At 37.7% G+C, this 53,602-nt stretch overlaps 1 protein-coding gene across 3 annotated transcripts; it reads left to right on the top strand.

Annotated features, from left to right (window-relative positions):
- The first annotated feature begins 13,702 nt into the window (after window positions 1-13,702).
- Window positions 13,703-47,659, top strand: LOC124172291 (transcription factor A, mitochondrial-like). Of its 3 annotated transcripts, none has more exons than XM_046551720.1 (6): window positions 13,703-13,858; window positions 14,090-14,259; window positions 14,341-14,546; window positions 31,481-31,576; window positions 40,789-41,049; window positions 47,417-47,659. In XM_046551720.1, exons 2-5 carry the CDS (start codon window positions 14,205-14,207, stop codon window positions 41,020-41,022), a joined length of 591 nt encoding a protein of 196 aa, XP_046407676.1. In that variant the 5' UTR covers window positions 13,703-13,858; window positions 14,090-14,204; the 3' UTR covers window positions 41,023-41,049; window positions 47,417-47,659. The 3 variants fall into 3 exon arrangements, with proteins under 3 accessions (XP_046407676.1, XP_046407674.1, XP_046407675.1); XM_046551718.1 differs by having other exon boundaries at window positions 13,703-14,008; XM_046551719.1 differs by lacking the exon at window positions 47,417-47,659 and having other exon boundaries at window positions 13,703-14,008; window positions 40,789-41,282.
- Window positions 47,660-53,602: the final 5,943 nt, after the last annotated feature.

The raw sequence follows: 53,602 nt of genomic DNA, 5'->3' as shown, positions 1-53,602 counted from the left end.
TTCAGGACTATTCCCATTAAGCTGTATCTTCCATGAGTAATGGGTAACTGAATAGTATGGTATAAAATGTAAAGCCAGAATAGAGCCATCAGAAAGTTTTCCAATTTCAGTCTACATGAAGTTAATTAATTTCGCATTCATATGGTGCTGTCTTAGTGATATCCTGGTTGAATTTCAGACTAAGTAACTCATGATAGTGTGACTGATAGCTAGGCTTACATTGTAGCATCTATTTTCACATTGAGGTCTGTCATGCCATGTCAGAGATAGCATTGTATGGTGTTGGCAAAGAACACAGTTCTGAATGTCACAAAAAGAAACCAAACTTTTTATTTCAAGGAACTACCAGAAGAGGACAGAGAATCAATTGCGCTGCTCTGCAATATTCCTATTTCATCACTGTTGACTTGTGTGATAATAATGAAGAAGCAGTTCATCATTATGTCACGTTTCCACTCCATCTCGCCTGAAACCTCAGATTATATTGACTTGTGTGCTCTCATCATCTTCATTGCTACTTAAAGAAATGCAAGTGTTACCAGCTTAAATGCTGTACCCCTTTGCCATAGATAAAGGTCCTGTGAGGACCACACCTCTAAAAAAAATTCTAAGCCTATGTGAGCAGCGGGCATCCTGGTGAAGCCTGGAGAAAAATTTTGCTGTAAGTGTGACAAGAGGATTTCCAAAATTTGTAAAATGAAGTTGTTTCCAATGGCAGTGAAGAAAGCAAGAGAGAACTTACATCTTGGAGGCTTTAGACTGCTCTCCTTTGAAATTACATTCCTTGTCTTCTCACAGTAGACACTCATACGGAAAAGGAAAGATAACACAGACTAAGCATTACCTTGTTTCTTAAATGTCTGGTGCATTGAAATTAGTGAATCCATCCCTGGAAAATATAAGTAGTAATGAAGATGAGAGTGAAAGTCAACTCATCAAGCGAAAGGAAGCCAACTTGGATGGCCTGCTGACTACAATAAAGACTGATTGCCAACAGTTAGTTGGCAGGGTAAAATTCAAATGCTGACCCTGGCCCCTTTATCTTGGTCCAGGAAAAGGATCATTAGTGAATTTCATGTTTTAGACTACACTGTGAGACAGTCAAAAAAGTCACTTGATGAGAAGGGAATTCCTGCTATGCCATCACCATGTGCTGGGAAACCACGTTTAAGCTCCACAGAAGAGCTGAAGAAAAATTTTTACCAGCTTGACAAGAATCCTAGACAGATTCCTGGAGTCAAAGATAAAGTCAGTGTGAGTAAGAATGAGTAGGTATATGTAGAAGAGGTTGAGCTTATATAACCTGAAGAAACTTTATGTGCTCTTCAAAGAGCAATATCCACAAGAAAAAATTGGGTTCTCCAAATTTTGTTCACTTCAGCCAAAATGGTGTGTGATGGCTGGTGCTTCTAGGACTCTTTCAGTTTGTGTTTGTGTCATGCATCAAAATGTGAAACTGCTAACTAGTGCCTTGCAATTGAAGGAATCATAAGAAGTTAATTGCTATCATCAACTGTGACAAAAACAATTCAGATTGTATGCTCAGAAAATGTTTTTACTGTCCAGATCCTTCCAGGCTAAAGGATATCATCATTTCTAAATTTTGTGAATATGATATTTCTGATACCGTGAAATATAGGCAGTGGGTTCCCACTGATAGAACAGAACTTCAGTTGTATATATCATCCATTGATGAACTCTTGGACATTCTATGCCTCAAAATGAATAAAATGATACCACATTATTACGTGACCTAAGAACAATCCTCGTTTTTTAAAATAAGATAAGAAACCCTCAGTCATGAAAAAGCAGTTATCGTAATGGAATTTAGTGAAAAATTTTCATTTTTAATTCAGGATGAAGTTCAAAATATCAATGGACCAATCTATCATGCATCATACACCCTTGATTGATTTACCAGAAGAAAGATGGTGCACTACCTCATCTCTTTGTTTCATATCTGATGACCTTAACTATAATGTGGCCTTGGTTATGGAAGTGCAATGTCACCTGATAAAATTTTTTAAGAGAATTTCGCCTATGATCCAAGAGGTTCAGTACTTCACAGATGGATGTGCAGGGCAATATAAAAACTGCAAGTCTTTTATAAATTTGTGTCATTATTATAGTGACTATGGAATGAATGCAACCTGGTCTATTTTTCCACAAGCCATGGAGAGTCCTCTTGTGATGGTATAGGTGGTACCATTAAAGGAATGGCACAGCAAATAACAAACTGCACCGGGATACATGAATTCTGTAGAGATAATATGAAAAACATCAAAATCCATTACATTTAGTTTAGTGATGTGGCTTGGTCACGTAGTAAACTTCTTGAAAGATCCACCAAGGCAAAAACAATTCCAGGAACAAGAGATTTACATCACTTTTGTGCCTTTATCGGATAGAAAAGTCGCTGCAAAGTTCACTGGCCTGGATGATGAGTACAGCATTATATTTGATTTTTGTTCTGAAACAGTGGATTTCCCAGGTAATTTGGCTGTTGGTTCACATACAGTGTGTATTTATAGCAAGCAGTGGTACATTGGAGCAATGAAAGCTTTCAAACATGAAGATGGTGATATTTCAGTTAAAATCATGGTACCTAAAGGGCCCTCACCTTCACTCTCTTGGCCAGAGAGATATGATGTTTGCTGGTGCCACAAGGGCACTTATTGTGTGTACTTTATTCTCATGCAACCACAAGCTCTAGGAGGTCATACTACTTCTTGAGGGAGGAAGTGGACAACAGAAAAAAAAATATTTAGACTTTGTGAAAAACAATGAAACATCTTAGAATATGGTCAGCCAGTTAAAAAGAGAAGGCTCACTTTCAAATCAATTCGTAAGGTCATTAATTTAATTTTACTGTTTTTGCCTTAATTTCCAATGATATAGAATGACTAAATGAAACATTGACAATAAGCATTAGGATGAAGTACCTCAGAAATTTCTCAATTCAAATGATTTGATGACGGTTCCCTTTGACATTTGATAATGTACATTCCTGTGATGTAAATACATCTGGAAATGAAATGTATTTGGTCTTTGGACACAGGTTAAAAGATATGTAGAATGTAATAGTGTACCATGGATCATGCAGTTTTTTTTTTTTAACTCCCTCTGCTCAAATAGTTCTGATAGCACGAAATTAGCAGTAAGTGGGGGAGTACATTGACATGATTGCCTTTGTGTTTCCTACTCTAAGAACCAGAAGCATACACTATATTGAGATAATGCATGATCCAATATTGTTTAATTATGAGTATTAGCTTATATCTCCTCTGAATTGTGTAATTTCTAGGTGCCTTGAAAAAGAGCCATTTTTTCCTGTGAACATGAACGAGTATTTTATTTTAATAAAAGGAACGCCAGACTCACAATTTTTTTTCATCAGGATCTTTGCTCATACATTAATAATTACTTTAAACTAAACCAGGAGTCTGTACTCGCATGGCCTTTCCCTGTGGATGCTGATAATGAAAAATAGTGCAACGGAGATTTTTTTGTAAACTTCATTTTTTTGCAGCTGAATTACTTCATGCAGTGAATATCTAATGATAATATTGGGATCATTATGGACCACTTAGCATTAGAAAAAAAATCATGCCTTTTGATCTCACAGGAATGGAGTTATGGATGAAAATAAAAATCATCAAGTGTTGCACGTTGCGGCACTTTAGGGGTCTCGCCCAAATTTCAATTGCTCATATTTCATTAACAATTGACATTTGGAAGCTAAAATTGCACACAATTTCTAAATATACAAGAATGTATGACCATGGCAAGTTTCATGAAAATCCGAGGCGGTGGGTATCATGGCCTGGTTGATTTGAAATGGAATGACCCTATTGCAACCTTTCGCCCATCAGTAATTTCGTGGAATAGAGCACAAGTGCACTCCATGGACACATTGATTCATTTGGTGAGTGAAAGGCTGTATCTTTTTGACCCAAGGAACCCCTTGTAGAGAAACAAGGGGAAGAGGATATCCAGGCTCTGAGAGATTGCGGAGGAGATGAGTCCATTAAGATAGATATTGTTAGGCATTTTCATTCTCCTTTGATTACTGTAGATAACATTGGTGTGATCACTGCTAATGTATTCTATGTTGAACTTATTGTGCTTGGATTAAAATATAGATGAGAGGCGATGTCATAACTGTAATTTTCAGAGGCAATACCATTGCCGATGACTGGAAAAATAAATACTATTCACAGAGGACAACGTACTTGGCGGAGAGGAGGAAGGTGGCATCCTTCAAAAAAATGGATTAAGGGCGGAATCAGTGAATACGTAGTATTATCCAATAAAATTGTTACTGCTTACCTTGATAAATTGATAACATTTTAGGATAAATGATACTTTGGTTATTGCAATAACCAAAGTATAATTTATCCTAAGGGTATTTCCATTTCAAATCAACCAGGCCATGACACCCATCGACTCGGATTTTCATGAAACTTACCACGGTCATACATTTTGGTATGATCAGAAGTTGTGTGCAAGTTTAGCCTCCAATTGTCATTTGTTAATGATATATGAGCAATTGAAATTTGGGTGTGACCCCTAAAGTGCCGCAACGTGCAACACATGGTGATTTTTATTTTCATCCATAACTCCATTCCTGTGAGATGAAAAGTCATGATTTTTTTTCTAATGCTAAGTGGTCCATAATGATCCCAATATTATCATTAGATATTCACTGCATGAAGTAATTCAGCAGCAAAAAAATAAAGTTTACAAAAAAATCTCCCTTGCACTATTTTTCATTATCAGCATCCACAGGGAAAGGCCATGCGAGTACAGACTCCTGGTTTAGTGTAAAGTAATTATTAATGTATTAGCAAAGATCCCGATGAAAAAAAATTTTGAGTCTGGCGTTCCTTTTATTAAAATAAAATACTTGTTCATGTAACTGAATAGTATGGTATAAAATGTAAAGCCAGAAGAGAGCTATCAGAAAGTTTTCCAATTTCAGTCTACGTGAAGTTAATTAATTTCTCATTCATATGGTGCTGTCTTAGTGATATCCTGGTTGAATTTCAGACTAAGTAACTCATGATAGTGTGACTGATAGCTAGGCTTACATTGTAGCATCTATTTTCACATTGAGGTCTGTCATGCCATGTCAGAGATAGCATTGTATGGTGTTGGCAAAGAACACAGTTCTGAATGTCACAAAAAGAAACCAAACTTTTTATTTCAAGGAACTACCAGAAGAGGACAGTGAATCAATTGCCCTGCTCTGCAATATTCCTTTTTCATCACTGTTGACTTGTGTGATAATAATGAAGAAGCAGTTCATCATTATGTCACGTTTCCACTCCATCTCGCCTGAAACCTCAGATTATATTGACTTATGTGCTCTCATCATCTTCATTGCTACTTAAAGAAATGCAAGTGTTACCAGCTTAAATGCAGTACCCCTTTGCCATAGATAAAGGTCCTGTGAGGACCACACCTCTAAAAAAAATTCTAAGCCTATGTGAGCAGCGGGCATCCTGGTGAAGCCTGGAGAAAAATTCTGCTGTAAGTGTGACAAGAGGATTTCCAAAATTTGTAAAATGAAGTTGTTTCCAATGGCAGTGAAGAAAGCAAGAGAGAACTTACATCTTGGAGGCTTTAGACTGCTCTCCTTTGAAATTACATTCTTTGTCTTCTCACAGTAGACACTCATACGGAAAAGGAAAGATAACACAGGCTAAGCATTACCTTGTTTCTAAAATGTCTGGTGCATTGAAATTAGCGAATCCATCCCTGGAAAATATAAGTAGTAATGAAGAAGAGAGTGAAAGTCAACTCATCAAGCGAAAGGAAGCCAACTTGGATGGCCTGCTGACTACAATAAAGACTGATTGCCAACAGTTAGTTGGCAGGGTAAAATTCAAATGCTGACCCTGGCCCCTTTATCTTGGTCCAGGAAAAGGATCATTAGTGAATTTCATGTTTTAGACTACACTGTGAGACAGTCAAAAAAGTCACTTGATGAGAAGGGAATTCCTGCTATGCCATAACCATGTGCTTGGAAACCACGTCTAAACTCCACGGAAGAGCTGAAGAAAAATTTTTACCAGCTTGACAAGAATCCTAGACAGATTCCTGGAGTCAAAGATAAAGTCAGTGTGAGTAAGAATGAGTAGGTATATGTAGAAGAGGTTGAGCTTATATAACCTGAAGAAACTTTATGTGCTCTTCAAAGAGCAATATCCACAAGAAAAAATTGGGTTCTCCAAATTTTGTTCACTTCAGCCAAAATGGTGTGTGATGGCTGGTGCTTCTAGGACTCTTTCAGTTTGTGTTTGTGTCATGCATCAAAATGTGAAACTGCTAACTAGTGCCTTGCAATTGAAGGAATCATAAGAAGTTAATTGCTATCATCAACTGTGACAAAAACAATTCAGATTGTATGCTCAGAAAATGTTTTTACTGTCCAGATCCTTCCAGGCTAAAGGATATCATCATTTCTAAATTTTGTGAATATGATATTTCTGATACCGTGAAATATAGGCAGTGGGTTCCCACTGATAGAACAGAACTTCAGTTGTATATATCATCCATTGATGAACTCTTGGACATTCTATGCCTCAAAATGAATAAAATGATACCACATTATTACGTGACCTAAGAACAATCCTCGTTTTTTAAAATAAGATAAGAAACCCTCAGTCATGAAAAAGCAGTTATCGTAATGGAATTTAGTGAAAAATTTTCATTTTTAATTCAGGATGAAGTTCAAAATATCAATGGACCAATCTATCATGCATCATACACCCTTGATTGATTTACCAGAAGAAAGATGGTGCACTACCTCATCTCTTTGTTTCATATCTGATGACCTTAACTATAATGTGGCCTTGGTTATGGAAGTGCAATGTCACCTGATAAAATTTTTTAAGAGAATTTCGCCTATGATCCAAGAGGTTCAGTACTTCACAGATGGATGTGCAGGGCAATATAAAAACTGCAAGTCTTTTATAAATTTGTGTCATTATTATAGTGACTATGGAATGAATGCAACCTGGTCTATTTTTCCACAAGCCATGGAGAGTCCTCTTGTGATGGTATAGGTGGTACCATTAAAGGAATGGCACAGCAAATAACAAACTGCACCGGGATACATGAATTCTGTAGAGATAATATGAAAAACATCAAAATCCATTACATTTAGTTTAGTGATGTGGCTTGGTCACGTAGTAAACTTCTTGAAAGATCCACCAAGGCAAAAACAATTCCAGGAACAAGAGATTTACATCACTTTTGTGCCTTTATCGGATAGAAAAGTCGCTGCAAAGTTCACTGGCCTGGATGATGAGTACAGCATTATATTTGATTTTTGTTCTGAAACAGTGGATTTCCCAGGTAATTTGGCTGTTGGTTCACATACAGTGTGTATTTATAGCAAGCAGTGGTACATTGGAGCAATGAAAGCTTTCAAACATGAAGATGGTGATATTTCAGTTAAAATCATGGTACCTAAAGGGCCCTCACCTTCACTCTCTTGGCCAGAGAGATATGATGTTTGCTGGTGCCACAAGGGCACTTATTGTGTGTACTTTATTCTCATGCAACCACAAGCTCTAGGAGGTCATACTACTTCTTGAGGGAGGAAGTGGACAACAGAAAAAAAAATATTTAGACTTTGTGAAAAACAATGAAACATCTTAGAATATGGTCAGCCAGTTAAAAAGAGAAGGCTCACTTTCAAATCAATTCGTAAGGTCATTAATTTAATTTTACTGTTTTTGCCTTAATTTCCAATGATATAGAATGACTAAATGAAACATTGACAATAAGCATTAGGATGAAGTACCTCAGAAATTTCTCAATTCAAATGATTTGATGACGGTTCCCTTTGACATTTGATAATGTACATTCCTGTGATGTAAATACATCTGGAAATGAAATGTATTTGGTCTTTGGACACAGGTTAAAAGATATGTAGAATGTAATAGTGTACCATGGATCATGCAGTTTTTTTTTTTTAACTCCCTCTGCTCAAATAGTTCTGATAGCACGAAATTAGCAGTAAGTGGGGGAGTACATTGACATGATTGCCTTTGTGTTTCCTACTCTAAGAACCAGAAGCATACACTATATTGAGATAATGCATGATCCAATATTGTTTAATTATGAGTATTAGCTTATATCTCCTCTGAATTGTGTAATTTCTAGGTGCCTTGAAAAAGAGCCATTTTTTCCTGTGAACATGAACGAGTATTTTATTTTAATAAAAGGAACGCCAGACTCACAATTTTTTTTCATCAGGATCTTTGCTCATACATTAATAATTACTTTAAACTAAACCAGGAGTCTGTACTCGCATGGCCTTTCCCTGTGGATGCTGATAATGAAAAATAGTGCAACGGAGATTTTTTTGTAAACTTCATTTTTTTGCAGCTGAATTACTTCATGCAGTGAATATCTAATGATAATATTGGGATCATTATGGACCACTTAGCATTAGAAAAAAAATCATGCCTTTTGATCTCACAGGAATGGAGTTATGGATGAAAATAAAAATCATCAAGTGTTGCACGTTGCGGCACTTTAGGGGTCTCGCCCAAATTTCAATTGCTCATATTTCATTAACAATTGACATTTGGAAGCTAAAATTGCACACAATTTCTAAATATACAAGAATGTATGACCATGGCAAGTTTCATGAAAATCCGAGGCGGTGGGTATCATGGCCTGGTTGATTTGAAATGGAATGACCCTATTGCAACCTTTCGCCCATCAGTAATTTCGTGGAATAGAGCACAAGTGCACTCCATGGACACATTGATTCATTTGGTGAGTGAAAGGCTGTATCTTTTTGACCCAAGGAACCCCTTGTAGAGAAACAAGGGGAAGAGGATATCCAGGCTCTGAGAGATTGCGGAGGAGATGAGTCCATTAAGATAGATATTGTTAGGCATTTTCATTCTCCTTTGATTACTGTAGATAACATTGGTGTGATCACTGCTAATGTATTCTACGTTGAACTTATTGTGCTTGGATTAAAATATAGATGAGAGGCGATGTCATAACTGTAATTTTCAGAGGCAATACCATTGCCGATGACTGGAAAAATAAATACTATTCACAGAGGACAACGTACTTGGCGGAGAGGAGGAAGGTGGCATCCTTCAAAAAAATGGATTAAGGGCGGAATCAGTGAATACGTAGTATTATCCAATAAAATTGTTACTGCTTACCTTGATAAATTGATAACATTTTAGGATAAATGATACTTTGGTTATTGCAATAACCAAAGTATAATTTATCCTAAGGGTATTTCCATTTCAAATCAACCAGGCCATGACACCCATCGACTCGGATTTTCATGAAACTTACCACGGTCATACATTTTGGTATGATCAGAAGTTGTGTGCAAGTTTAGCCTCCAATTGTCATTTGTTAATGATATATGAGCAATTGAAATTTGGGTGTGACCCCTAAAGTGCCGCAACGTGCAACACATGGTGATTTTTATTTTCATCCATAACTCCATTCCTGTGAGATGAAAAGTCATGATTTTTTTTCTAATGCTAAGTGGTCCATAATGATCCCAATATTATCATTAGATATTCACTGCATGAAGTAATTCAGCTGCAAAAAAATAAAGTTTACAAAAAAATCTCCCTTGCACTATTTTTCATTATCAGCATCCACAGGGAAAGGCCATGCGAGTACAGACTCCTGGTTTAGTGTAAAGTAATTATTAATGTATTAGCAAAGATCCCGATGAAAAAAAATTTTGAGTCTGGCGTTCCTTTTATTAAAATAAAATACTTGTTCATGTAACTGAATAGTATGGTATAAAATGTAAAGCCAGAAGAGAGCTATCAGAAAGTTTTCCAATTTCAGTCTACGTGAAGTTAATTAATTTCTCATTCATATGGTGCTGTCTTAGTGATATCCTGGTTGAATTTCAGACTAAGTAACTCATGATAGTGTGACTGATAGCTAGGCTTACATTGTAGCATCTATTTTCACATTGAGGTCTGTCATGCCATGTCAGAGATAGCATTGTATGGTGTTGGCAAAGAACACAGTTCTGAATGTCACAAAAAGAAACCAAACTTTTTATTTCAAGGAACTACCAGAAGAGGACAGTGAATCAATTGCCCTGCTCTGCAATATTCCTTTTTCATCACTGTTGACTTGTGTGATAATAATGAAGAAGCAGTTCATCATTATGTCACGTTTCCACTCCATCTCGCCTGAAACCTCAGATTATATTGACTTATGTGCTCTCATCATCTTCATTGCTACTTAAAGAAATGCAAGTGTTACCAGCTTAAATGCAGTACCCCTTTGCCATAGATAAAGGTCCTGTGAGGACCACACCTCTAAAAAAAATTCTAAGCCTATGTGAGCAGCGGGCATCCTGGTGAAGCCTGGAGAAAAATTCTGCTGTAAGTGTGACAAGAGGATTTCCAAAATTTGTAAAATGAAGTTGTTTCCAATGGCAGTGAAGAAAGCAAGAGAGAACTTACATCTTGGAGGCTTTAGACTGCTCTCCTTTGAAATTACATTCTTTGTCTTCTCACAGTAGACACTCATACGGAAAAGGAAAGATAACACAGGCTAAGCATTACCTTGTTTCTAAAATGTCTGGTGCATTGAAATTAGCGAATCCATCCCTGGAAAATATAAGTAGTAATGAAGAAGAGAGTGAAAGTCAACTCATCAAGCGAAAGGAAGCCAACTTGGATGGCCTGCTGACTACAATAAAGACTGATTGCCAACAGTTAGTTGGCAGGGTAAAATTCAAATGCTGACCCTGGCCCCTTTATCTTGGTCCAGGAAAAGGATCATTAGTGAATTTCATGTTTTAGACTACACTGTGAGACAGTCAAAAAAGTCACTTGATGAGAAGGGAATTCCTGCTATGCCATAACCATGTGCTTGGAAACCACGTCTAAACTCCACGGAAGAGCTGAAGAAAAATTTTTACCAGCTTGACAAGAATCCTAGACAGATTCCTGGAGTCAAAGATAAAGTCAGTGTGAGTAAAAATGAGTAGGTATATGTAGAAGAGGTTGAGTTTATATAACCTGAAGAAACTTTATGTGCTCTTCAAAGAGCAATACATATCCACAAGAAAAAATTGGGTTCTCCAAATTTTGTTCACTTCAGCCAAAATGGTGTGTGATGGCTGGTGCTTCTAGGACTCTTTCAGTTTGTGTTTGTGTCATACATCAAAATGTGAAACTGCTAATTAGTGCCTTGCAATTGAAGGAATCATAAGAAGTTAATTGCTATCATCAACTGTGACAAAAACAATTCAGATTGTATGCTCAGAAAATGTTTTTACTGTCCAGATCCTTCCAGGCTAAAGGATATCATCATTTCTAAATTTTGTGAATATGATCCTTCTGATACCGTGAAATATAGGCAGTGGGTTTCGACTGATAGAACAGAACTTAAGTTGTATATATCATCCATTGATGAATTCTTGGACATTCTATGCCTCAAAATGAATAAAATGATACCACATTATTACGTGACCTAAGAACAATCCTCGTTTTTTAAAATAAGATAAGAAACCCTCAGTCATGAAAAAGCAGTTATCGTAATGGAATTTAGTGAAAAATTTTCATTTTTAATTCAGGATGAAGTTCAAAATATCAATGGACCAATCTATCATGCATCATACACCCTTTATTGATTTACCAGAAGATAGATGGTGCACTCACTACCTCATCTCATTGTTTCATATCTGATGACCTTAACTATAATGTGGCCTTGGTTATGGAAGTGCAATGTCACCTGATAAAATTTTTTAAGAGAATTTCGCCTATGATCCAAGAGGTTCAGTACTTCACAGATGGATGTGCAGGGCAATATAAAAACTGCAAGTCTTTTATAAATTTGTGTCATTATTATAGTGACTATGGAATGAATGCAACCTGGTCTATTTTTCCACAAGCCATGGAGAGTCCTCTTGTGATGGTATAGGTGGTACCATTAAAGGAATGGCACAGCAAATAACAAACAGCACCGGGATACATGAATTCTGTAGAGATAATATGAAAAACATCAAAATCCATTACATTTACTTTAGTGATGTGGCTGGGTCACGTAGTAAACTTCTTGAAAGATCCACCAAGGCAAAAACAATTCCAGGAACAAGAGATTTACATCACTTTTGTGCCTTTATCGGATAGAAAAGTCGCTGCAAAGTTCACTGGCCTGGATGATGAGTACAGCATTATATTTGATTTTTGTTCTGAAACAGTGGATTTCCCAGGTAATTTGGCTGTTGGTTCACATACAGTGTGCATTTATAGCAAGCAGTGGTACATTGGAGCAATGAAAGCTTTCAACCATGAAGATGGTGATATTTCAGTTTAAATCATGGCACCTAAAGGGCCCTCACCTTCACTCTCTTGGCCAGAGAGATATGATGTTTGCTGGTGCCACAAGGGCACTTATTGTGTGTACTTTATTCTCATGCAACCACAAGCTCTAGGAGGTGATACTACTTCTTGAGGGAGGAAGTGGACAACAGGAAAAAAAATATTTAGACTTTGTGAAAAACAATGAAACATCTTAGAATGTGGTCAGCCAGTTAAGAAGAGAAGGCTCACTTTCAAATCAATTCGTAAGGTCATTAATTTAATTTTACTGTTTTTGCCTTAATTTCCAATGATATAGAATGACTAAATGAAACATTGAAAATAAGCATTAGGATGAAGTACCTCAGAAATTTCTCAATTCAAATGATTTGATGCCAGTTCCCTTTGACATTTGATAATGTACATTCCTGTGATGTAAATACATCTGGGAATGAAATGTATTTGGTCTTTGGACACAGGTTAAAAGATATGTAGAATGTAATAGTGTACAATGGATCATGCAGTTTTTTTTATTAAAACTCCCTCTGCTCAAATAGTTCTGATAGCACGAAATTAGCAGTAGGTTGGGGAGTACATTGACATGATTGCCTTTGTGTTTCCTACTCTAAGAGCTAGTAGCATACACTATAGTGAGATAATGCATGATCCAATATTGTTTAATCATGAGTATTAGCTTATATCTCCTCTAAATTGTGTAATTTCTAGGTGCCTTGAAAAAGAGCCATTTTTTCCTGTGAACATGAACGAGTATTTTATTTTAATAAAAGGAACGCCAGACTCACAATTTTTTTTCGTCAACGCAAAAATGATTTAATTTCTATAATAATGTCTATTTTTTTACAACGGAAGATTTTTCAGATGTAAATCTTCAAATGTGCGTAAGTGGCCTGCTCTCTAAGTGTGCCATTACGGTAAAAATTAAAACTAGACGAACTTGAATGTTAGCCAATCTTTGCTTGCATTATCTTATACTAACAATAAGCATGAAAACTGCTGGAAACGGTTGTCCTTTGTGCTGCGGTGTGATTATGCAGCCATTGGGGGCTTGATATTTTACTTTTTGAAATAGCATCAATTATTATTTTACACTTGGCGCAGCATTATATTTCGCTGATTTTTATTGCGTAATTCATCACCCAGGTTGGTATGAAAATTATCGTAGGACAAAATATAGTGGAGTTATTGAGGAAATTATTCATTAATATGTAACTATAAGAGAAGAAAGTAACAAAAAAATATTTTTAAAATTTTTTCATCTTTAAAATGCGGGTAGTTAAAGCTAATTTAAGATTTTGTGATAGTACCTGTTCATCAGAGTGAACAGGACTTTTGCGCTTCAACTGTTTATTCATCCCAAGTCCCAAGTAAACAACGAAACACAATGATACGGGACGTGCTGATGCCGTTTAAGAATATATGCGCTAGAATTTCATAAATTCTTTCACTTATATTATACATCTCGTGATTTTATGCTCTAAGTGCCAGTAATTCAGCGGCCACATCTGAAGGTACCCCAACCGTTTCCCCTGAAAAGTATATAGGGCATCGGCTAAAGTGATATAGTGGTTATCTCGTGCTTAAGTAATTATGTCGTTTTTTGAAAAACTGGGAAGTCTAGCGATCAGAGTTGCGGGTAACCAGGTATTTCTTCAGAGCAGGTAAACGTCGGAGAACTCGAAGAACTGCCTAAACCCGTGTACTGTTTTTAATCCTTCTATATTTTTTTCTTGTACTTGCAGATTACCTGTCTCATGCATAACCTCACATCGGTGTGCAAGAAGTGTAGTGAATGCTGATGACTTGCGAAGTTTACCAGAGAAACCGAAAAAGCCACTGTCACCTTACTTTAGGTTCATGGCTGAAATGAGACCGGATCTGAAGAAAAGCCATCCAGACTGCAAAGTGACAGGTGATTGTTAGCTTTCCTTTATGTTTTCAATGAGTGATATTGTATTTTAATTTAAACTGTCTATTGAATACGTATTTATAGAACTGGCGAAGTTGCTTGGTGATAAATGGGAAAAGTTTCCTCAAGAAACCAAGCTAAAGTACTTGGAGGATTACAGAAAAGATATGATTGTTTACGTGGATGCAAAAAATAAATACGAAATGCAGCTGACAGACGATCAGAAGCAGTTATTAAAAAGAGCCAAAAAGGAAATGGTGGCAGTAAAAGAAAACCGAAAACTTAAAAAGGTACGTTCGTTGTGGAAAGATTCCTCATTTTTCTTGTGTCTGTGCAGTGAGTTTATCCTTAATATAGGTCTGTTTGCACGGTAAATTAACACGTACGGGTTCATGTCCAAATGTATGAACGCGAGAATGAACGTCAAAATGCACCGTGTAACCACGCTACTTGTGCAAATGCATGCACAGAAAATATAACCTGTTCTAATTTGGTTCATGCATTCGTACATGTTCCGCTCCGGTCCACAAAAATCATTCACGCAAACGTACATTAACTCGTACGTGTATCGTGTAAACGTGTGTTGAAGTTTTAATTCAGGAAAATTTATTTCCGTCGCGGTGCAACTCTGAATTCTTAATTATGTAGAATTACTCTTCTAGTCTATCTCGGAAACAAGTGAGATTACTTGCTCGTCTGCAAGCCGTTTGGCTCGGTAAGCTCTCGGCGAGGGTATTTGAAGCCGGCAGTGAAGGGTTTTTCATATCATCAAAAATTATTTGAAGCCAAGTTCAACGGTACTCATGATTTCTCGATCCCTTAAATTGGATAATTGCTTAATAATAGATTTACTAAGTTTTATTCCCGTAATGTGCATATTTTTTATATATTTTATTTTATTTAGCGGTTATATTAGCCTTTGACACCGTGAAAGTCACAAGACAGACCTCTTGCTCTTTTCGTCAAGGGAAAAAAGAAGTGACTGACAGCAAAATCAGAGAAAGCCACTTCCATCTAAAACCTAATCAAATCTATAGCTTCATCCTTGTCTGCTTATTACACCAGACATTAATGGGTATTTTTTATTTATGCTAAATTCACCCATCTTTCTCCTGTGTGCCATTTATAGGCACACGTGACTGCAGAATTCTGACTTAAACATACTACATCTAAAATACGGCTCATACCTTCTTGAATGGAGAGCTATCTACAACATATTAAAAAGGAGGAAAATGACAGGGGTAATGCATCGTCGAAAAACAATTGGGAAATTTGAATTTATTTAAATATTTATTTCTGAATTTCTTAAAACAATGCCTTGACAATTTTTTCCAATGTCATAATTTGTAAACCTTTAAAATGAGAAATTGCATGGTTTTGTATTTTCCTTATTTCCGTTATTGCGATGTCTAATGTGGAGACACTGTCGTTGCATCCCAGTAAACTGTCACGTGCATTGCGGATATGGAAAAACAAAGGAATTACCTGAATTATGGAAAAAAGGGTTTTCGTTTTCTGATGAAATGAAGATGGTTTTCTAAATTTAGTAGAAATCACTGACCCAAGGGGTATATGGCTCGTCGAATTTGTTAGGAACAACAAAGATATTGATTCCTCCCCATTTCATTGGGAAACGAAAATTTGTGCAAGCAAAGACGGCCTTTTATAAAGCAACAATTACAATACCATCCCGAATGTCTGGGCTAATGATGGGTAGAGAGACAGCACGAATAATCAGAAAAAATAGGTAACACAAACTTTCACAGTAATGAGTAATGTGTAATTTTAATAATGTACCTAAAACAAACAATATATAATAGGGTAGTTTCCTTCATCGAAGAAAACGAAAGGCATTGATTGCGATTCGTTACCCATCATTAGTGTATTCATAATACACAAATTATTTAGTTTTAGAAATCCCGGTTTAGACGAATAGCAAGGGCCAAATGTTATCTTCATTTGAAAAAGGCCAGATTGGCGCCCATACGATGCCACTCCACGTGACGTCACAGGGACCTAGTTTATATACGAGTAGAAAGGAGTTTTACATCGTCTGAGATTACCAATGCATGGAAGAGGCACAGAGCTCAGGGGAACATGTCTTAATAATAACCTATTAAAACTGGCTAACGTCGGAAAGTTTTCTTCGTTTGATAATGTATTAATAAACCTTTTTTAAGCCAAGCGCTACCATTCAGCAAGGTACTCAGCTATCCGCTAGCATCCTGCGTCCTATCAGCGCTCAGAGCCTCTCCAAGGTCACCTCACAAGGCGGGAGGGGGAACCAGAAATGCGTCACAGGGACTTTTTTCCCATCATTCCTACTTACGCGCCGCGTTTTCGCGCGCTTGAAAATTTTCACTTTTCAGTTAATCGCGAAAAATAGATATCGTCATTTAAAAATCTAAAAGCATGAAATACGCGCTCCAGGAGTAATAATCTTTCGATTTAGGCAATAAAAAATAATAGGAAACCACCCTATTACGTATGCAGTAATTCTGTTATTTTAGAGTGCTTCCCCGACTCATTGAGATCTTTCTTAACCAGTTTGCGATCTTTTTAGCGGCGATAACATGGTTGCACTCGTATAGTAATCACGGATACGGGTCAATCCATATGAAGTGATCCAAAGAAAAATAAGTTGGTTGCATGACCATTTTTAATAATTTAAAATTTTTAATATCTATTTACTGCAAAAACAGGAAGTTAAAAACAGATTAAAAAAAAAATTAATGACTGTTTGGATTAAAGTGGAAAACAAAAAATTAACAGTTAAGAAAATTATCAGTTCTTGAACTTAAAACAGTAACAGGAAGATCCTACTCAATCTTACCTGAACTCTGTGAAGATATAAAAGTAATGCTTAACAATCACTTGGGTTAAGCAGTTAATAAAATGTAAGTGCGGTACTAATAATTGTAGTTACAGTAAATATCTAAAATAATACATGGTAATTCAGCTCATTTTGTGTGGTTTTAAACTCAATAAGTAACCTATTTCAACACTCTATATTAAAACTTTTCAAATTAAGACAGTTTTACATATAGTTGATACTAATAGCTGATATACATTATTTGCAAAAATGATGATTTCCCGCATTTTCAAAAATTCATAACTTGGTTCAGTCAAATAACAATGTTGAAATTTTTACTCCACTTTGCTATCATAAAGGACTACATAATGTGTAAAAATCGTGAATTTTTATCCAGTCCCGTCTGAGATATGCAGCCTCAAACTTTACAAAAATTTAAAAAATCCAAATTTTAAAAATTCATTAACAATTATCGAGAGAGTTTTGAATGCTGATACTCTATAAAATGTGTGTACCCAATGATATTTTACTATAAAAAATATTAACTCTGATAAATTTCCCCTTCATGGTTTTTTAATTTCTGAAAAGTGGAATTCTTCAATTTTCAACCCCCTGCTTTTGAGACCATTTAGACAGGGAAAATTTGCAAAGGGGATTATGGCAATGAAACACTATTGCATGAAAGAAAGTACTGAAAAAGACGATTCCAGTTTCAATCTTGTTGCACGATGCAGTCCAGAGATAATCAATTTAACGCAAACGTCTACAAAAGGAAAAAATGCTCCGTGATTCACAACAAAAATGGCCACCACATGTGAACGGTGTAGAAAATTTTTTTAAAATATCTGTTTTGAACTTCCCATTTGTGTAGTAAAAACATATAAAAAACATTAAAAATATTAAAATTGGTCAAGCAACCTACCTTGGATCACTTCAATTGGATTGACCCATACATAAAAGTGGTTTGCACGAATGCTTCAAAACCGCTCCTCAACGTCAAAAACTACACTGTCAGGCACCACGCCAAGTAGTTGCGTCTCGCACAGGTTTCTCGGGTTGCAACTGCTGCAGGATGTGTGATGTGTGATGTATCCGTGATCACGGAGTGTGGTAAACAGGAACACGGTGCTCTCATGAATGCAGCTAGCCTCCGTTTTACGAAGGGGATTCAAATAGAAATAATAAGTCTGGTATAACCTAGCATTAACCTTTTCCCTACTGTACACGTATATATACGTGTGGACATCAACTGACCCGGGAGACGACGGGCGTATATTTACGTGTGAGATTTTCCCGGCCAGGCGATCGAAAGCCATATGTATACGTTTTCTAGCTCTCCCCGTTTTAGGATGGTCGTGGGTTTACGACGTCTTTGTCTCGGGACCCAACGCTTCGGGGTTTAGGATTAACCCTCGGGATCCGGGAGCAGGTTCCCGGACCCTTCGTCTTTTAGAACCCCTCTCAGCGATATGGGATAGTGGTCATTCAATTGTTTATAGAGTCAATTTTCGAAATAAATATTTGTTCATTTCTCAAGAAATATAAAATAAGAATTGAATTGTTTGTCTTTTGAGCAGCGTTTAGAATTTTTAAACGAAATTCTACGACAAATATTAACTTATATCTCGAGTTATGTATAAACATCAACATGGAAATTGTTGCTGCGTTAAATGCGTTAATAATGGCCTTAGAACTTCGTTAAAAATTTACAATGCTCAGATAAAAATGAGGAACTCAATTCAAAGTCTGTAATTTACGTGCAGGCGTAAATTAACCATTCGCTAAATACATATAAGCAATACATAAGTTGACCGCGAACCAATGCCGCAGGTATGGTCGTAAACCCGGAAAGGAGGGAGCACAACTACGCTCGGAGTCCGAGATAATGCGAAGTCCCTGCGTGGAGGGGTCGAAAATGGTTCAGCGAGACCCTTCTTAATGAATGTCCTCCAAAAATGCTCCGTACCACGAGAAAGAAGAGTCTACTGGGGCTCAGTACAGCAGTCATGTTAAGACGAAAACTCCGCCGTCTCGAAAGGGTTAATGCAGGGGTCATTCCATGTCAAATCAGCCAATGTTTTGACCAAATGACACCCATGGACTTCGATTTTCATGAAACTTGCCATGGTCATACATCCTGGTATAACTATAGATTACAATTTTAGCCTCCAATTGTCAATTGTTAATGAAATATGAGCAATTGAAATTTGAGCGTGACCCCTAAAGTGCCGCAACGTGCAATGCATGGTGATTTTTATTTTCCTCAATAACTCCATTCCTGTTGGATGAAAAGGCATGATTTTTTTTCTCAAGCTAAGTGGTCCATAATGATCCCTCTATTATCATAGAATATTCACTGCATGAAGTAATTCAGCTGCAAAAAAAATAAAGTTTACAAAAAAATCTCACTTGTACCATTTTTCATTCTCAGCATCCATGGGGAAAGGCCGTGTGAATACAGACTCATGGTTAAGTTTAAAGTAATCATTAATGCATGGGCAAAGATCCTGATTAAAAAAATCTGGAGTCCGATGTTCCTTTTAGTAATTTAATTTCACTATTTTTACCTAAATTTTTAACGATATAGAATGGCAGAATGAAACATTAAAAAGGTGAAGTACCTGAGAAATTTCTCAATTAAAAAGATTTGATGACGGTTGCCTTTGACATTTGATAATGTATATTCCTGTGTTGTCAATACATCTGGATATGAAATGAATCTGGTCTTTGGACACAGATTAAAATGAATGTAGGATGTAATAGTGTACAATGGATCATGCAGTTTTTTAAGTAAAACTGCTCGAATAGTTCAGATAGCACAAAATTAGCAGTACGTGGGGGAGTACATTCCCATGATTGCTACCCTAAGAGCCAGTGGCATATGCTATAGTGAGATAATGCATGCTCCAATATTTTCTAATCATGTGTATAAGCTTATATCTCCTCAAAATTGTGTAATATGTATCTATGTGCCTCGAAAAAGAGATATTTTTTCCCTTGACCATGAATGAGTATTTTTTACTAAAAGGAACGTCGGACTCACAAATTTTTGTCATGAGGATCTTAGATCAAACATTATTGATTACTTTAAACTGAATCATGAGTCTGTATTCGCATGGCCTTTCCCTGAAGATGCTGACAATGAAAAATGTTAAAACGAGATTTTTTTGTGAACTTTATTGTTTTGCAGCTGAATTACTTCATGCAGTGAATATTTGATGATAACCGTGAGATCATTATGGACCACTTAGCTTTGAAAAAAAATCATGGCTTTTCATCTCACAAGAATGGAAATATGGATGAAAATAAAAATCACCATGCGTTTTACATTGCGGAACTTTAGGGGTCACGTCCAAATTTCAATTGCTCATGTTTCATTAACAACTGACAATTGGAGGCTAAAATTGTACACAATTTCTAATTATACCAGAATGTATGACCATCTAAAGTTTCATGAAAATCCGAGTCGATGGGTGTCATTTGGTCAAAATATTGGTTGATTTGACATGGAATGACCCATTTTCAATTCATGTAAAAACAACGTTTTTTAAACACTTGTCATTTTTTGAGAAGGAAGTTAGTTCCAAGGTGGATAAAAAAATTTTTTGACCAACTTGCAGTCATCGCAAGACAAATTCCTTGAAGCGCAAGATACTAGATTTTTTGATTGATTTTTTGGCTATCTTGGAATTTTCATGTGTCGAAACAATTCCGAGGAATAAACGATTTCGATTTTCCATGATAGAGGTGGTCGAATTTTCAATCTTGGATTTCGGCGTTGAGACATGTACCATGTGAAAATTTGGAATCTTCTAGAAAAACCGTGAAAAAAAGCCGTGAATTTCGTCATATAACCTTAAAAATCTCTTAAACTTGATTTTAGAAGTATGATTGAAAGAGCAAAAAAAAAATTGATGAGTCGATCATGTTTCAAGGTCAGTCATTCGCAAAAACTCTGTCCACGCATTTACGTATGACCATGGAATGTTTCATGAAAATCTGAGTCGGTGGGTGTCATGGCCTGGTTGATTTGAAATGGAGTGACCTGCAGTAATTCCAATGATTTTGCAACCAAATTTATTTTTTTAATGAAGATCGTGGAAAATATTGAGGGAAAGTAAAAATGATGCACAGATAATCCGCAACACCTGTATACCACAGCCGGATTATCAGGAGTCTGTTGTACTCAGTTGTGTTCTTGATTCTCACGCAATCCTTCAGATCGTATTTGTATGTGTATTCAAATTATTTTTATTATGTATTAAAATATGAATGGGCAAGGGTTGATAAATATGATTCCAGAGTGGCAAGATGCCCGGGTCGCAACTGCCGCGGGATGTGTATCCGTGATCACAGAGTGCAGTCGCTCACTGCGAGGCTTGAAAAACAGGAACAAAGTGCTCTCGTGAATGCAGCTAGCATACCAATCAAGTGTACTTGACTGTGCCGTCAGTGAAATAAAAAATGAGAAAAAAGCATACAAGCTGTGGTTGAGCGGGGAAGCACTAATACTGCCAAAGAGAAGCAAATAACTATCAAAAATGCGTGCACGAATGGCATAGATGAAAGGTCATCATAAATTAAGCGTTGTAGTGCCATCCTTCTTCCCGGGGTACAGTCAAAAAATGTGGAGGGCATTTTAATTAAATGTAGCAACTAGGAAAAATAAACATTATATAGTTATTTTTTTAGACATCTTTAAGCGGTTTTTTTTAAATAATGAGATTAAATTGGACAATAATCACTACATTTTTATACGTTTACTGATGCACAATTTTTTTAGAAATTTCAATGTCCTAAAATTTAACAACAATAACGTAAAAGCCAATATGTCGGCTCGCCACTCTTTTCAGCCGAGCGGTAAAGGCCGATATATCAGCGCGCCACCCTAAAAGGGTTAAGATATGAATGTGGCCGTATACTATTTATTTAACAGAATATTGACCCAAAAGCAAATTATAATGTTATATTAGCTGAAAAATTGGCCTTTAGCTGGCTGGACATCTTTGTCAAAATATAAAATTGAGCTGAAATATTGGCACGTGGCTGGATATTCACTCCCTATGATGCCAGAGTCATTTCTATGTATGCCTTCTGATGAGCATAAATCATGTTTTTCTCTTTTATTTTATGACTAATTTTGTACATAAGGTGCAGTGGTAACAAAATAATTGATCGCCAAAGGTAAACGACATTAGTTTACACTTTAGCATGTGCCCAACGCATTGGTTGCATGACTTTTGTATAGGTGAAACTTGTATGAATATGTGTACTCACTCATTTACGTGATTTTATTGGAAGTATTTTGTCAACTCATTCCTTATATCATAGAATTTATTGCATAATAATTGCAATACAGGGAAATAAATCCATTTGGCCTTAATTTCAGTATTTATTTTTAACCCATTCACTGCACACACTGCCATTGGGCTGGGTTGCCCAGGACAATAAAAAAATGGGACTCATTACTACTGTCGGCGTCAAAATGATGTGCCGCTGTACTTTGGAAATTTTTTTCTGGACTTCAGAGCGTGCCATAATAATGAATAACCTGTCACTTTAGAGGAAATTTTATTTTCAATTCTGATTAATATTTTTGTTTTATGAAAAATTCAAAAATCAAGACACGCGAATGCATTAAATGAATCCACCCACTATAAAATTAGCCATTTTGTCAATTTCATGAACTTCGTAACACATCAGAGAGAAAACTACTTCGTCTACAACGTTCATCTTCCACAATTAGATGCAAACACTCGCTGCGCTCCGCGCGCTCGTTAAGGGGCTCCGCCCCTTAAAAACCCCGGGTCCGGCTTCGCCGTCTACATTTGTGATTCTTCGAAGAATTTTAGTTCGAATAATCTCACCTCAGCTAGTGGCCGGCTTCGCCGGCCAGGGGGTAGGGAAGCGCCTCACTCATTCCTCGGAACGGCTACGCCGTTCCTCGTTGAGAGGCGGCTTCGCCGCCCAGGGATTGAGTGTTTCCCCCCGGGGCTACCCCGCTTTATACTCGGAACGGCTTCGCCGTTCCTCGTCAGGGGTCGGCAAAGCCGCCCAGAGGGCAAGGGCATTTTGGAACTGTTTCACCGTCATTCGTTTAAGGGGCGGCTTCGCCGCCCAGAGGCGGAGGGTGCCCACAGCGGCTGCGCCGCTTTAACGTCGGGGCGGCTTCGCCGCTTAAGGGTTACTGAGGCTCCCCCTCGCCTACGCCAGTTACTCCTCGGAACGGCTTCACCGTTCCTCGTTGTGGGGCGGCTTTGCCGCCTTGGGGATAATGAGCCCCCCGCGGCTGCTCCACGTAGTCCTCATAAATGGTCCTCTCCACCGAGAGGGTGCCCAGGGGGATTAGGGGGTTTTCATGTGTTATACATGCGGTCATCAATCGTCCACAGTGATCATGTGGCGATGATTTTAAAGGGTAGTGCAATGCGGCGTAATAGTGGCGACAAGTACCCATATAAGAAGACTTAATGGCAAGTTTTCATTTTTTGCGGGGGGTTCCAACGGAATACCGGGGGTTTTATGCGTGTGAAAACCAGTGGTCACAAATCGTTCTCATAAATTCCGTGCGGATAAGTCCTAGGGGTTTGGAACAGTGGCAGAATTCTGGCGATTGTTTTACCCGGATAGGCGATTTATTAGAAAAATTTTCTGGGAGGTTTCACGGGGTTTTTAATAAGTAGTAGAGGCACGAGACAGTAGTAGAGTAAATTGTGACGAAAACTACTAGAAAAAGCGCCTTTAACATTTTTTTATTTTTTTTTCGGCGAGGTTCCAGGAGGTGATCGGGGGTTTTCTGGTATTTTTTCCCGTTTTATTTATGGTGGCCCGCCCTCATCAAATATTCCGGATCTAGAGCTCAGAGGGGACGGGTAGTGCGGCGTAATGTTTGCGAGAAGTTCCCAAATAGGAGACTTAATGGCACATTTTACATTTGGGGGGATTTCAGGGGGATACCGGGGGTTTATATGTGTGTACTCCTGGCGGTCACCATCCGTTCACTTGAATTCCGTAGGGATGAGTCGTTGGGGTAAGAACCAGCGGTGGAAAGTCACGAAAAGTACCGAAAAAGTAGACTTATATGCTAAACTTTATTTTTTGGGGGGTGTATGTGGGTTTACCGGGGGTTTATAGGTTTTTACTACCAGGGGTCATCAATTGTCCACATCAATTCCGTAGCGATGAGTGGTAAGGCTAGAAAAGCGGTGGAATTGTGATGAAAAGTACCCAAAAAGGCTACTTATATTCAAATTTTAATTTTTTAGGGTTTTCAGGGGGTTTAAATATGACCTTGTTATATGGTCACATGCATTTACTATCATAACTAAGAGAAGTTGCCCCTATGACATCCATATTTCGATAGTAGTACAATAAAAAATAAACCTCTCCCCGGAAAAAATTAGTACTGTCCGCCATTTTTATTTTTCCGTAGTTATATCGACTGCAACATTTATTAAATTCTTATATTTTCGGAAACCATATGAATAGATGTATGTAATTGTAGAGTTTAAAAGACATCGGTCGGGAAAACATTGAAGAAATCTTGTGTCAATCTTTTGAAAATCGTAATTTTCGGTGATTTTGGGAACGTTTTTATTTTTTTTCTGGAAAACCATGGACGAAAAAAAGAAAATTGTTACCTACATATCGTAGACGATGTTATGAGCATATATAATAATCATTTTCAGTATCCTACACCTGCAATTACGACGAGGGGAGAGGGAGTTATGAAATTTGTTTCGAAAAAGCTTTTCGGACGCCATTTGTGCAGCAATTTACTTTAAAATTATCTAAATCCATTACATAATTACGTGACTACATTCGTCAGCTTTCAAAACGTACATAAACTATCCGCGTGGCACACACCGTTCACGCGCAGTAAAATTGCAAAGGCAACCACACCAAAAAATCAACCAAAAAATCTAGTATCTCATAAGTTAAGGACTTATTCCTACAACGATTATAAGTTGGTTTAAAAAAAATCCAAAGATAGGCCCATAAGAAAAGCATTGGAAATTTAAAAAAATTATAAAAAATACTTATAAACAAAGTATGGCAAAATGTTTCACATAAAAAAATCGGCCAAAAAATCTAGTTTCCGTCAGTGACATTTCATGTTCCCGTGACATTTTTAAGTAGGCAAAAAATGGAATATGTTTTAGTCCCATAAGGCTCCAATGTTAATTCGGATCGATATATCTCGAAAACCGATCGACTTTTTCGAGTTTTCGGACTTTTCCCCCCGATGAATATTTTTTCTCCACGACCCGTAAAAATTTCGTCTTCCCAGCACGTCCGGAAGTGGTCGGGAATTTGTATACGTGAATGAGTGAGTGTGCTATCTGTCACACATCGGGTTGTATATATTATAGACTCGCACGCTCCGCGCGCTCGTTAAGGGGCTCCGCCCCTTAAAAACCCCGGTTCCGGCTTCGCCGTCTACATTTGTGGTCGCTCGAAGACTTTTGAAGTTCGAATAATCTCACCTCAGCTAGGGGCCGGCTTCGCCGGCCAGGGGGTAGGGAGGCGCCCCACTCATTCCTCGAAACGGCTTCGCCGTTCCTCGCTGGAGGGCGGCTTCGCCGCCCAGGGGTTGAGTGTGAGTTGAGATGGGTGGAGTCTACAGCGGCTGCGCCGCTTGAACGTCAGGGCGGCTTCGCCGCCCAAGGTTACTGAAGCTCCCCCTCGCCTACGCCAGTCACTCCTCGGAACGGCTTCGCCGTTCATCGTTGTGGGGCGGCTTCGCCGCCTTGGGGTCGATGAGCCCCCCCGCGGCTGCTCCGCTTAGTTCTCATTAATGCTCTTCTCCACCGAGAGGGGTGCCCAGGGGGATTCGGGGGTTTTAACCCTCTCCTTCCTAAACCGCCCGAAACCGGCCGTAAACATTTCCCCGTCATGCACGAAGTTTAAATACCCATTTGCCCCACTGGTAGACCTATTTTTCTCCGCGATGAGGAACTAACGCAGGTTACTTCAATTAACTTACAATAACTTGAAAGATATTTAAGTGTTTTATTTTAAAATTTGTATACGTTTTAAGAATATATTGACTTATTGAAAGAAGTTTGCCTTACCTTATATTGAATTTAATTCCCTCCTTCAACTCCATTTCCTTGGTGATATTGATGATAACATCCTAATTTGCAAAGAGGTAAATCGCATCCTATGCATTTCCATGACGTTTCTATGCTCCGACCAGTAGGAGTTATTCTTTTCTTGGAGCTGCAATAGGCACACACTTTTTTCTCCCCACGAACTTTGCAAGAGAGTGTTGCTGTCTCTGTGAAAATGTGCCCATCGGAAGGATTCTTTTACGTCCTACTACTTTACGGGAGGAGAATTTCCCTATCATCTGCCTGTAAAGTGCTAAGTGGAAATTTCTACTCTCTCCTCTTTGGAGGCTAAGTTTTTTTTTATATTTTAATGCCTCAGGTCATTCTTTACAAGATGATCTTTTAGTAGCACATGCGTATGTGTTAATCGTAAGTAGTAATGTCATGAGCGTCACACATGAAAAAAAGCTATCAAAGTAAGCGTGATGATTTTTCTCTAAATAGTTTTTCATTATATTCATTACAACTTGCGTCCCAAGAAACATTTCACGATTTCTTTTATCTTTTTTCCCTAATTACACATTTCCCTGCAGGACGTAGCCATGGGAGCTTGCTAAAACCCAAACTTTAAATCCCCACTTCGTTGGCTTTCCTTGGATGTATTGTTTTATGCAATGACGTCCTTTAAAATCAACCATCGCTGCGTCAACACTTAATTCCCTACCTGGTTTATACTTTTGATGAAAAGTTTCCATTGCATCAAGAACCGGCCTAATTTTATGCAATACATCAAAACCCTCCTCTCCTTGTTTTTTCCTGAGTTATATCACTAATATGGAAATATTTTGAAATTTTTGAGTATCTTCGAAAGGTCATACAGCCACGAACAATTGAGATGTCAATATCTTGGCTATGCCAGTAATCCCTGCTTTCAGGCAAATCGAATATTCTCATGTATACAAGCACTCCAATGTATGCCACCAGTTCATCGCACGTAACATCTACCCAGTCTTTGTCAGCCTTTCCTGAGGAATGTTGAAGATGTTCTGCATATTTGTTTGTGTTATTGACAATGTTGTAAAATAATCTTTGCCCCCTAGCATATATTTCAGGAAGGAAAATTCATTATCACCAATCGCCAAATTATGAATAGGCCCTCTCTCTCTTCTTTGAACTCCGACGGTTCTTCAAAAATCAGGGTGTCCGTCCAAGAGTTATGCTCCTGAATATCACCTTTTAAATCACTCGCACTTGGGGTGACGTCATCCTTTAGTTCTACTTCACTTGATTTGTCACTATCACTGTATCCTTCTTCTCTATTCAAACAACTAGAACTATCTGAATCACTCGAAAATTCACTTCTGTTCACTTCTTCTGCAATAGCATCCTCACTTAAAGAAGCCATGGTCAGGACTGAGGAGCATTAGGTTTCTTTTCATTTGAGCTGAGCTTCGCTTCCTTGCCCTATGAGATAGGAAAAGTGTGAGAGTGCGTGTGACCACCCACAAACAGAACTGAGGGGAATTAATTTTCTTTTCATTTGAGCTGAGCTTCGCCTCCTTGTCATGTGAGATAGGAAAAGCGTGAGCTTGTGTGTGACCACACAGAAAGAAATATCGCCATTAGATGTGACAGTCACTCTAAATAACACAGTGCAGGCCTAGGGTTTTCGTATCACACCATTTTAAAACTGGCCCTCGTAAAAATCCCATCGTAATAGCTTAAAAATCTTCTCTCACTACTTCTCAGTTAATGTGCCACGCTGGAACAAAGCACCTTATTGTCTCGGGATTTTAGCTCATGGTGACGACGTTCTGCTTCTTCTTAATGATACGAGAGATAGGAAGGATGCTTGTGCTAGCAAAGATAAACACTCTCAAGATAAAACAGATGCCTATGAAGCTCAAAAGGCTGCCCCAAACAGAGCAGGCTAGGCCGGGCGGATTCGGCCGGTTTATGAAGGAGCGACTTAAATGGCGGCGGCCGGTTTCGGCCGGGTTAAGACGGAGCGGAGAATGAGGCATTTAAACTTCAATAGGGAGAGGGTTAATGTGTTATGCATGCGGTCACTAATCGTCCACAGTGATCACGTAGCGATGATTGTAAAGGGTAGTGCAACGCGGAGTAATAGTGGCGACAAGTACCCATAAAAGAAGACTTAATGGCAAGTTTTTCATTTTTTGCGGGGGTTCCAACGGAATACCGGGGGGCTTTATACTTGTGTTAAACCAGTGGTCACAAATCGTTCTCATAAATTCCGTGCCGATAAGTCCTAGGGGTCCGGAACAGTGGTCTGACGATTCTTTTACCTGGAGAGGCGATTTATTAGAAATGTTTTGTGAGGTTTCACGGGGTTTTCGGGGGTTTTAATAAGTGGTAGGGGCACCGGTTAAATTGTGACGAAAACTACTCGGAAAGGCGACTTTAAAATTCATTTATTTTTTTTCAGCGATGTTCCAGGAGGTGATCGGGGGTTTCTGGTATTTTTTCCCGTATGGTTTACGGTTGCTCGCCCTCACCAAATATTCCGGATCTAGACCTCAGAGGGGACGGGTAGTGTGGCGTAATGTTTGCGAGAAGTACCCAAATAGGAGACTAAATGACACATTTTACATTTGGGAGGGTTTTAAGGGGGATACCGGGGGTTTAAATGTGCGTACTCTTGGCGGTCACCATCCATTTACATAAATTCCGTGGGGATGAGTCGTTGGGGGCGGTGGAATAGTCACGAAAAATACCCAAAAAGTAGACTTATATGCAACATTTTATTTTTTGTGGGGGTGTATGAGGGTTTACCGGGGGTTTATAGGTTTTTACTGCCAGCGGTCATCTATCGTCCACATCAATCCCGTAGCGATGACTGTTAAAGCTTGGAAAAAGGGCGGAATTGTGACGAAAAGTACCCGAAAAGGCTACTTTTGTGCAAATTTTAATTTTTTAGGGGGTTTCGGGGGGTTTAAAGATGACAATACTATATGGTCACATTCATTTACTGTCATATCGAACAGAAGTGTGCCCTATGACATCTATATTTCGAGAGTAAAACAATAAAAAGCAAACCAGTCCCCGAAAAAAGTGAGTATAACCCGCCATTTTTATTTTTTCGCGGTCAAATACATTAAATCATTTATTAAACGTTCATGTTTTCTGAAAGACAATAAATAAGTGTATGCAACTACAAAGTTTGAAAGAAATCGGTCAGGTTAAAATTGACATAAACTTGTGTTAATCTTTCGGAAATCGTAATTTTCGGTGATTTTCGGAATATTTTAATTTATTTCTGAGTAACCAAGGACGACGAAAGAAAATTGTTACCTAAATTTCGTAGACGATGTTATAAGCATATATATTAATCATTTTCGTTATCCTATACCTTAAATTAAGTCGAAGGGAGCGGAAGTTATGAAATTTTAATAGAAAAACGAATTTTTGGACGCCATTTTGGCTGCAATTTTCTTAAAAAGAAATTAACAGCATTACGTAATTACGTGCTCACGTTTATCAGCTTTCAGGAAATGCATTAGCGATCCGTGTGGCACACACCATTCGCGCGCAGTAAAATAAAAACCGAAAGACTGTCCCCGAAAAAAGCCCGATTTCGGCCATTTTGTCGTCCTAGCGACGACACGTGGCGGAAACTTCCGGTTTTCGGATTTTTCCTCCGGATCATTTCGGGTTCCCCGCAAGCGTGCCAAATTTCAGCTCTCCAGCACTTCTAGAAGTGGTCGGGAATTTGTATCCATGAGTGAGTCAGTCACCACGCCGGCTGTATATAGATAGGATTAATGTAGACTAATTAAATGGCTTTTACGTATTTTTAGAATGTATATCTTGTTGTAAACTAACGAAAATGTGTAAACACTATCTAGTCCTACAGTTTACCCCGAAAGAAAAAATTTAATTTAGAGAAACATTTCTTTATTTATTTATAAATTTTCTATGATCCATAATCTATGAAAATATTGATATTTGTAAATTTTAATAACTTTTATTAATGCCATGTTGCTAAACGGGGCTGTGTAGGGCCAGTGCCGGTTAGCAGGAAGGAAAGTTACGTGCGCAAGACCTGGCAACGCAGTATTCGTTTGCTCCGACGTATTTTTTGAATGTTCCTAAATAATCTATACTACATAAAAATCATGTATTTTCGGATCATAGAAAAATTGCAAATAAAATAACGAGTGTTTCTTTCAATTTTTGTTAGTTTACAACAAAATATGCGTTCCAAAAATACGTAAAAGCCATTTTATTAATCTACACTAATGTTTGCATCTTTTTGTGGAAGATAAATGTTGTAGATGTAGTAGTTTCTCCTAGGTTGAGTTCCAAAGTTCATGAAATTGACAAGACGGTTAATTTAATGGTACGCATAGTCATTTATTACACTCACTTGTTTTGATTTTTGAATTTTGAAAAAGCAAAAAATAGATCAGAGTAGGGTAGTTTCCTTCATCAAAGAAACCGAAAGGCATTGATTGCGATTTGTTACCCATCATTACTGTATTCATAATATACAAATTATTTCGTTTTAGAAATACCGGTTTAGACGAATGGCAATGGTCCATTTTTATCCTCATTTGAAAAGGGCCAGATTGGCGCCCATGCGATGCCACTCCACGTGACGTCACAGGGACCTAGTTTCTATAGGAGAAGATAGGAGTTATAAATCGTCTGAGATTACCAATGCATGCATGAGGCGCAGAGCTCAGGGAAACATGTCTTAATAATCACCTATTAAAACTGGCTAAGGTCGGAAAGTTTTCTTCGCTTGATAACGTATTAATAAACCTTTTTTAAGCCAAGCGCTACCAGACAGCAAGGTACTCAGCTACCCTCTAGCATCCTGCGTCCTATCAGCGCTCAGAGCCTCGATCAAGGTCACCTCACAAGGCGGGAGGGGGATCCAGAAATATGTCACACGGAGAGATTTCCTTACCCGTCGCGTTTTCGCAAGCTTCTTTTCTTCAATTTTCACTTTTCATTTACTAGCAAAAATAGATATCGTCATTCGAAAATCTAAAAGCGTGAAATACGTACTCCAGGAGTAATAATCTTCCGATATAGGCAATAAAACAATAATAGGAAACCACCCTATTGAGAATAAAATTTTCTTAAAAATGACGTATTATTCATTATTATTTATGGCACATCAATTTGACGCCGACAGTAGGCAGGATATTTTAATGGATAAAAAGATGGAGGAAAAAATTCACTACTCAGATAAGTTCAAAACTTTCAAGCTGTAGAGAATGGGTTTGTAGAGGTATTTTGTGAGGTAGAATAATCACAGTTTTCCATGTCGAATTAGCATCTGTTAATACTAATTTCATGCATTTTCTCCTGTGCTCTTTCTCGATAGAAAATGAAAGATCTGGGAAAACCACGAAGACCACCATCAGCTTTTGTCATGTTTTTCAGTTCTAGACAGAGTGCTCGAGGGGATACACCATACAAGGTAATTTTCTTTGATCTTTCCGCCCCGCCCACGTAATTTCCCTTCTCATACAAAATTGAACATTTGAATTTAAAATGTATAATCAGTATATTCTGTATTCAATTATTTCTGGTTTTAAAGGCTATTAGTTGAGTGATAAGATGAAGTTTGTGGAATAAAAAAGGTACATTTTCTCCTCTATTTTTCTAAAATTTTTCAAGAGTAAGAACCATTATTTTTTTATTTCTAATGCTCATCATAAGATAAGTGGCAATGTGTAAATTGAAAATGAATTCACTGAATGATAGTGCAGTTTAAACCATTGATTTACATATTAGGCAGTATTTGTTATTATGCATAATAATAAATATATTACTGATTTGTGATTGAAAAACTTTGCTGTTTCTACAATTTGGTTTTGTATTGATTTTTGTTGTTGTTGTTTTTTTGTTGATCCCCAAATTGTAGAAACAGCAAAGTTTTTCATTCACAAATCAGTAAGATGGATTTCTACAATGTGAAGGCCTCTACTATTCAGTGCATAAATTTATTAAGTTGCATACTTTGAGCACCTAATCCTAAGGCACAATGGTATTTTTTCCTAATGTTTAGCCTATAAAATGAGGGCTTGGGGACTGCATTCAGTGAAATATACTGTATTAGAAAATTTAACTTCAGGGTACATGAAATTTTGTAATATGGTAGTTTCCTTCATCAAAAAAAGGAATGGCAATGATTGCGATTCAATACCCACCATTAGTGTATTCATAATATACAAATTATTTGGTTTTAGAAATCGCAGTGTAGATGAATGTTAATGGTCAATTTTAACCTCATTTGAAAAAGGAGTCATTCCATGTCAAATCAACCAATATTTTGACCAAATGACACCCACCGACTCGGATTTTCGTGAAACTTTAGATGGTCATACATGCTTGTATAATTAGAAATAGTGTAGAACTTAAGCCTCCAATTGTCAATTGTTAATGAAATATGAGCAATTAGTTTTTTTGGGCGTGACTCCTAAAGTGCCGCAACGTGCAACACATGGTGATTTTTATTTTCATCCATAACTCCATTCCTGTGAGATCAAAAGGCATGATTTTTTTTCTAAAGCTAAGTGGTCCATAATTATCCCACGCTTATCATTAAATATTCACTGCATAAAGTAATTCAGCTGCAAAAAAATCTCGCTCGTACCATTTTTCATTGTCAGCATCCACAGGGAAAGGCCATGCGAGTACAGACTCATGGTTCAGTTTAAAGTAATAATTAATGTATGAGCAAAGATCCTGATGAAAAAAAATCATGAGTCCGACGTTCCTTTTAGTAAAAAAATACTCATTCATGGTCATGGGAGAAAAATTAAGTCTTTTTCACAGGGCATAGAAATTACATAATTTACAGGAGATATAAGCTTATAAAAAATATCGAAGCATGCATTATCTCACTATAGCATATGGTACTGGCTCTAAGAGTAGGAAATACACAAGAAATAATGTGAATGTACTCCCCCACATACATAGTGCTAATTTTATGCCTCCAGGACTATTCCTACTAAACTATCTCTTCCATGGGTAATGGGTAACTGAACTGTATGGTATAAAATGTAAAGGCAGAAGAGAGCCATCAGAACGTTTTCTCCAAGTGAAGTTAATTCATTTCTCATTCATATGGTGCTGCCTTAGTGATATCCTGGTTGAATTTCAGACTAAGTAACTCATGTTAGTGTGACTGATAGTGTTATTATGTTTGGTGAACCCTTCCTTGGAAAATCTTACTAGCGATGAAGATGAAAGTGACAGTCAACTCATCAAGCAAAAGACAGCCAACTTGATTGACATGCTGACTAAAATTAAGAATAAATTGACAACAATTAGCAAACAGGTCAAAAATCAAATGTTGACCCTGGCCCCTTTATCTTGGTCTAGGAAAAGTGTTATGAGTAAATTTCATGTTTCAGTCTACATTGTAAGACTGGCAAAAAAGTTACTTGATGAGAAGAGAATGTTTGCTTTGCCACCACCAGGTTTTGGGAAACCTCTTCCAAACTCCACAGTAGAGCTGGTGAAAAATATTTGAACTAGAAATATTTACAAGAATTCTAGACAGATTCCTGGAGCCAAAGATAGAGTCAATGTGGGTAAAAATGAGTATATGCAAAAGAGGTTGATTTTATATAACCTCAAGGAACTTTACGTGCTCTTCAAAGAGCAGTATCCACAAGAAAATATTGGGTTCACTAAATTTTGTTCACTTCATGCAAAATGGTGTGTGATGGCTGGTGCTTCTGGGACTCATTCAGTTTGTGTTTGTGTCATACATCAAAATGTGAGACTTCTAATTAGTGCCTTGAAATTGAAGGAAACATATAAGGAGTTGATGGATATCATCATCTGTGACAAAAACAATGCAGATTGTATGCTCAGAAAATGTTATTACTGTCCAAATCCTTCCAGGCTAAAGGGTATCATCATTTCTAGATTTTGTGAATATGACCCTTCTGATACAGTGAAATATAGGTACAGTGGAACCTTGATTTATCGTTTTTCAGGGGGATGGATGAAAAAAACGACGAATGCGGGAAAACGATCAAAGCGGGAATGTTTGTCCGGGTTGCCTATGTCCCAGGAAACGCTGAATTTTTGCGAATTATGACATTCATTAATGGATTCAAAAAGATTTTAGCTGATTACAGGAATATTATTCCTTTATCGAAACACTTAGGTCATATTGTTGATTCGGATTTTATCTCTTTCAAATATCCTGAAGGAACACGCCGCCTTGCTAAAAAATGTTTCACTCCACTCGGAATTTTCACTGCTATTATGCATTTCTGTCCGATGTAAAAATTCTTATCCATCAAATGCCATTTCAAGTACACGTATTTACGAGAGAAATGTGCGCGTTATGCCTCAAACAACTGATTTCGCCGTCGCAGTGATTGGTTATAGGATGGATCAAGAAGGCCAAAAATAGTTTATTATTTGAAATGTTCCTTTCTTGCAATAAAATTTTTAATATGATTGCGGCAATGTGGCGTTAATCGTCAGCGGCACGCCCACCAGAACCTTGGCTTCATCTCACTTCTTGTTTTCACCAGGGATCTCGCTCTACCCCCACCCCTGCCGTCATGTACTAGCGGACATACCGAGGCGTGCGGTAATATTCACGCATTTCTAGCCCGGATTCTTTTCTTCGTCTTAAATTAATTTCAGTCTATCTTTTAAAGTTCTCACTCGTGTCTTCGGAAGGGCCATGGTCCGAAGACGAATGAAAATAAAACTAATAAAAATGAAACCGGACTCTATTGAACCCGCATGGAAAACACTCGCCGGTTTTAAGTCAACCCACCCTGGAAAGTACGGAACCACTCGTTCGAGGTGAAGTTCGGTACTAATGCTATCGCGTGCGGCGTAAGCAGAGCTTACTGCAGAGGGTGAAGCATGGCCATAAGACTGCACAAATTTTTTTATTCTATGGAGAAGGCAGCTTACCCACTCATTTGTAACAATAAGTAGCGTAGCTCTAGATGAGCCGAGTTTTTAAAAAAAAATCCGCATCAACTGCCGTGAAGCTCACTATCAGCTGCGAGGATATCGATATTCGCAAGAAATCACCATCTCTTATTATTCCAACTATTTCCTTGCTTAAAATGGTTAAATAACGTTATAAATTCTTCGTGTTTGGTATCATTCTTTTTTGAATTACGTGCACATCACTAATATCTCAATCTAATAAAAGTATAATACCAATTGCCGAAATTCATTTTTACACACCTTTTGGGCTAATCGGTGATTCATGCAGCAGTTGACCTTCAGAGGATCTTTGAAGCGAGTCAGCTAAAAAAAAGTCAGCGGTCGAGAAAGGGGGAAGCGTGAAAAAGTTTTCTTTTGTTCTCGAGTAACTAGATATTTTCTTTCGAAGCTAAGGTCTTCGTAATACCATCCCTGCTCGAGCTAGGACCTTTTTTTTATTTCGGAGAAGAGGAAAGCTTCTGACGGGGCGAGGCGAGTGCTGAATGGAGGGGGATACCGGATCTTGGGAAATGCGATAATGTGACTATCCCACGGCACTCAGCTTCTCCCTATTGTATTTCAATCTCCTGGGGAAGATTCAAACTTTGTATCTGTCGTTATTAGCCATAAACAACACGTTGTAAACACTTCGTCTTATTTTTGTCAAACGATGAATGCGGGAACGATAAATCGGGGTTCCACTGTAGTGGGTTTCCACTGAGAGAATAGTACTTCCATTGTTAACGTCACCCATTGATGGACTCTTGGATATTCTATGCCTCAAAATGAATAAACTGATACCACATTACGACGTCAATAAAGAACAATCCTCATATATCAAAATAAACAAAGAAACCCTCAGTCATGAAGAGGCAGTTATCGTAATGGATTTTAGTGAAAACTTTTCATTTTAAATTCAGAATGAAGTTCAAAGTTATCACTGGACCAATCTATCATGCACCATACACCCTTGCTTGATTTACCTGAAGAAAGATGGTACTCTCACAACTTCATCTCATTGTTTCATATCTGATGACCTTAACCATGATGTGGCCTTTGTTACGGAAGTGCAATCTCACCTAACAGAATTTTTAAAGAGAAATTTGCCTGTGATCCAAGAGGTTAAGTACTTCACAGATGGATGTGCGGGGCAGTATAAAAACTACAAATTTTATAAATTTGTTCCATTATTATAATAACAATGGAATGAATGCAACCTGGTCTTTTTATTCCACATGCCATGGAAAGTCATCTTGTGATGGTATATTTGCTACCATCAAACAAATGGCATAGCAAATAACAAACAGTAGTTGGATGTATGAATTATGTAGAGATAATGTGAAAAACATCAACATCCATTACATTAAGTCTAGTGATGTGGCTTGGTCACATAGTAAACTTCTTGAAATATCCACCAAGCCCAAAACAATTCCAGGCACAAGAAACTTCCATCATTTTGTGCCTTTATTGGATAGAAAAGCCGCTGCAAAGTTCACTGGCTTGGATGACGAGTACAGCATTATATTTGATTTTCGTTCTGAAACAGTGGATTTCCCAGATAATTTGGCTGTTGGTTCATATGCAGCTTGTATTTACAGCAAGCACTGTGGTACAAGGTATGAAGAAGGTGATATTTCAGTTAAATTCATGACACCTAAAGGGCCCTCACCTTCATTATCTTGGCCAGAGAGATATAATGTTTGCTGTGTAACACTAGGACACATATTGTGTGTGCTTAATTCTCCTGCAACCACAAGTTCTGGGAGGTCATACTACTTCTTGAAAAAGTGACCAACATTTAAAAAAATATTTAGACTTTGTGAAAAACACTAAGACATCTTAGAATGTGGTCAGCCAGTTAAAAAGAGGAGGCTCACTTTCAAATCAAGGTTGTAACTAAGTTGTACTGTTTATACCTAAATTTCCAATGCATCACTAAATGAAACATTGAAAGGGTGAAGTACCTGAGAAATTTCTTAATTCAATCGATGACAGTTCCTTTTGACATTTGATAATGTACATTCCTGTGATGTCACTACATCTGGATAAGAAATGTATCTGGTCTTTGGACTGAGATTAAAGGAATGTAAAATATAATAGTTTACCATCGGTCATGCAGTTTTTTTAAATTAAATCTACCTCTTCTCGAATAGTTCGAAAAGCATGAAATTAGCAGTACGTGGGGGAGTACATTCACATGATTGCTTATTTGTTTCCTAATCTAAGAGCCAGTAGCGTGCACTATCGTGAGATAATACATGCTCCAATATTGTTTAATCATGAGTATAAGTTTACATCTCCTCTAAATTGTGTAATATCAATGTGCCTTGAAAAAGAGCCATTTTTTCCCGTGGCCATGAATGAGTATTTTTTTTTTACTAATAGGAACCTGTCTCACGATTATTTTTCATCAGAATCTTTGATCAAACATTAATGATTACTTTAAACTTAACCATGAGTCTGTATTCGCATGGCCTTTCCCTGTGGATGCTGACGATGAAAATTGGTACAAGCGAGATTTTTTTGTAAACTTTATTTTTTTGCAGCTGAACTACTTCATGTAGAGAATATTTAATGATAATGGTGGGATCATTATGGACCACTTAGCTTTAGAAAAAAAATCATGCCTTTTGATCTCACTGGAATGGAGTTATGGATGAAAATAAAAATCACCATGTGTTGCACGTTGCGGCAATGTAGGGGTCACGCCCAAATTTCAATTGCTCATATTTCATTAACGATTGACAGTTGGAGGCTAAAGTTGTGCACAATTTCTAATTATACCAGAATGTATGACCATGGAATGATTCTTTAAAATCTGAACTGGTGGGTTTCAGGGCCTGGTTGATTTGAAATGGAGTGACCCTAAGGACAGATTGGTGCCCATGCGATGCCACTCCACGTGACGTCACAGGGACCTAATTTCTGTATGAGTAGTCAGGAGTTTTACATCGTCTGAGATTACCACTACATGCATGAGGCACAGAGCTCAGGGAAACGTCTCTTACTAATTTCCTATTAAAATTTCCTATGATCTGAAAGTACAGAGAGTCCTCGTTCTACGTCACCCCGTTTAACGTCAATTCGCAATAACGTCATGAAAATTTTGAGACCGTCATTCGTTTATCGCACCTTTGCTTTGCGATAACGTCAGCACTTTTAAATTTCGCGCGAGAAAAAATGCGAAGCGGCGGGCGTTGCAGGTTGTTCGTTTTGTGGGCGGTAATACAGTCACTCTAAGCGAAGTGTAAAACAATGTGTTTATTGTCACTTGCGATAATGTTTATTGCAAATTTTCCGCCAAATGAATTCTTCGGTAGGTGCGTAAATGGCAAGTTAAGTTTTAGCAAATTTTACTTGACATAATGGTTTTCTGGAACCTTAAAAGTGATTTCAAGGAATTTTTCCGTGTAGAACTCGGAGTATTTGTTGTCACTTTTTTCGCCGTGTTCTCAATAATCTTGTTTCCTGTAACTGCGACGATGTTTCAGCGATGATGATGCCTAGACGACGCTCGACCGGGTGACCACCATAGCGAAGCCGAAAAGCAAATGTGGGAAGATACAAAAATGGAGAAGGATGTACGTCGCTGCTGCTATTGTCGTTGATGAAGACAGGAACTCGTATTTACACCATAGTTTGGCATTCCCATCGTAAAAAATGGCCCAGATATGATACGCTATAATTTTTTTGCTTAGGAATTGTGAGGTCTAGTAGCCGATATTCACTTTTTACATTGTTTTTTATGGGATATTGTGTTTCAATGAACGTAATTTCGTTTATCGTCACATTTTTCAGGAGCGGTTAGTGACGTTAAACGAGGACTCACTGTATCCCTTGTTTGATAGCGTATTAATAATCCTTATTTATTCCAAGCACTACCTGCTAGCAAGGTACTCTAGGCTACGGCTATACTCGGCAGCAAGCAGCCTGTGTCGTAGCGGGGTTCAAAGACTCGTACCCAGGTGGTGTCACACAGCAGCAGCTGGATGTCACATGGGCTTTTCCTAGCATTCATACTTAGCCGTCGTGTTTTCGTGCACTCGAAAATTTTCACTTCTCATTAAATCGCAAAAAAGAAGATATAGTCATTTTAAAATCTAAAAGCATGAACTGAGGTGCTTGAAAAGTTTCACTTTTAATAAAATGGCAAAAAAATTTCATTTAAAAATCTAAAATCATGAGATACGTACTCCAGGAAATCTTTTGATATAGGCATTAAAAAATAGTAAACCACCATATTATGAGGATAAATTCCAAAAACTTATCTTCATTTACAAAATGATTCAAGTTATTTTATAACAATTACTTTTAATGTGTGGTATGTACAGAGGACTCGTTAAAGCGAACAACATTATTACGAAGTTCTCGTTATTACCAAGCAAATCGTTGTTCTCTACATAGGTTTATCATCTTACAAACGAGGTCTGAGAACGCATCTGGCTCATATGTCGAAGTATTATTGCATTTGGGAAGTTATCAGCCCTCGATTGCATCATGCCGCATTCTTCTATGGAGAATCTGAAACGAATTTTCTCATTTTTATATATTTGCGCATAATCTAATCGTGTATATAATAAATATTTTTGAACGTTTCCAAAAATACGAGAATACAAACTTTGTTATGACGTACATCCGGGTTTTCGGTCCTGTGAACTTCATAATAACGAGTCTACCATGTAGCTTACCAGTCATGCGGACAAGTACAAATTATTTTGTTCTTGCAGTAATTCAAAAGAAAATAGCGACATATATCTGCTTAGCTTATTTTAATGCGGAGGATTTTTTTCACCGCATTTCATATGGGTTTTAATATTCTAATGAAATTTTTGTTGGACCCTCCTTTATATCACATTCCATTAAGTTTAATTTCAAGTATAGCGTTGACATAAGACTAAGAAGTAATTGAGCCATTGCAAGAATGTGATATTTATTGATGTGATGCTGTCATGCACACAAAACAGGAGGGTGTGACTCTTGGAAATTGAGAATTTAAATAGGGTAGTTTCCTTCATCAATGGAACCGAAAGGCATTGATTGCGATTTGTTACCCACCATTACTTTATTCATAATATACAAATTATTTCGTTTTAGAAATACCGGTTAAGAGGAATGGCAATGGTCCATTTTTATCCTCATTTGAAAAGGGCCAGATTGGCGCCCATGCGATGCCACTCCACGTGACGTCACAGGGACCTAGTTTCTATAGGAGAAGATAGGAGTTATACATCGTCTGAGATTACCAATGCATGCATGAGGCGCAGAGCTCAGGGAAACATGTCTTAATAATCACCTATTAAAACTGGCTAAGGTCAGAAAGTTCTCTTCGTTTGATAAGGCATTAATAAACCTTTTTTAAGCCAAGCGCTACCAGCCAGCAAGGTACTCAGCTACCCTCTAGCATCCTGCGTCCTATCAGTGCTCAGAGCCTCGATCAAGGTCACCTCACAAGGCGGGAGGGGGAACCAGAAATACGTCACACGGAGAGATTTCCTTACCCGTCGCGTTTTCGCGCGCTTGAAAATTTTCACTTTTCATTTAATCGCGGAAAATAGATATCGTCATTTAAAAATCTAAAAGCGTGAAATACGTACTCCAGGAGTAATAATCTTCCGATATAGGCAATAAAATAATAATATGAAACCACCCTATTATGATTTTAGATGATTTATATTGTGTCTTTGTAACATTAATCTTTTTATCTGTTTCTTTCAGGAATGGGTGAGCAAGTTGGGGAAGGAATGGTCAGATATGCCTCCTGAACTGAAAGCCACGTACCATAGACAGTTTTCTTCAGCCATGGAAAGTCATCGGCGGCAAATTCATGAATGGGAGGAGAGAATGATAAGAATGGGACACATTGATCTTGTTAGAAGTGAGGCTCTAATTGAGCCAAAGGTTACCTCCAGGAAAGCATTCAGAACTAGGGCAATGGAAAAAAACAAGTAATTTTGCACGTCACGCACCCTTTTGTTGGTGAGTTCCCATGAGCCATTGAATGAAAATTCTCATTGAGCCCAAAATTCAGTCAACATCATTTCATCGTCGAAATGACACCTAACTTCCTGCAAATCAAAGACTGCCGAGTGCCAAGTGTGCGATAATTGTCAATAGTGGGTGGCCTTGTGGTGCATCTATAATAGTTCCACTTTTCAGTGACTACTTACTTATTCATTCATAGTGTACCTATAATTAAATCATAAAAATCATGTTCAATTATTATTCATTCGTGAGAACCTTAGTGCATGACATTAAAAGGACCCAAAAAAACTTCATTTCTTGTTTTGTAGCTAAAATGTTTTCACAATTTTTTTATGATATGGCCCCAGCAGTTAACCCTTTCGCTGCTGTTCAATCTCCAAAAACCTTCTCCTCACATGCAGCGAAAAGGTTAAAATGCGTTTCTTGGGCCCATGGAGTAGGTACTTCATAATGGGCATGGTTCACCCTCCAAGGGGTCGCTATTCCGGGACCCCATCCTCGACGAGCTCACCCAAGCAGGCCCGTCTCATCGACCCTACCAGCGAGGGGCCTCCCTCCCGAAAAGTGACCGCTTTGACTGCAATTTGAAAATCAACCAATCAATCCAATCAACAAAAAATTATAGTTTGCATCGCACTCCTCCCAATCAATCAATCGAGTACGTCTTTGAACCATGTTTCTGCGATGAAAAATAACGATTTTGTTAACTTTGCTAAAAACGCGGCTGTGGACCACCAGAAAGTGGCAACATTACAAGTGTTTTGAATTCACCAAACTGAACTTCCTCTCCCATATGACTTGAGGATAGCTTCTGAGGAAAGAGGACATTTGCACATTCTACGACAGTGAATTGTATCTAAGTACTCCTCTGTCCTTCAGAGCTATTGTTAGTTGAAGGGAAGAAAACCAATTATCAAAATATGCTTTGAAATTTTGATACTCTGGCTCCTCAGAGCCATTTCAACGTCACCCGAAAAGTACATCTTCACAGGTTCCCTTCCCAGTATATATTTCAATGTCGTACTGGAGTCCCGACTGGGCAGCTCTCTTAACCCTTTCGCTGCTCTTCAATCTCCGAAAACCTTCTCCTCACATGCGGCGAAAATGTTAAAATGCGTTTTACTGGGCCCATGGAGCAGGTACTTCCAGGATGGGTGTGGTACACCCTCCGAAGGGTCGCTAATCCGCGGCCCTATCCTTGAGGAGCTAACCCACGCAGGACTGTCTCCTCGACTCTACCAGCGGGGGGCCTACCTCCCGAAAAGGGACCACTCTGACTGCAATTTGAAAATCAATCACTCAATCCAATCATCAAAAAATGATTGTTTTCATCGCAATCCTGCCAATCAAGCAATCAAGCATGTCTTTTAACCGTGTTTCTACGATGAAAAATAACGGTTTTGTTAACTTTTCTAGAAACGTGGCTGCGGACAACTGGAAAAATGGCCATTTTAGCAAAGTTAATAAAACCGTTATTTTTCATCGCAGAAACACGGTTCAAAGACATACTTGATTGCATGATTGGCAGGAGTGCGATGAAAACAATAAGTTTTTGATGATTGTATTGAGTGATTGATTTTCAAATTGCAGTCAGAGCGGTCACTTTTCGGGTGGTAGGCCCCCCGCTGGTAGAGTCGAGGAGACAGTCCTGCGTGGGTTAGCTCCTCAAGGATAGGGCCGCGGATTAGCGACCCTTCGGAGGGTGTACCACACCCATCCTGGAAGTACCTGCTCCACCAGCTTCCAGCAAGTACCTGTGAGCTGGTCGAGGATAGGGTTCCGGATTAGCGACCCTTCGAAGTGCTTCGGCGAAAGTGCTGACCGCATGGCAGGGAGGAAGAAAAAGTAAGTCCACAGCAGTCTGCCGTGCGGACGTACTAGGTACGTCCACAGCAGTGAAAGGGTTAAAAACTTAGAAACCCTACTTGCACGCCTTGCTTTTGATATATTTTTTCCTTTGGCTCCACCCCTTGAAAGTAATCGTTTGCTCGTCAATGGAATGGAATAAGTGGTCTCAATAGGGTAGTTTCCTTCATCAAAGAAAACGAAAGGCATTGATTGCGATTTGTTACCCACCATTAGTGTACTCATAATATACAAATTATTTTTTCCAATGGTCAATTTTTATCCTCATTTGTAAAAAGGCCAGATTGGCGCCCATAGGATGCCACTCCACGTGACGTCACAGGGACCTAGTTTGTTTGATATTGTATTAAAAATTCTTATTTAAGCCATGTGCTACCAGCTAGGAGGCTACTCTGCTACCTGCTAGCATCCTGTGTCGTATCAGCGCTCAAAGTCTCGCCCCAAGGTCACCTCACTTGCGGCAGCAGGAACCAGAACCACATCACTCTTGAGTTTTCCCGGCATTCATACTTAGCCACCACGTTTTCATGCACTTGAAAATTTTCACTTTTCATTTAATTTCAAAATATAGATATCATCATTTTAAAATCTAAATGCCTGAAATGTGTACTCCAGGAGTAATAATCTTTTGATTTAGGCAATAAAAAAATAATAGGAAACCACCCTATTGATACAATTGGTCATGTTTAGGATGATTCTTGGGCTTTTGGTGGTTTTTTATTGTGAAATGTAAATACCGCATCAAAACGGAAAGCGATTGCAACTCATAACATCCACGATAGGAGTTTGTTGTAAAAGTAAACTTAGTTTCGTCTGCCCAGTACATTGTAATGTGACATTTTGATTGTTCCCAATAGTAGGATAATACTAATGTGCTACTCCATTTCCTTCAGAGATGAGTAAAGCACCACACTATTGTTTTGGTATTGACTAAAGGGATTACTCTTCATTCATAATGGTGAAAATCTCTTTGGATCAGTAGTACAAAAAGTAGTAATGTGGAGCGTATGGTACCTGTGAAGGTGGTACTACTCTTACAAGCAGCATCTTCCAATGACAGATCACATTTTTGGGATGTGTATTCTCTCTTCCCTTTCATCACCTCAAGTGATGTCGATAGGGTAATTTCTGTACTCTGATATGTTGCCATAACTGAGTTCATCTAGATTGTCAGTGATATTGTCCTCCTTTCCAGACGTCTGCATTTTACGTTTGCTAAATATAACTGCGTATTAAGAATCCGCCAAAAGAATCACCACATTACCATGTAAGATTGCCTTCATGTCCCAGATTTACCCATCGTTCCATGAAGACCCATTGTTGCTTTGAAGCAACACGAATTTCGAATGAAATTTAAAGCTTATAGAAACCATGTAATCAGCTTGTGTTTTCTATGATAATTGAATTCAACAAAATATTTTAATAATGTATATAATAAAACATGATTTAATGATAGTAAACTAAAAAAAATCTTCATAACTACCAGAATGTTAGCGATAATTTTTAACCTTTCAGCATGCCTCATTTCATTCTCCCCTGACAAAGCGATATTTTCACCTATCATCATCTTGTGGCGTAAATATTAACTCTGAAGATACGGCTTTCAATGAGGATGCCTAAATAAAATGCATACCCTACGAATTTCAGGTCTTTGAATTATATGTTGCTTAGAAGCAACACTGGGTGTTTAAGGGTTAACGGCCACCGAGCGATATATCTTATTTGCCCGACTAATTTGACTTTTTTTTTTCGTGATTGTGGCCTTTTCAACAGCTGCAATTTAAGTAAACCCCCATAATTTATATATGGTTCTAAGCTATAAATATATCTTTAGTATTGATAAAAAATCTAGATGTATTAAATAAAATTAAGTACTTATAATAATTGGACATAGGTGAATCATGAACAACTACATTGTTAAAAGGATCATTCATGTGAATGCTAGATTATGAGATATTAACTTCATTAGTATAACGGTATTGGAATATTAATACTCTGCTCTTGTCCACTCTCATTTAAAATATTCATCTGCTAAATGAAACACACACATAAATTCCACATTACAACTTTAGACTGAGTTCAGCTACCTTTATATTATGTTAACATGTTGCGTACCGGGATATTTAAATTCCTAGGAATGCCAATTCTGGGTGGAGGCGTTGAGATTGGAAATGTGTGCCTATCAGGGCATAATGCCTTTGGTTTAAACATGGTTAAAAAGCTAATGTTAAGAATATAACTTTACCCAATCAAACGTTATGATGCATCAATTCATTATGAATAATGAACCGCAACTGAAAACGTACTAACGAATACGTACTGTACGCTTTAAAATTGTTTAGGTTGACGCGCATAAATGACGAGAATCATCATCATCCGTCCGGAACGTTCGGAAAAAAAAAATGACGAGAATTCTTGCCATCCGTAGGCGACGTGTTAAGATCACTGGATGAAAACAAGGCTGAGGCTTAGATGGCATACCATTTGCTAATATTATTAAATAATAGTCCTACTATAACTATATAAATATGTTATGATTTCATACAATCAGTCACTATCTAAAGGGCCTTTTCCAAAATAATGAACACTTAGGTATGTCCCACACATATATAAGTATCGCACACCAGGTGACAAGTCTATTAACTATTGAGAATTAACAATCCAGTCACTTAAACTAATACTTTTCAAAGGGATTTTAATTTTATACACTAAATTTTTCATTAAAGTTATGCATGCCATGCCATTGAAAGTGAATCATGAATGGGCTCAATGTATTTACAAATTTGGGACGCATTCAGCACAGTTTTTGAGGAGCATAGGTATCTCATAGGTAACATTAACCATAAGGGTACAAATTATATTGAGATACAAAGCATAATGAACATTACTGTATTACTATTTCTATATAGGTGAAACATGCATCGTAGGAGTGCTACTTTCACTGTATGTATCTAGTTGATTAGAGATAGTAAGGCCAAACACTCCCTTGTAAATGACAAACAATTACCTTTCCTGTAGCATAGTTAGACCCGTGTGCTCCAATTCTCTCTCCAGCAATGAAGAAGAAACACAGCTATCGGGGATCGGGTTAGTGTGGTGGCAAGAGTGTTGGCTTTCCACCCGGCGGTCTCCGGTTCAAATCCCATTGAAATCTCAAATACTCAATTGAAATCAAAAATACCGTTATACCGTTATTCATATGTTTACGTGCACATGGTTGTTGTGGTCAGTTGTGGTTAATTTTTTGCTTGTGGAGAAAAGACTATTTAGTATCGTTGTTATTTAACCTGTGTTGATCCCCACAGCGTTGTTTTAGGTCATTCGTGTGTTTCTTCTGTGCTATAATGGAAGTCGTGATGTGATTGTTGTGCTGTAGTGTGTTCATTTAGTAATGTATCGTTTGCCTTCAGTTTTTTGACTGGTAATACTAACGTTTGTGTTTAAAATGTAAGCATATTTATATAACTTAATTAATTGTCGGAAAGTGTGTATCACGCAGGTTTGTTTGCGTGAAGTGAAATTCCCGTGTTCTTGTATAAACATGAGTGACATGTTTCTGTTGTGAAAAACAAGTTATGTTGGCTTCATGTCAAACCAGAAGTATATTTATCAGTATTTTAAAGAAGCCTTTCTTAGATAAAGACGTGTGAGATATTTTTTGGTGAAGTTGTTATTGCTAATCGCGGAAAAACGTCTTTTTTTCGACAACTATTCAACGTTGTTTGAACTGGAAAAAAAAGTGGCTCTCATGGTATAGTTGTTGTTCTGATAATAATGGCAAAACTATACAGCTTTTCGATAACTATTCATGATTGTGAGAAGTGATGTAAGATGTGGAAAAGCCCAATTAAAGTTTTCATGACACTGCTTCTAAAAATATTTCAACTTTAATTTTTGTTCACATGTTTTATTTATTCAGAATTCGGGATTCGTGAAATTTAGATGTTAAGTATATTCTACCTAATAATAAGTTTACCATATTGGATGTATTATGTATTTGTAATTTTTTCAATTGAACTGTTCCATTGAAAAGTGACAAATTTCAATGGAATTTTTTTTCAATTGTAAAAATTTTCATTTGAACGGTTCCATTGAAAATTTTTCAATTGAACTGTTCCATTGAAATTTGTCACTTTTCAATGGAACATTTCAATTGAATTTTTTCCCATTGAATTTTTCCAATAGGGCAACTCATTGTCCCTGCGTATTTGGCAATCTGGCACAGGAATGTATATTTCAGTCGCTTGGGCTGACCATGTTAACTGTGAAGCGGTATCAATTACATCTCGAATGTACTCCTTAGTCCGCACAGAAGGCTCCGACTTCTCATCAGCAGCCCCATCTCCTTCAATAATCTGCAGAGAAAGTAACAGTGATAAACAACTCATCTCATTAAAAATCAACAAATAAAATATACTCCTAACCTTTATAAAATAATATGTTAAACATATTGTCTCTGCTTCTTTATAAAAAGAGTGTGTTGTCTGCATTTCAGGTATTCAATCACTGAAAAGCTACAGAGACGGCTGAAACAAAATTTGGCAGGAAGATCCTTCTTATAACTGAGTTAACATGGTGTCTATTTTAAAATTTCCCAAGGGCCATGAAAGTTGGCCCTTCAATGCAAAATATATGATAGCGCTGGAAGACAAAATGCTGATAGTTCAAAGGTATAAATAATCCCTTGTTAAAATATCTAGTATGATGTTGGGCACGATATGGTGGAAGTTCTTAATATTGTTAAAATAAGACATTGCAATATTTCCACTGAGTTTAGCGGAAAACTCAGTGGAAATATTGCAATGTCTTATTTTAAAAACAAAGACTTCTCAAAATCGAGATTGAGGATTCAATTTTTTACAGTTAAGAAAATGAAAAAAATAACTCTTATTCTTACACTTAATTTGCTTCTGCAATTGAAATTTTCGGAGAAGTTGCTTACAAAATGCCAAAATTACTATTTATTCTTTCCTCAACAATGAAGTCTTAGATTAGGAGCTACTGATGTGCAATATGTTTTCAACGTATTTCCAATGTTCTAGAACTCTTGCTATTATTAAAATTTGAACTCTGGAAGATATAATGGGGTGTAATATTTATGCAGAAAGAAAATAAACCTCAAAATCATGTTCAATGCCAAAATTATTTCTATAAAACTGTATTTTAAATAACCCTGATAAATATTGCTATCCTAAAAACTAAAAAAAAACAATCATACAGCAATTATTTATTAGGTCCAAAAGTTCCAGCTGTCTGTCAATAGATGGCTATAGCACCGATTGATGATCGATTTTGACATACGAGAAATATCATGACCATGAACATACACATGGACGCCCATCGAGCCAATGGCAGATGACCCCAAACAATCCGCTTTTAATGCACACGATGCCACTCGTGGTCGTGGTGTCACTACTCGGCAGAAAGCGGTACTAAAAATCTAAAACGGGGGTTTTCAAATGTGGCTTTAAGTCAGCCTGAGGGCGAAATAATTAATTACAGTTATTACGCTTAAAGGAAGCAATGGAGTTAATGCCGTTAATTATCTATTTCGGTAGCAAACGTCTTTTCACCACAGAAAGCTGAAATTCACGTAACGACACATCGAGAAACACTTTGTCTCACTGTAAACAAACTACATGAAATTTCCTAGGAGTAAAAGTGCTAAATATTTGGAACCGACCAGCCACAAATGCATCCTCTAAACTATAACCTGCACCGCCAAGTATCAGTGCAAAATAATGAAATTTCTGAACAGCAGTCAACAAATGCATCATCTGGCCTTCATACATGCTATTAGCAATACTATAACCTGCTCCGTGTAATAATAAAGCGAAATATACTAGAAATCACAACAGCAGCAGTGGTGCAGATTCCATGGGTGCAGAGCCCCTCAAAAATTTGTTAAGGGTGTGAGGAAAAAATGTCAGGCTTGTTGATTTTCCTCAGAGATCAAGATTTGAGTTAGCAGGAATCTAATATTCATCATTTGACTCTTCTAAAATGCTAGAAAACTCACTACTTATAAAATTTCCTTGGATATGATCCCTGGTTTGGGCCCCCCAATATTTTAGATATCCCTGAACAGCAGAGGTGTTACATTACTTACCTTTATACTATTCCATGTACCAATGCTGACACTGGAATTATAATATGTGAACTTCTTAGCACAGGGAAGTGGTAAAATCCATAAAATGTCAACACATTCATGCATTGCTTCATCTCTTAAAAGTTTATCATCACATTCATGAAGCCTAAGTCTGCAAATGATGACTAAAATATCTTGGAACCTGCATCATTCCTGGCACCTATCAAGTAATAACACTGCCAAGCAAAAATCAACACGAAGCCATTTTCTACCCAGATAAGTACGTTAAACATAGATGATGAAACAAACAGGAACCAGTCACTTCAAAAACTACCAATTATCACGAAAAACAATTTGATGTCATTTTCTTCACAGTTATGCATGATGAGTGCCACAGATGAATCTGCAAAAACATTTTAACATCAGTCAAAAGCATAGCAATACAAATGGATGCATATAGAGGGAATACGCACAAAATCACACTATTTCTATCTAAATACCAAACCGGGACAGACTACCATCCTCAAGAAATCTAGTAGAATACTTCAAAAACAATGTAATTCATTGACCTTTGGAAAAGAGTAAAAATCAACTAAGACAATGCCTTTGATACAAATTTACAATGGTGTGACATGCCTTACAGCCTCAAAGTTTTGAACATAATTATTTAAGAAAAATACCATGCAACCAATAATCATTTCAGGTAGTTTTAACAGAGATGCTGAAGCATACAGACAAAGAAAGAGAAATAAAGAAAAAGGGGAATTGCTACACCTTAATGAGTAGCAGATGCTTCAGCTACTAGTAGGAGCCAACAACATATCACAGGGGAGATAGCAACATTACTAAAAAATAAGAGAAATAAAAAAAACAAAGATTTACCTCTTATCAGCTAAATCCATTGATTACTTACCATCTGAAAACAGGCTGTTAATAAGGTATTTATAAAGAAAAGTGCATGACATAGATAAACTTATTCCTCTTCTAAATGTAAAGTTCCTTTTGAGCTCCTTGTCAAGGCTTTTCCTCTCTTGGGATTCATATTTGATCTCACCCTTTTCTAGGTGTAGGGATGTGGCTCCGTATCGCAGTCACATTGTTTCACATGCATTTGTTGTGATAAAGTTTTGTGAGCGCTCGAGTCTCAAGTTCTTATAATTTTTTTAATTTGCAAAAGAATCATCCTTGACATCTACATAATACACCCAGTAGCCTCTACAAGTAATGGATACCGAATTTTATTAAAGACCAAATTCATTAAAATAATGACTGTCTACGTTAACACATTTATTTCTACTAGTAAGCATATTCATTCACTGAGGAAATAAGTCGAGGAAGTGGCAGAGTTTGCATCATGTCCTTTCGGATAATAGGGTGGTTTCCTATTATTTTTTTATTGCCTAAATTGAAACATTATTACTCCTGGAGTACGTGTTTCACTCTTTCAGATTTTGAAATAACAAATTCTATTTTTCGCTATTAATTAGTAGTGAAAATTTGCAAGCACACAAAAACGAGACGGCTAAGTATGAATACTGGGAAAAGACCTTGGGGCGAGGATATTGTGCGCCGCTGCGATGCTGATCTAGCAGGTAGCAGAGTACTCAGCTAGCAGGTGGCGCTTGCCTTAAATAAGGATTATTGCTACCCTATCAAATGAAGGAAATTTATCCACCATAGGGTGTTTTAATAGGAGATCATTAAGATATGTTTCCCTGAGGTCTGTGCCTCATGCATGCATTGGTGATCTCAGACGATGTAAAACTCCTATCTACTCATATAGAAACTAGGACCCTGTGACATCATGTGGAGTGGCATCGCATGGGCACCAATCTAACCTTTTTCAAATGCAATTTAAATTGCCCATTGCCATTCGTGTAGCTAGGAATTCTAATCCAAATAGTTTGTATATTATAATGGTTGGCAACGAATCCCAATCAATGCCTTTTGTTTTCTTTGATGAAGGAAACTACACTATTACTGTTGATTTTCAGTTGATAAATATTCCTACTTATATAAACCAAATTCACACCAAACAATCAGACACACTCTTCGTTAAATTCATTTTCATAACCCTAAATTAATTAGATAAAATTGGAATTAGATAGATAATCATACTTTTCAAGTTTTCCAGTACTTGATAACATAATAATGCAAGAGGTTACATTTATGAAAGCACAAACGCTATGCCAACAGTGGGTATGTGAACCAAAAATAGCTATAAGGACCAGGTGGAAATTCTACCATTCTAGATCGAAGAAAAGACATCAAAGTAAAATCACGGATTAGCCTGAATTAGAAGTTTGAAGACATAAATGACCATTATTTCAGTCATCATTGTACAATTATTTACTGTATGTTATATATGAATACATGTATTATTAATTGTAAGTTAATTAGTTTCAAGAGTTCATTTACTAATATATTTCTGCCTATTTCAACTCTGGCAAAGAATCTGTTTAGTAACTAATGCGTCAACGTAGAAAGTCATAAAAATTCGAAAATTAAACTTTCATGATTAAACTGTCTTTATATTTATCTTTATAACTGCCTTTGAATTTAAACTGCCATTTTGTATATAACTTAATTTTTATTCATGACGTGCCGTATACAATGTATGTACAATACTTGTCGTCTGGCAAATAAATAAATTATTATTATTATTATTATGAGTCATCTGCATATGGTATGTTATTATAGGAATGGATCTTTTATAAAATGACAAGATTATGATTCCATAGGATTTGAACCCTCCATGAACTGCACAACACCTAATGTGCACAGAATAGACCTGATCCGCTACGGAGCCACCTTTGAGTGGAGCAAAAATGATGAGTCTAGGGATGAACCTAAAGAGAGGAAAAAGCATTGGAACTCATCGCTGATTGGTGCTGGGAAGGCATAAGATGCAGGATGCTTAAAGAGTCAACCTTACAAGTTGTTACTGACCAGACTACATCACTTAAGTGGGGATATTGGGTGTGAAGATATTAATGGAAACGATAGCACATCTCATGACGATGCAGGAATGAATAGCAAGGAGTGCCTATGGGTGTCACATGTCCAAAAATGAATAGGTCAAACCTAAAAAAGAAAAATAGATGGTAATTAACGCATTCAAAAAATACCCATTACTATAATCCCAAATTTATCATTACTTGCAGTAAAAAGGCCATCAGCCATAGTCTGAAGTGATATCTTTTCCTATGACAAAGGAGCTTAGTTTAACTTCATATATTTCACATAGACGTCTTTGGACTTGACGAAACATGACGAAGGAAGATGAATATAAAGGAGTCCATGTTGAGTAGCAAACATCCCCAATTCCACTGTTCACATCTAAAAAATAAATATACATGGTAATGCAGGCATTGAAAAAAACACACTCATTAATAACCACTAATATGAGTACTTACGGGATGAAGGACCAGCGTTATGGGCTGAAGCAAAGTGACCACCTTTTCAATATCAAAGGATCTTAGTTTGACTTCAGATATTCCACATAGACGTCTTTGGACTTGACGAAACATGACGAAGGAAGAAGAATATAAAAGAGTCCACATTGAGTATAGTCGAGGAAAGATACGCGAAAAAAGGCCATAATAAAGAAATTTTTGCGTCCTGGACGGATCGGAATGCGGTTTTTTGCATTCGCTTGCAAAAATTATTTGTAAAAAAGTTACCATAGTTTCATTTGGGAGAAACCTTTAGTTGCATTGTTGCAGGCCGAAATGCACTCGGAAAATGCAATTTCTGAGACGCCCTTTGGAAAACGTAATAACTTTGTAGAAAAGAGTCAGAACTGGCCCGGAACGGGTACTCGGGGGTTTTTGAGGTCGCTGATCACGATTATGATGTTCAAATTGACACCCGGACCACCTGGGGCTCAGGAACACCGTCGAACGTCATCTCCGTGGAACTGTCCCAGAGTTCATGCGGGAAAGGAAAAACAAGCGGCATCCGGGGGTTTTTTGGGTCGCTGAATTCAAATATGGCATCGGCGAACCTCCCCCGGACACCTGGTGCACCAGAACCTGGACCTGGACGTCATCCCAAAGAACTTTCTTGACAATATCGACAAAAACAACCCGAAAATTATCGGAAATTCTAGCGGGCAAGGAAAGAAACTCGGCGCCCGGGGGTTTTTCGGGTGGCTGCATTCAAATATGGCATCGGCGAACACCCCCGGACACCTGGTGCACCGTATCCTGGACCTGAACGTCTTCTCCGTAGGTTTTCCAAACAAAATCGAAAAAGGTGAACCGAAAATCGTTGAGGGGGCTTCAAAAACGATCCCCCGAGCACCTGGTGCACCGCAACCCAGACCTGAACGTCTTCTCCGTGGGTTCTCCAAACAAAATCGAAAAGGGTGAACCGAAAATTGTTAAGGGGGCTTTTTAGGGCGCTGGAGCGTAATTTAACGTCAAGAACGATTCCCCTACCACCTGGTGCACCCAAACTTTTATTCCGACACCGATGTCATTTCCATTAATGTCAAACAGACCGACGTCGATACTGCAATAAGTGGGTGAAATTGTTGATTCAAGGTCAATTATCTATCCTGGAAAGGAATAGAATGAATAACAAGTCGAT

This window comes from Ischnura elegans, assembly GCF_921293095.1.
Source record: "Ischnura elegans chromosome 13 unlocalized genomic scaffold, ioIscEleg1.1 SUPER_13_unloc_1, whole genome shotgun sequence".
In the NCBI taxonomy this organism is placed as follows: Eukaryota; Metazoa; Arthropoda; class Insecta; order Odonata; family Coenagrionidae; genus Ischnura; species Ischnura elegans.
The sequence above is the reverse complement of the archived record's forward strand: the minus strand, read 5'-3'. Positions and strand labels throughout refer to the sequence as shown.

Excerpts from the sequence above, each read along its gene's own strand:
- LOC124172291 (XM_046551718.1), top strand. The coding sequence starts at position 13,938 with ATGTCGTTTTTTGAAAAACTGGGAAGTCTAGCGATCAGAGTTGCGGGT. Across the intron at positions 14,009-14,089 it reads CAGGTATTTCTTCAGAGCAG|ATTACCTGTCTCATGCATAA; the intron begins GTAAACGTCGGA and ends TTGTACTTGCAG. Across the intron at positions 14,260-14,340 it reads TCCAGACTGCAAAGTGACAG|AACTGGCGAAGTTGCTTGGT; the intron begins GTGATTGTTAGC and ends ACGTATTTATAG.